General features: G+C 40.4%; 1 protein-coding gene and 1 non-coding gene across 2 annotated transcripts; one reads left to right on the top strand and one right to left on the bottom strand.

The window, feature by feature from the left end:
- Positions 1 to 30161: 30161 nt before the first annotated feature.
- LOC112724471 (small nucleolar RNA R71) lies at positions 30162 to 30270 on the top strand. Its single transcript, XR_003163632.1, has one exon. It is a non-coding gene; the product is annotated as a small nucleolar RNA R71 (small nucleolar RNA).
- A 9274-nt stretch (positions 30271 to 39544) lies between these two features.
- LOC112720709 (DNA mismatch repair protein MSH3) lies at positions 39545 to 44285 on the bottom strand. Its single transcript, XM_072206739.1, has 11 exons — positions 44140 to 44285; positions 43434 to 43529; positions 43048 to 43096; positions 42921 to 42973; positions 42722 to 42814; positions 42509 to 42570; positions 42238 to 42355; positions 40671 to 40835; positions 40396 to 40494; positions 40211 to 40267; positions 39545 to 39664 (listed from the first exon to the last, which is right to left on the bottom strand). Exons 7-11 carry the CDS (start codon positions 42343 to 42345, stop codon positions 39569 to 39571), a joined length of 525 nt encoding a protein of 174 aa, XP_072062840.1. The 5' UTR covers positions 42346 to 42355; positions 42509 to 42570; positions 42722 to 42814; positions 42921 to 42973; positions 43048 to 43096; positions 43434 to 43529; positions 44140 to 44285; the 3' UTR covers positions 39545 to 39568.
- Between the last annotated feature and the right edge of the window lie 27804 nt (positions 44286 to 72089).

The raw sequence follows: 72089 nt of genomic DNA, 5'->3' as shown, positions 1-72089 counted from the left end.
GTTCTTGGTATGCCCATAGCAAACTATTTGGTTTCACGCATTTCCCTTCCAATCTCGACAAAACAAAAAGGATAAGCTGAAAAGCGAATCCAAATATATATTTGGGATGATCCCTACTTGTGGAGGTGTGGAGCGGACCAAATAATGCGACGGTGCATACCTCAAACCGAATTCCAAGCAATCTTGGACGCTTGCCATGCTTCGAAGGAGGTGGTCACTACGGACCCCAAAGGAACGGCAAGAAAATCCTTGATTGCGGATTTTGGTGGCCAACTCTTCTCAAAGATGCTTCTCTCTATTGCAAATCTTGTCCCCAATGTATTAGGTTTGGAGATATTTCCAGAAGGACGAAATTCCCACAAAATATGCTTTTTGCGAATCTTTGACGTATGGGAAATCGACTTCATGGACCATTTCCAATTCCAATGGCTTTCTTTACATCTTGTTAGCCGTCGATTATGTGTCAAAATGGGTGGAGGCAATCCCCACCCGAACGGATGACGCTAATGTTGTGTATTCTTTTGTGAGGAACAATATCATTTGTCGCTTTGGCGCCCCAAGAGCAATCATAAGTGACCAAGGATCCCACTTTTGCAACAAAAGAATAGACGGCCTCATGAGAAATATGGCATCATCCACAAAGTCGCCACGGCTTACCACCCTCAGACAACGGCCAAGCCGAAGTCTCTAACCGGGAAATCAAGCATGTGTTAGAAGGATTGTAAAGCCGAATAGGAAGATTGGAGCATTAAACTCTCCGATGCACTGTGGGCCTATCGAACGGCTTACAAGACACCCATTGGCATGAGCCCCTTCCGGCTTGTATATGGTAAGCATGTCACTTACCGGTGGAAATTGAACACAAAGCTTATTGGGCCGTAAAGGAGTGTAATATGAGCTTGGGTGGGGCCGGAGTAGAGAGAAAGCTTCAATTGGCAATTAGAATGTTGAGATTGGAAGCTTACGACAACTCTAGACTTTATAAGGAAAAGTTGAAGCCATCCATGATAAGAACATTAGGAGAAGAGAATTCCGACCCGGTGATCTAGTCCTTCTCTACAATTCAAGGTTGAGATTACTACCCGGAAAGCTTAGATCAAGGTGGGATGGGCCCTACCAAGTAGAGAAAGTAGACCTTATGGAGTCTACCACTTGCGCCACCCATCAAGCCGAACATCTTCAAGGTAAACCGGGCACCGTCTCAAATTGTATCATGGCGAGCAAGAAAGAACGCCAAGAAATTTGAAGTGTTCCTCTTGAGGGATGCAACTCTTGAATAACACTATAAGCTACTGAAACTCCAACTTAAGGACGTTAAACAAAGTGCTAGGTGGGAGACACCCCACCATGGTAAGATCTTCCTTTGAGATTTGTACATAGACACTTGACTTCATGTTTGTTAGCTAGATTTTAATGACAACTCCCCTTCATTTGTTGACTTCATTGATAGTTTACCAAGTAAAATGCCCTGCTATAGTGCTGAGTGGCTGTATGGGGGGGGGGTTTGAAATGTCAAAGTGGTGTAAACACTTGCAATTTAGAAAAACCACCCCCTTGCGCATGCACGCACATGGCGCGTCCGCGCACATGGGCGAAATCTGCCAATCGACGCGCAAGCGCACTGTGCGCGTCCGCGCCGATTGCCTTGCTGCCCTCCTAGTACATCCTACAGAGAGTTAAGCACTCTCAGCTTACACTAAGCCACCGGCCCAGCACCTTTGCCGCGTGCGCGCACTTTGGCGCGCAGCGTCCATACCAGCAAGCACGAATGCGCGCCGCGCGCCGCAGCCGCGCACGCGCCCTTTATCTGCACTCCTCTCTGAGCCACTTCACAGAGAGTTGAGCCCCTCCAGGCCCTTCTATGCCTGGGGCACAACCACGAGACGCGTGCGCGCACTGTGCGCGCGCCGCCAAAAAGCGCTGAAGCAATCTCTGGTACTTCGTCCAGAGAGTTATGCCACCCCTGTGCCTCTCCTGCGCCGCCAGCCCAAGCGCATGGATGCGCACGCGGAATGTGCGCGCGCGCCCCTAGTCCACCTCACTCCCTGCGCGAGCGCGCACCGCGCGCGCACGCGCCGGTGATCGACGCCTTCTTTAAAAAAAGAAAGGGCACACTCATCCCTTCATTCTAATTCCACTTCTTTTCTTCTTCCATATCCTTCTCCATCTCACAAGGTATTATACTAGGCTCCCTCTTAGTTCATTGATCTCTTGTAGTTCTTATTCATTTAGTTGCACCATCTTTAGGTAGCTTCTTTCTTCTTTTTCTTCTCTCTTCCTTCTTCTCTAATTACTTCCTTGGATGTCTTTGCTCTCTCCTCTCTTTCAATCCAATTCTTCATGGGCATTAGGTCTCAAACTCACTTACATGAATAGATGAATGGTGTTGCTTAATTTTTCTTGCCAATCATATGCACTATAATCATTAATAATGGATTGTGGAATGTTACATTGCTCTCATTTTCACATAATCCATACTACTTCAAGGATGCACGCCAAGTGTTCGATGAAAGGCACACTTGAATTTGGACTCATTGTGACTACCTTGCCTCTCACCAATCACTTTTGAGTGCATCTCCACTTTCCACAAACCATTCATTCCCATTTTCTTAGCTTGCCTTCCATTTATGGTCCCTAAGGTGTGTGCTCTCATGCCTCTTCCTTGCATGCTTAAACTACCCTTGCACCACATGATAATAATTTGCCTTGCCCTTCACACATTATCCTAGTCACATGTTGCAGCTGTCATGTAACAAAATACCCATATTCTATGGCATAACTTTTCATTACATAGAGCTCATGTACCTCCACTTCTTTGGGTTTGATATTTTCCCTTTCTTGCTTCCACAGGATGGTCATCAAAAAGAACAAGGGAAGACCCCAAGAAGCCAGCTTCCAATAAGTGCGCCAAGAACTAACGGCCAGGCCCCTCCTGAAGAAGACTAAGGGCCCCGTTGACGTTCTAGAGAAGGACAACCCTCCTAAGGATTCAAACAAGTTTCCCAACCGTTACTGCGAACTTGTTTACTCCAGAATGATTGAAAGGAATTACCATCCGGAACCCCTCCTAGTCTTACCGGCTCACCTCATTCCGATTGTGATGCCACACATTGACCGGAGGCAATGGAGGTTCCTCTTGAGGCAACCAACGGAGGCCAATCTCTCATGGGTGGTGGATTCTACCAACTTCCACTCACCTCATTCACATCAATATTTGTGCGCCGAAACAAGTGTCGGTCACAGTGGAAACCATCCGAGAAGTCCTTGGGATTGTACCGTCAACGGATGCATATGACGCCTACCAAGAAGTCTTGGCTACATGCGTTGACCGCGCATTCGATTGGAGCGCGATCCTCCGCGTCATTGCTTTACCGACGCATATTGGATTCGGGGGACCATAAAGCGAAGACCCAAGGGTTTAGATGTCCGCCACCTCACTCAAGAAGCCACGGCATGGGCCCAAATTCTAGCTCACTACGCGCTCCCAAGCACACATGGGTCATCCATCACCGCCGAGCTTGCCTTATTGATATGGTGCATCTTGACCGAGAAACCGGTCGACGTTGCCACATGCTATCCGCCAATCCATGGGGCGCATTCATGCCAAGGGAAATCTACCATTCCCCGCTTTAGTGACGGCATTAGTTGCGAAAGCCGGCGTCAACCGGGAGACTAAAGATAGGCGAACCTCAATACCGGTCGATGGTGATATCATTCCGACCAAGAGATGCCTCAAGCCTCCGGAAGTCGCCAAGGACATTGAACTGCCCACACCAACTGGCCACGCTACCACTTCATCTACATCACAAAAATCGGCCGCCCAACGCCTTGAGGACCTTCACACAAATTAGACCGCTATGAGAGGCGTAACAACGCCGCTATGCTCATGTGAAGAGGCTTCTAAGCATAATCACCCCACCTATGGAGGAACCCGATATCTCCACCTCCACCGCAACTTCAGCGGAGATAGCAATGGCATTGGAGATGTGGCACACTCGGCGCTCGATCGCAAGTGTGCCTAACCTCTAGCACGGAGGACCGTGCTAAGTTTTAAGTGTGGGGAGGTCGCCGACCGATCTCCGTAGGTAACATCTGAATAAATCCGAATAAATTAGGATAGGTTGCATGATAGGTTTTAGTTGGCACCATTCGCATGATAAGTCTGCTTGGTTGGAACAATGAAATTCTCTCTTAGGAAACCAACACTTTGGGGCAACCATGGCATTGCAAATTTTAAATGCTTTGATGCCAAAGTTGCATGAAGAATTATATTTTGGAACATGGGTTTGAAGTTAAGAACACAAGCTTGTGAGATTTGAGCCTAATGGTGTGGTTACATCTTATAACCACTTATTTTTCCTTCTTGTGTGCATTATTCTCTTTCTATGATTGTGACCTTTGATTTGTTTGATTCTTTATGTCCATTATTTGGTGTATTCATGCATTTATATGATTGAGGCCATCATTTCATTAGCTCACTCACCCAAATGGCCTTACCCTCTATCTTCTTTGTTAGCCAAATTTGAGCCTACGATTAACCCACTTTGTTCTTAATTTAGCACATTACAAGCCTTAAAGCGGAAAACAATAAAAGTCCTTATTTGGATCTTTGATTAGCTTAGGCTAGTGTGTGTGAGTATCATTCAAGTGTGGGAACCTTGGGACATTGGTGAATAAAAGGGTATTTTGTATTATTATTGAAAATATTGGGAATTGGGTACATACTCATGTATTGATCAAATGTAAAACCTTATGCATTGACGCTTTTGTATAAAGAAAATAAAATGAGAAAAACAAAAGAACAAAAGAAAAAGAAAACAATATGGAAAAGAAAAGAAAAAATAGAAAAAGAAAGAAAAAAAAAGAGAAGAGGAAAAATAATAAAAGGGGACAAAATGCCCAAAGTGAAGCTCAGAGGAATCAATGCATAAGTATTGTGAACGAAAAGAAAATGCATAAGTATGTGGAAAAGTGAGAAATGGGTAGTTAGGTTAGTACTTAATTGTATAGGTCATTATATAGGTTAGGTGGGAAAGTTTAAGTTAATCAAAGATTCAAATCCTAAGTCCACTAGCCATATATGACCCTACCTTGACCCTAACCCCATTACGACCTAAGGAAAAGACCTCATGATAATTGTATGCATGCATTGAATAATTGTTGATTGTTAGATGAAAACAAATCTTGGAAAGCATGATTAGGGGAGAATTGAGAGAATAAACCCCAAACACCGAGTGATTAGAGTGCAAACACTTCCGACGAGGGTTCGATGCTCAATCCTTTGATTCCCGGCTCTCGCGAGCATTCCTCATGCAAGGTGGCACATATTGCATTTGATGCTTAGAAAGTGGCAAGTCCTATGCTTTGACCACCATCGTATCCCATGTGCTTGCATATGTCCTAAGAAGGCTAATTTGCTCCCAACCAAGTGGATAGTGGCACTAGTCATAGTTGCATGCATATAAGTAGGTTGCACTTCATGAGTCTTATACTTTTGCAATCCTCGGTCTTCTGTGTTTCTTTGCATTTCTCTAAGCATGAGGACATGCTAGAATCTAAGTGTGGGGAGGTTGACAAACCCCAATTTGAGAGTTTATCTTGTGCTGATTTCAGGGGTTTTATCAATGATTCCACACACTTTCTATATGAAAATACAAGATTTTGCATTCCTTTCCTAATTTCGCCTCATGAATGAAAACATGCTTATTTCGCACTAAAATAGATACATTTCTAATCTTCTCTTGATGCCATTCGATGCCGTGACTTGTGTGTTAAGTGGTTTCAGGATATAGAGTAGGAATGGACCGAAAGAGAGAAGGAAGACGGGTACAAAGGAAGGAAGCATGAGGATTAAGCTTTGGAAATTTCCGCATGGGCGCGTGCGCGCACTTGGCGCGCCCGTGCGGATAGGGCAACGTGAAGCCAAAGCCAAGAGCCGGCTTGAGAAGCGGCTAAGCCAGGATCTTCATGGGTGCGCACGCGTACATCACACCTCCGCGGCGCGTGCGCGTACCTTGCGCGTGCGCGCCGATTTGCGAATATGATTTTTTAAGAAGTCACGTGACTTAGGCGTGGAGGCAGTTAAGGATCCCACTTTTGGGAAACACCTTGGCGGGAAAAGCTTAAGAAGACCAAAGGAGCAAGGGTTAGGACAATTTTTAGTTCATTTTCTAAGATCTAGATATTTTGGGGAGAGGAGAGTTAGTTACACCTTGGGGAGAAGAAGAGGGAGATTCCAAGCTTTTCACTAGGGTTCATCCTCATCTAATTTCTGAATTTTCAATGACTTTTTGGTGAGATCCATTATAATTCTCACTCCACATTGTTCATGTCATAGATTTTCTTCTCCAATTTCAAGTAGTAGATGCAATTGATCAATTCTCATAGATCTAGAATTCAACTTTGTAATTTGGGATTTCGTCTCTATTTTGAGAATTCGATTTTCATTGCTATTCTTTGAGACTTGTTGTTAGATCTTTGTGTTGCAATACTTTCAATTTGACTTTTCTTCTCATTTTACTATGACTTTCCTTCTTGCTCATCACATGTTTGATAAAATGACAACACTAGCTATGGAGTAGAATTTCACACTTGGCATAGGGTTTGGTCCTTGGAAGAAGTTGAATAGTTGTATCAATAGTTGATTTGGAATTAGGGATTGCTAGTTGGCTTGGAGTGCACTAAAGCTAGATTCCCATAAGGTGAAGCTAGGACTTGTGACTCAAGTTGATTGCTTTCATTTGACCTCCCTCTATACCTAGGGGATAACTAAATGAAGCAAGGCCTAATTGTTGTCAACATTGAATGGACTATAAGGATAGAATTTCTAATGCCAACCCTAAGCCAAGTCTTTGATAATTGATTGTTTTTTTCTCATTACTTTGCTAAAACCTTCAAAGAATCCCAACAAGGCTTACTAAATCAATAAGATGCACACTTTGGCAATTCCAAGGGAGAACGACTCGGGAGACTAGTACTCTCGGATATAGATTGTAGATTTGTTTGATGAAGGATTTTGCGTCGGTTTAGACTATACTATGATTGATCATTTGATAATTTCTATACCGGCAAAAATTCATTTGTCAAAATGGCGCCGTTGCCGGGGAAGTTGCTTAGTGTGCCATGTTATTGTTTTGGATTAAGCGTGTATATATGTACATAGTTGCACTTCATTGTAAACTACTCAATTGACTAACTCCTCATCGTTACAATGAATTCCATTTCCCCTTCATTGCATGATGCGTTCACAACCGAACCCGAGCTTAGCCCCTTTTGATCCGGAAATAGAACGAACTTTGTTTCATATTAGACAAGCTCGGAGGCGGCTAAGATTTGGAAAAGGTGAAGAGGTTTTCACCACCTCAACCACCTTACTAGAAGTGATCATTGAACCGTCACTCAAAGAAGGCCTTAATCATACTCCCATCAATCTCACTAACAATTCTTCTTTTGTTTTAGGTACTAATACCATGGACGCTCCAAGGAGAGTTACCATCAAGGAAGCGGGTGCACCGGATTATGTCCTTCAACCCCTTCATGTAACTCACCCCAATTTGAATGCGAACTTTGAATTGAAGACCGCTTTGATCAACCTCCTACCCAAGTTTCACGGGCTTCCCGCACAAGACCCTATTCGACATCTCAAGGACTTCCATCGCATATGCTCGACTACTAGACGGGAAGGGTCTGATGAAGTTGCTATATGGTTGTTTGCTTTCCCTTTCTCTCTTGAGGACAAGGCCAAAGAATGGTTCTACACTTTCTCTAGTGAAGTTACCTCCGATTGGGACCTACTTAGAAGGGGGTTCTTGGATAAATTCTTGCCCCCGGAAAAAATGGATAGGCTAAGGAAGGAAATGTCTTGTATTGTGCAAGGTGAGACGGAACCACTCTATGAGTATTGGGAACGGTTTCGCAAACTACTAGATGCATGCCCTAATCACATGATCGACACTCAAGTATTGCTTGGATACATATGTCAAGGGATGCGAGAGCAAGATAGAACCCTCTTGGACACTTCTAGCAATGGTTCTTTGTCCAAATATAAAACCGCGGAGGAGGCATGGCAACTTATTATTGACTTAGCCGAATCCAATCAACATATGAGGCGAAGAGTCAACCGTCCAAGGACCGTGAACGAGGTATCGACTAGTGGTGAAGCCACCGCTCTAACTCAATCCTTGAATGAGATGACATCCGTCTTGAGGCAACTCCAATTGAACCAACAACAACCACAACAACCTCAATCATATCAACAACACCCTCCACCACCTCAACAACACAACCAACAATTGGTCCCTCAAAGAGTATGTGGCATTTGCTCTTGCTACTCTCATCACACGGATGAATGTCCAAGCCTTCAAGAAGACAACACTTTGGCGGCTACCCATAATTTCTATGACCGCCCTAATCAAGGGTACTACCAAGGAGGTAATCCTAATCAAGGGCACCCTTATCAAGGAGGAGGCTACAACCAAGGAAGTGGACACAATAATCAAAATTGGAAAGACAATCATCAACAAGGGAATAGGGACAACAACAACAATGGAGGAGGTCAAAGATGGAATAACAACTCGCAAAATTTCTCACAAAACCGACCATACAACTTACAAAATCAACCATACAATCAACAAAACCCACAAAGAAACTACCAAACATATCAACCACCACATCAAAGACCACCACCCAACCAATCACAAACTCCTCAACTCACATATGCAACCACCCCCTCCAACCAAGACGAAACACTCCGGACCATTATCCAAGGCCAAAAGGAATTACAAAACACACTTGCTTCCGGCCTCACCGGCCTCACCTCTACACTACAAGCTCTTCTTGCACGCATGGACACACCATTGACCCCCACTCCTCAACCCCCGATCCAAAGTGTCATTCCCTCTCAACCTCAACCAAACCCAAAAGGGGGCATCAATGCCATCACCCTTAGATCCGGTACACAACTAAAGAAAAGGAAGCAAAGGACCCAAGTCCTATCACAACCGCCCAAGAGGAAGAGAGAATAGATATAGAAGAGGTAGTGGAAGAGGAGACACCACAAGCCATAGTCGAGGATGAAGCCCAACTAACAAGGGAGACAACCAAGGCCAAAAGAACCCTGGAAGAAGAAATTGCTCAACCACTTCCATTTCCAACACTTGCAAAGAAAGCTAAAAAGCGCATAGAACTCGACCCCAAAATGGTAGAAATGTTCAAGAAAGTTGAGGTAACCATCCCCCTCTTTGATGCCATTCATCAAGTTCCTAGATATGCCAAATTCCTCAAAGATTTATGCATAAACAAGGATAGAATTCTTGAATTGGAAACCATCCCATTGGGGAGTTCTATTTCCGCTTTAATGGGAACATTGCCGGAGAAGTGTGATGACCCGGGCCCTTGTATGGTCACTTGCACCATCAATGGAGTTCAATTTAGAGATTGTATGTGTGACCTCGGAGCATGTGTTAGCATCATGCCGCTCTCCGTTTACCGGGTGTTGAAGTTGCCACCACTAAAAAGGTCGACGGTAAGATTTGTCCTAGCGGATAAAAGCATAATAACCGTAGCAGGTGTTGCGGAAGATGTATTGGTGAATATAAAGGGGTTGGTGTTTCCGATTGACTTCTATGTCCTTGAAATGCCGTCAAGCGAAACCGAGAGAGCATCATCTATCCTACTTGGAAGGCCATTCTTGAGAACTTCTAGATTTAAGCTTGATGCTTACTCGGGGAACTACTCATTTGAAATAGATGGGAGAATTGTAAGCTTTAGCCTAGAGGAAGTAATGAAGCATCCACCGGAGAACCACTCTCTATTTCGGTGTGACCCAATCGATAACATAGTAGCCGAAGTGCATCTTGCAAGATTAGATGAGAAGTGCATGGTCGAAGAAGCAAATGAAAAGTCAAGCGAACTAAATACCACACATCATACAAACCATCCGGAAACTCAAACTTCAAAGAATGACAAGAAGATGGAATTGAAGCCACTACCACCTCACTTAAGGTATTCATACCTTGATGAAGCCCAAAAGCTACCCGTGATAATTGCACAAGAGTTAACTCCTCAACAAGAAGAAAAATTGCTGAATGTATTGAGGAAAAACAAAAGGGCAATTGGGTGGAGTTTGGCGGATCTAGTGGGAATAAGCCCCCAAGTATGCGAGCACCGCATATTTCTTGAAGAAGGAGCAAGACCGGTCCGACAACCTCAAAGGAGACTTAACCCAACCATTCTTGAGGTGGTGAAGAAAGAAGTCACTAAGCTACTTGAAGCGGACATCATCTATCCTATCTCGGATAGCGAATGGGTAAGCCCGGTCCAAGTAGTGCCAAAGAAGTCCGGAGTGACAACAATCAAAAACGAAAGTGGTGAACTTATAGCAACAAGAGTGCAGAATTCTTGGAGAGTATGCATAGACTACCGAAGATTGAATGCGGCCACAAGAAAAGATCACTTTCCACTACCATTTATCGATCAAATGCTTGATCGGTTAGCCGGTAAATCATACTATTGTTTTCTTGATGGCTACTCCGGATACTTCCAAATTCATATTGCTCTAGAAGACCAAGAAAAACCACATTTACTTGCCCCTTTGGAACGTATGCTTACAAGCGTATGCCATTTGGCCTATGCAATGCACCGGCAACGTTTCAAAGATGCATGATGAGCCTATTTGCGGACTTTCTAGAGCAATCGATGGAAGTTTTCATGGATGATTTTAGCGTGTATGGTGAGTCATTTGAGCATTGCTTAGGCAACCTTGAAAAAGTCTTAGAAAGATGCACCAAAACAAACCTTGTCTTAAATTTTGAAAAATGTCATTTCATGGTCAAACAAGGCATTGTTTTGGGACACATAGTATCAAAGGAAGGCATCTCCGTAGATCCGGCAAAGATAAATGTCATATCCAGTTTACCTTACCCCTCCTCCGAGAGGGAAGTCCGTTCTTTTCTTGGACATGCAGGATTCTACCGGAGATTCATCAAGGACTTTAGCAAGGTGGCCTTACCCCTCTCTCGATTACTACAAAAAGGCACCGAATTTGAGATGAGCAAGGAATGTATGGAAGCATATGACAAACTCAAGGTAGCATTGACACAAGCCCCTATTGTACGAGGACCCAATTGGACTCAACCCTTTGAAATCATGTGTGATGCTTCGAATTATGCGATAGGAGCCGTGTTAGCACAACGCGAGGGTAAGATTCCCTATGTCATAGCTTATGCTTCCAAAACATTAGACGGAGCCCAATCCAACTACACTACTACCGAAAAGGAACTCCTAGCTATTGTTTTTGCTTTGGACAAGTTCCGAGCCTATCTTCTTGGTTCCAAGGTAGTAGTGTACTCGGATCACGCGGCACTAAAGTACTTGTTGGCAAAAAAGGAATCAAAACCAAGATTAATTCGTTGGGTGCTCTTATTACAAGAATTTGACTTAGAAATCAAAGATAGGAGCGGTTCCCAAAACCTAGTGGCGGACCATTTAAGTCGCCTCGAACACACAAAAGGCGACACCACCCCTATCAATGATTCCTTTCCTTTAGATGCTTTGCATGCAATCTCGGAAGTGGTTCCTTGGTATGCCCCAATAGCAAACTATTTGGTTTCACGCACTTTCCCTCCCAAACTCGACAAAAACAAAAAGGATAAGCTGAAAAGCGAATCCAAATACTATATTTGGGATGATCCCTACTTGTGGAGGTGTGGAGCGGACCAAATAATGCGACGGTGCATACCTCAAACCGAATTCCAAGCAATCTTGGACGCTTGCCATGCTTCCGAAGGAGGTGGTCACTACGGACCCCAAAGAACGGCAAGAAAAATCCTTGATTGCGGATTTTGGTGGCCAACTCTTCTCAAAGATGCTTCTCTCTATTGCAAATCTTGTCCCCAATGTATTAGGTTTGGAGATATTTCCAAGAAGGACGAAATTCCCCAACAAAATATGCTTTTTTGCGAAATCTTTGACGTATGGGGAATCGACTTCATGGGACCATTTCCAAATTCCAATGGCTTTCTTTACATCTTGTTAGCCGTCGATTATGTGTCAAAATGGGTGGAGGCAATCCCCACCCGAACGGATGACGCTAATGTTGTGTATTCTTTTGTGAGGAACAATATCATTTGTCGCTTTGGCGCCCCAAGAGCAATCATAAGTGACCAAGGATCCCACTTTTGCAACAAAAGAATAGACGGCCTCATGAGAAAATATGGCATCATCCACAAAGTCGCCACGGCTTACCACCCTCAGACAAACGGCCAAGCCAAAGTCTCTAACCGGGAAATCAAGCATGTGTTAGAAAGGATTGTAAAGCCGAATAGGAAAGATTGGAGCATTAAACTCTCCGATGCACTGTGGGCCTATCGAACGGCTTACAAGACACCCATTGGCATGAGCCCCTTCCGGCTTGTATATGGTAAAGCATGTCACTTACCGGTGGAAATTGAACACAAAGCTTATTGGGCCGTAAAGGAGTGTAATATGAGCTTGGGTGGGGCCGGAGTAGAGAGAAAGCTTCAATTGGCAGAATTAGAATGTTTGAGATTGGAAGCTTACGACAACTCTAGACTTTATAAGGAAAAGTTGAAAGCCATCCATGACAAGAACATTAGGAGAAGAGAATTCCGACCCGGTGATCTAGTCCTTCTCTACAATTCAAGGTTGAGATTACTACCCGGAAAGCTTAGATCAAGGTGGGATGGGCCCTACCAAGTAGAGAAAGTAGAACCTTATGGAGTCTACCACTTGCGCCACCCATCAAGCCCGAACATCTTCAAGGTAAACAGACACCGTCTCAAATTGTATCATGGCGAGCAAAGAAAGAACGCCAAGGAATTTGAAGTGTTCCTCTTGAGGGATGCAACTCTTGAATAAACACTATAAGCTACTGAAAGTCCAACTTAAGGACGTTAAACAAAAGTGCTAGGTGGGAGACACCCCACCATGGTAAGATCTTCCTTTGAGATTTGTACATAGACACTTGACTTCATGTTTGTTAGCTAGATTTTAATGACAACTCCCCTTCATTTGTTGACTTCATTGATAGTTTACCAAGTAAAATGCCCTGCTATAGTGCTTGAGTGGCTGTATAGGGGGGGTTTTGAAATGTCAAAAGTGGGGTAAAACACTTGCAAATTTAGAAAAAACCACCCCTCTGCGCATGCGCGCACATGGCGCGTCCGCGCACATGGGCGAAATCTGCCAATCGACGCACAAGCGCACTGTGCGCGTCCGCGCCGATTGCCTTGCTGCCCTCCTAGTACATCCTACAGAGAGTTAAGCCACTCTCAAGCTTACACTAAGCCACCGGCCCAGCACCTTTGCCGCGTGCGCGCACCTGGCGCGCACGCGTCCATACCAAGCAAGCACGAAATGCGCGCGCGCGCCGCAGCCGCGCACGCGCCCTTTTATTCTGCACTCCTCTCTGAGCCACTTTACAGAGAGTTGAGCCCCCTCCAGGCCCTTCTCATGCCTGGGGCACAACCACGAGGACGCGTGCGCGCACTGTGCGCGCGCGCGCCAAAAAGCGCTGAAGCAATCTCTGGTACTTCGTCCAGAGAGTTATGCCACCCCTGTGCCTCTCCTGCGCCGCCAGCCCAAGCGCATGGACGCGCACGCGAAATGTGCGCGCGCGCACCCCTAGTCCACCTCACTCCCTGCGCGAGCGCGCACCGCGCGCGCACGCGCCGGTGATCGACGCCTTCTTTAAAAAAAGAAAGGGCACACTCATCCCTTCATTCTCATTCCACTTCTCTTCTTCTTCCATATCCTTCTCCATCTCACAAGGTATTATACTAGGCTCCCTCTTAGTTCATTGATCTCTTGTAGTTCTTATTCATTTAGTTGCACCATCTTTTAGGTAGCTTCTTTCTTCTTTTTCTTCTCTCTTCCTTCTTTCTCTAATTACTTCCTTGGGATGTCTTTGCTCTCCTCTCTTTCAATCCAATTCTTCATGGGCATTTAGGTCTCAAACTCACTTACATGAATAGATGAATGGTGTTGCTTAATTTTTCTTGCAATCAATATGCACTATAATCATTAATAATGGATTGTGGAATGTTACATTGCTCTCATTTTTACATAATCACATACTACTTCAAGGATGCACGCCAAGTGTTCGATGAAAGGCACACTTGAATTTTGGACTCATTGTGACTACCTTGCCTCTCACCAATCACTTTTGAGTGCATCCCCACTTTCCACAAACCATTCATTCCCATTTTCTTAGCTTGCCTTCCATTTATGGTCCCTAAGGGTGTGTGCTTCTCATGCCTCTTCCTTGCATGCTTAAACTACCCTTGCACCACATGATAATAATTTGCCTTGCCCTTCACACATTATCCTAGTCACATGTTGCAACTGTCATGTAACAAAGATACCCATATTCTATGGCATAACTTTTCATTACATAGAGCTCATGTACCTCCACTTCTTTGGGTTTGATATTTTCCCTTTCTTGCTTCCACAGGATGGTCATCAAAAAGAACAAGGGGAAAGACCCCAAGAAGCCAGCTTCCAATAAAGTGTGCCAAGAACTAACGGCCAGGCCCCTCCTGAAGAAGACTAAGGGCCCCGTTGACGTTCTAGAGAAGGACAACCCTCCTAAGGATTCAAACAAGTTTCCCAACCGTTACTGCGAACTTGTTTACTCCAGAATGATTGAAAGGAATTACCATCCGGAACCCCTCCTAGTCTTACCGGCTCACCTCATTCCGATTGTGATGCCACACATTGACCGGAGGCAATGGAGGTTCCTCTTGAGGCAACCAACGGAGGCCAATCTCTCATGGGTGGTGGAATTCTACTCCAACTTCCACTCACCTCATCTCACATCAATATTTGTGCGCCGAAAACAAGTGTCGGTCACAGTGGAAACCATCCGAGAAGTCCTTGGGATTGCACCGTCAACGGATGCATATGACGCCTACCAAGAAGTCTTGGCTACATGCGTTGACCGCGCATTCGATTGGAGCGCGATCCTCCGCGTCATTGCTTTACCCGACGCATATTGGATTCGGGGGACCATAAAGCGAAGACCCAAGGGTTTAGATGTCCGCCACCTCACTCAAGAAGCCACGGCATGGGCCCAAATTCTAGCTCACTACGCGCTCCCAAGCACACATGGGTCCATCACCGCCGAGCTTGCCTTATCGATATGGTGCATCTTGACCGAGAAACCGGTCGACGTTGCACATGCTATCCGCCAATCCATGGGGCGCATTCATGCCAAGGGAAATCTACCATTCCCCGCTTTAGTGACGGCATTAGTTGCGAAAGCCGGCGTCAACCGGGAGACTAAAGATAGGCGAACCTCAATACCGGTCGATGGTGATATCATTCCGACCAAGAGATGCCTCAAGCCTCCGGAAGTCGCCAAGGACATTGAACTGCCCACACCAACTGGCCACGCTACCACTTCATCTACATCACAAAAATCGGCCGCCCAACGCCTTGAGGACCTTCACAACAAATTAGATCGCTATGAGAGGCGTAACCAACGCCGCTATGCTCATGTGAAGAGGCTTCTAAGCATAATCACCCCACCTATGGAGGAACCCGATATCTCCACCTCCACCGCAACTTCAAGCGGAGATAGCAATGGCATTGGAGATGTGGCACACTCGGCGCTCGATCACCCAGTGCGCCTAACCTCTAGCACGGAGGACCGTGCTAAGTTTTAAGTGTGGGGAGGTCGGCCGACCGATCTCCGTAGGTAACATCTGAATAAATCCGAATAAATTAGGATAGGTTGCATGATTAGGTTTTAGTTGGCACCATTCGCATGATAAGTCTGCTTGGTTGGAACAATGAAATTCTCTCTTAGGAAACCAACACTTTGGGGCAACCATGGCATTGCAAATTTTTAATGCTTTGATGCCAAAGTTGCATGAAGAATTATATTTTGGAACATGGGTTTGAAGTTAAGAACACAAGCTTGTGAGATTTGAGCCTAATGGTGTGGTTACATCTTATAACCACTTATTTTTCCTTCTTGTGTGCATTATTCTCTTTCTATGATTGTGACCTTTGATTTGTTTGATTCTTTATGTCCATTATTTGGTGTATTCATGCATTTATATGATTGAGGCCATCATTTCATTAGCTCACTCACCCAAATGGCCTTACCCTCTATCTTCCTTTGTTAGCCAAATTTGAGCCTACGATTAACCCACTTTGTTCTTAATTTAGCACATTACAAGCCTTAAAGCGGAAAACAATAAAAGTCCTTATTTGGATCTTTGATTAGCTTAGGCTAGTGTGTGTGAGTATCATTCAAGTGTGGGAACCTTGGGACATTGGGTGAATAAAAGGGTATTTTGTATTATTATTGAAAATATTGGGAATTGGGTACATACTCATGTATTGATCAAATGTAAAACCTTATGCATTGACGCTCTTGTATATAGAAAAATAAAATGAGAAAAACAAAAGAACAAAAGAAAAAGAAAACAATATGGAAAAGAAAAGAAAAAATAGAAAAAGAAAGAAAAAAAAAAAGAGAAGAGGAAAAATAATAAAAGGGGACAAAATGCCCCAAAGTGAAGCTCAAGAGGAATCAATGCATAAGTATTGTGAAACGAAAAGAAAATGCATAAGTATGTGGAAAAGTGAGAAATGGGTAGTTAGGTTAGTACTTAATTGTATAGGTCATTATATAGGTTAGGTGGGAAAGTTTAAGTTAATCAAAGATTCAAATCCTAAGTCCACTAGCCATATATGACCCTACCTTGACCCTAACCCCATTACGACCTAAGGAAAAGACCTCATGATAATTGTATGCATGCATTGAATAATTGTTGATTGTTAGATGAAAAACAAATCTTGGAAAGCATGATTAGGGGAGAATTGAGAGAATAAACCCCAAACACCGAGTGATTAGAGTGCAAACACTTCCGACGAGGGTTCGATGCTCAATCCTTTGATTCCCGGCTCTCGCGAGCATTCCTCATGCAAGGTGGCACATATTGCATTTGATGCTTAGAAAGTGGCAAGTCCTATGCTTTGACCACCATCGTATCCCATGTGCTTGCATATGTCCTAAGAAGGCTAATTTGCTCCCAACCAAGTGGATAGTGGCACTAGTCATAGTTGCATGCATATAAGTAGGTTGCACTTCATGAGTCTTATACTTTTGCAATCCCTCGGTCTTCTGTGTTTCTTTGCATTTCTCTAAGCATGAGGACATGCTAGAATCTAAGTGTGGGGAGGTTGACAAACCCCAATTTGAGGGTTTATCTTGTGCTGATTTCAGGGGTTTTATCAATGATTCCACACACTTTCTATATGAAAATACAAGATTTTGCATTCCTTTCCTAATTTCGCCTCATGAATGAAAACATTCTTATTTCGCACTAAAATAGATACATTTCTAATCTTCTCTTGATGCCATTCGATGCCGTGACTTGTGTGTTAAGTGGTTTCAGGATATAGAGTAGGAATGGACCGAAAGAGAGAAGGAAGACGGGTACAAAGGAAGCAAGCATGAGGATTAAGCTTTGGAAATTTCCGCATGGGCGCGTGCGCGCACTTGGCGCGCCCGCGCGGATAGGGCAACGTGAAGCCAAAGCCAAGAGCCGGCTTGAGAAGCGGCTAAGCCAGGATCTTCATGGGTGCGCACGCGTACATCACGCCTCCGCGGCGCGTGCGCGTACCTTGCGCGTGCGCGCCGATTTGCGAATATGATTTTTTAAGAAGTCACGTGACTTAGGCGTGGAGGCAGTTAAGGATCCCACTTTTGGGAAAACACCTTGGCGGGAAAAGCTTAAGAAGACCAAAGGAGCAAGGGTTAGGGACAATTTTTTAGTTCATTTTCTAAGATCTAGATATTTTGGGGAGAGGAGAGTTAGTTACACCTTGGGGAGAAGAAGAGGGAGATTCCAAGCTTTTCACTAGGGTTCATCCTCATCTAATTTCTGAATTTTCAATGACTTTTTGGTGAGATCCATTATAATTCTCACTCCACATTGTTCATGTCATAGATTTTCTTCTCCAATTTCAAGTAGTAGATGCAATTGATCAATTCTCATAGATCTAGAATTCAACTTTGTAATTTGGGATTTCGTCTCTATTTTGAGAATTCGATTTTCATTGCTATTCTTTGAGACTTGTTGTTAGATCTTTGTGTTGCAATACTTTCAATTTGACTTTTCTTCTCATTTTACTATGACTTTCCTTCTTGCTCATCACATGTTTGATAAAATGACAACACTAGCTATGGAGTAGAATTTTCACACTTGGCATAGGGTTTGGTCCTTGGAAGAAGTTGAATAGTTGTATCAATAGTTGATTTGGAATTAGGGATTGCTAGTTGGCTTGGAGTGCACTAAAGCTAGATTCCCATAAGGTGAAGCTAGGACTTGTGACTCAAGTTGATTGCTTTCATTTGACCTCCCTCTATACCTAGGGGATAACTAAATGAAGCAAGGCCTAATTGTTGTCAACATTGAATGGACTATAAGGATAGAATTTCTAATGCCAACCCTAAGCCAAGTCTTTTGATAATTGATTGTTTGTTTCTCATTACTTTGCTAAAACCTTCAAAGAATCCCAACAAGGCTTACTAAATCAATAAGATGCACACTTTGGCAATTCCAAGGGAGAACGACTCGGGAGACTAGTGCTCTCGGATATAGATTGTAGATTTGTTTGATGAAGGATTTTGCGTCGGTTTAGACTATACTACGATTGATCATTTGATAATTTCTATACCGGCAAAAATTCATTTGTCAAAATTTGATAATAAATGTGTCTTCTTTGATTTTCTATTGTTGATCTCTTGTTTTTGTAGTTGTAGATTCCTTTAATTCTTGCATTTAATAATGTTTACTCCTCTTGCACTTTATGTGTTTGTTGAAATGTCTCTTTTAGTTTTAGTGTAGATTTTGTTCCTCTTGGCCTAGGTAGAGTAATTAGTGACACTTGAGTTATCTAATTCCTTTGTTGATTGATAATTGGAGAGATTGCTAATTGGTTTGGGGTGCACTAAAGCTAGTCTTTCCTTGGGAGTTGGCTAGGACTTGTGGCTCAAGTCAATTCATCCACTTGACTTTCCTTTAATTATTAAGGGTTAACTAAGTGGTAGCAATGAACAATTCTCATCACAATTGAGAAGGATAACTAGGATAGGGCTTCTAGTTCTCACACCTTACCAAGAGCCTTTTATAGTTGTTAGTTTATTTTCATTGCCATTTACTTTTCATGCTTCTTATCCAAAACCCCAAAATAACTCATAACCAATAACAAGACACTTTATTGTAATTCCTAGGGAGAACGACCCGAGGTCCAATACTTCGGTTTATAAATTTTAGGGGTTTGTACTAGTGACAAACAACTTTTTTGTATGAAAGGATTATTGCTTGGTTTAGAAACTATACTTTACAACGAGATTTAATTAGTGAATTTCTAAACCGTCAAAAATCCAATCGTCAAAATGGCGCCGTTGCCGGGGAAAATTGCAATGGTGTTATGTTATTGGTTATTGTATATATGTGAATAGTGTGAATATGTTTGCTTTTGTTAGCTTTTGCTAGTTTTAGGATTTAATTTTCTTGCTTCTTATTTGATTTTGTTTTCATTTTCTTCTTGCTATCATGAATTCTCACCTTGGCTATGAGTTTGGTTATCAACATGTTGTAGGAAATGAGGACTATAATGAAGATGTGTATCAAGGATGGGACAATCAAAGGTGGGAGGAGCCATATGCATATGATCAATCTTCATGGCAACAACCTCCACCAATGCACTATGAAGAAGAGCCATTCTATGATGCATACCAATCCAATGGCTATGGTGAATCACCTTGTGACTTCCAAGCACCGCCACCATATGCCTATGACTCTCACCCTCAACATGAACCTCAACCATTCTCACAAGCCTTCCCATACCAAGCACCTTCCTATGATCCTTACCCCTCATATAACCAACCACCCCTACCATATTCTTATGACCATTATGAGCACGAGCCCTTAGAACCACCACCCTATCAAGATCACTACCAAGAACCACCTCAATACACACAATCTCCACAACCTTACCAAAAAGAACCACCTTCCTATTATGAACTCTCTCTCCAAAACAACGAACCTTCCTACCCACCATAAGCCCCAATAGACGATTCTCTCACTTTATTACTTCAAGGACAAGAGGCCATGAAACGGGATACACTTGAGTTCGTGACCAACTTGACTAAGGTGGTGCACACTTTAGCCCACCAATGCTTGAATATTCAAGGTACTTCCGTGACCACATGTGAAAAGTCAAAAGAAGAGCAAAGCATGAAGGAGAAATTGGAAAATTCGGTGGAAAAGGAGGAGTCAAATTTTGTGTTGGAACAATTAGAGAAACCTATGATCACTGAAGAAAGGGGAGAAGTGGTTGAAGATCTCGGAGATGTTGAAAGTCCATGGGAATGTAGCATCATGGAGAACTCTTCCAAGAAGTTTGATATTGATGTTGAGGAGGGTGCGCAATCTCCAAGACATATCATCGTTGGAGACTTGGAAGAGGTTTATCAAGAAATGGATTCAATCATAGATGAATTGCTCTCTACAATGGAATCTTCACCCATTGGACATGGAGTTGAAATTATAGAAGAGTATGCACAACCTCCCAAGGAAGATGAGAAGGGCACGGTGTATATTGAAATTGAAGAATATGAAGAGGTTGATCAAGAGATGACCTCGTTCATCAATGAATTTCTATCCAAAATTGAATCGCCTCTCATTAAACAAGATGAAGTGCTTGAAGATAACACCAAGCCACGTAACAAAGAGGATGAGGTTGAAAGTGAAGAGAATTGTGAAGAGGTGGAAACAACTAAAGAGGAGCACAAGAGAGTGGACCTTGCATGGTCTAAGTGTGGGGAAGCCTCTCTCCCCAAATTACCATCCAATACAACATTTAAGTGGGTAAAATCTCTATCCCTGAGCTTTAATCTCTCACTTGAATATGGTTTGCTTGAAAATGATGGTCAACTTAGAACTCTTTGTGGAATTAAAAGTAAAAACGAGTTGTGTAGTGGTTGGAAAATGGGTGTTAAGCCTATCAAGGCCAAGGCCTCAAGGTATAGGGATGATGTTGGGACAAGGATTACTTTATACGGATCTAGGAGGAAGCATTGGTGGAGTAAAGAGAATTCTATGAGTCAATCACCTTTATGTCAACCGCTCATCCGACAAAACCATGAAACTCAACTAACGGATGGGTGTGAAGACAAGATATGGGATCCCGGTTCGCTATGTGAAAACCAACTATGGGGACTCACATCTTGGGTAGAACTGTGTCCAAGCTTAATGAACATGGTTGGAAATTCTGTCAACCAATTGAGAAGCAAAGATCCTTGGAGATTCAAGGACGAGTACAAACACAAGCCACCATGACAATAGGCTTCTCAAAATGTCCAACTTAAGGACTTAAACTAAAAGTGCTAGGTGGGAGACACCCCACCATGGTAAACTCTTTCCACTCTTTTAAATTTATTTAATAAGTGATTTGAGTTACCATTGTAGGTAGATGCTTCATAGAAATTTGTTTGTACAACTTAATTGTTAGCTTAGTCACGTGCATGTTGTGTTTAGTAGTAGATGAATAATATCAAAAATTGCATTTTTGTGAATTGTATGATGGTTGAGTGAATAAGAGTTGTGAACACTAAGGGGAGCACCCAGCAATTTTTTTCTGAAAAAAAAAAAAAAGAGAAGAAAAAAAAAAAAGGTGGGCGTGGACGCGCGCGTACGCGTCCCGGTGCGCATGCACCACGAGCCACACTCCCGAAAGTTGGGCCTCTCTTGGGCAAACATTGTGCCTTGAGCCCAACCTGACCCACGCGGACGCGCACCTGCCGCGTCCGCGCCGATTTGCTGCTGCAAATGATTGAGCCAAACCCCAGAGAGTTAAGCCATTTCTGGGCTAGCTTTAGGCCCCAGGCCCAACCCGATCTGCGCGAGCGCATGCATCGCACCAGCGCGCCATTTCACAATTTGTCAATGTACGCGAACGCGCATTTACCGTGCGCGCGTCCTTGCGTGTTGCCACCAATCTAGGCCACGAACCCGAGAGTCGGGCGTGCCTCAAGCCAATTCTAAGACTCAGGCGCAATCTCATGTACGCGTGCGCGCACCGTACGCGCACGCGCCCCTGCCTAATATGCCACCCCACGTTAGCGCGCACTGCACGCTCACGCATGAATCTCCCTTTCCCCCAATGCGCGCGGACGCGTACATGCCGCGTGTGCGCAGGTCTGGTGCGCGACTCCCAGGCCAGTCTCCAGAGAGTTAGGCCAACTTTAAGCCCCCAACTCAACTCAACTTGCGCGAACGCACGCTGTACGCGTCCGCACCCCTCGCTGTTCACGCGTTGGCATACTTCACGCCTCCGCACCCATCAAATAAGATCAAGCAACTCACGCGAACGCGCCCAGTGCGCGTGCGCGTCGATGCGTATTAGCATCACCCAGGGCCAAAGGACCCGAGAGTTGTGCCAACTCTGGGCCTCTTTTAAGCCTCCAGCCCAGCGCATCCGCGCTGCTGCGCACCTTGCGCGCCCGCGCCATTCCTTCATTCCTTCCACTCACGCGAACGCGCACGGCGCGCGCACGCGCGGATTCAAATTTTCACTTACCCCAGAGACGCGAACCCTAGCGCATTCGCGCACCACACTTCTTTCCCCCTAACGTTCCATTTCTCTTCTCCCACCACTCAACCCCCAGCAACCTCCGGCGAGCGCCACTCACCGCGACCGCCGCCGCACGACCTACCTCCATCACCGTCCTTGGCCATCAATTCCCTTCCCCTCTCACCACCACCCGTCCTCTCTCTCTCCCTCTCACTCCTCTCACCCATCTCACCGTGACCAACCTCTCCGCCGCCACCCCGTCATCACTGCCGGCGGCTCGCTCCCTCTCTGTTCGTCCTGCACATTCTCCTATCATTCTCCTCTCTCACCATCACCGTCCCTCCTCCCCTCAGTTTCTCATTCCTCCGGCCAAACCACCGCGCCAGCCGTCTTCACCGCCACCGTTCACGGCGGTGCCAATTTCTGTCTCTGCTGCCCCTGCCCTATCGTAGTCCCCCTTTCCATTCTCAGTTTTTCCCGGCTCTCAGGATGTCGGATAAAGGAAAAGCCATAGCCACTGCTTCCAAAAAAAGGAAGCGCTCCAAGACCTCTACACCCCCACCATCTGCTAACTATGCGAGGAATCCGCTGAATGAGGAGGAGAAAGAAAATCAGTTACTCCCGTCCACTGAGCCAACCAAATTTCCAAATCTCTACTGCGAGCTACGCCTTTCCCGTTATGCAAAGAAGAATCTGAATATTGAGAAGAAGCTGAATCTTCCCAATGATGTGAGGCGTGCCATAAACGCCCGTATTTCTGAGCTGGGCTTGGATTTCGTCGATAGGGACTTGGGACGGATTAACATCTCGTGGGTCAAGGAATTTTACTGCAATTTCTTTCGACCGGGCTTGGATTCAGTATTCTTAAGGGGTAGAGAGATTATGATCACTGAGGATGCCTTGAGGGATGCACTGCTCTGCAGAGTTGGTACTCCTGAGACTTGTGCCTACCAGCAGGCAGAGGTAGCTCTCGTCTCCATGACTTTCAACTATGAGGCGCTTAGGCGCGTGATTGCTACACCAGATGCTTCTTGGGTAATGGATTCGAGCAACACAAAGCCCAAGGGCATGCTATTTGCACATCTGACTAGGGAGGCTAGGACTTGGCAACAAATATTTGCCCACTATGTCTTCCCTACCACTCACTTTTCAGAGATTCCGATGGATATGCTAGTCTTGATTGGGTGTGTCATGGAGGGGAAGGAAGTATATTTTCCCCGACTAATTAGGCATAGCATGTGGAGAGCTCATATTCGCGGCTTGTTACCGTTTCCGACACTGGTTACTAACTTAGCTGAGCTAGCCGATGTCCCGTGGGAGGACAATGACGTGACACCACCACCTCCAGATGACGACGACAAGGAAGTTACTATTTCCTGGGGTGTGTGGGTGCACGAGAGACCCCCGACTAGCCGCCGTTCTCGAGCTAGAGCAGCAGTCGAGGCAGCTATACCATCTTCTTTGCCAGCAGCCCCACCCCCTTCAGCACCTGAGCCCACTTACCTACTAGTTCAGCGTCTGTTTCGGTTCTTGGAGTGCGAGAGGCTCCATGTCAGACGCCGACTGGATCGGATGGATCAGGCACTCATCTCCCTTGGCGCTGAGTTACCTCCGCTTCCAGATTCTCCGACCTCCGATGAGCAGGATCATCAGGAGGAGGATGCGGATGAGCCACTTCAGCGGGATGCACCTCCAGCTGCTCCTACCACTACCGAGATCCCACAGCCACAGTCAGAGCCAGAGCCTATCGTTGTACCTCCCACTGATCCTCCGGTTTAGCATCGCGGACGATGCTTGATTTTAAGTGTGGGAAGGGCACTGGTAGCATTATCTGGGAACCGGTGAACTTTTCGGCCTAGTTATCTCATTTTGCACATCTTTGTATATATTTTGATGCATTTCTAGTTTGCTTTGGATACTTTTATTGCTTATTTTGGATTTTAGATATTTTGATGCTTTTGGATATTTTTAGATGTTTTGGATGATAGATTCCGTACTTTTAGTTGGATTCTTCTTTATAAATTTTTGTTTATCTTTGTTTTTAGTTTGTAGTTGTGATTAGAAATCATACGTTGGATTGCAAATATTTAGTCACCCTTTTTGCATAATATATTGGTTCTAAGTGAAAAAGGAAAGGGTGAACTAAGAAAATTTTTGAACTTTTCAATCACAACAATGCTTAGTCAAACATTGAGATTTTTCAAGAAGTTTAAATATAGGGCATTAACCCAATTGATTGAAAGAGAATTTTTGAAACTTGCTTGAATTTCATACCTTGTGAAGCATGTATTGAACTAAGAACACAAGCTTGTGAGACTTGAGCCTATTGATGTGGTTACATTTTTATAACCACTTATTTTCCATTCTTGTGTGAAATTGTTCTCTTTCCATGATTGTGATCCTTGATTTGCTTGATTCTATATATCCATTTATTTCTTGTGTTTGTGCATTTATATGATTGAGGCCATTATTTCATTAGCCAATTACCCAAATAGCCAACCTTTTACTCTCCATTGTTAGCCAATTTTGAGCCTATGCTTAACCAACTTATTCTTATTTTAGCACATTACAAGCCTAAGGCGGAAAACCAATGAAAAGTCCTTGTTTGGATCTTTGATTGACCTAGGCTAGTGAGAGTGTTTTATTATTCAAAGTTGGTGAGGCTTGGGAACATTGGATGGGATAAAAAGGGGCAGTACACTTTTATGTTTAGGAATTGGGCACATATTCATGTATTGATTAAATGTAGAGACCTTATGCATTGATGTTCTTGTATTTAGTTTGAAAAGAAGAAAAAAAATATATATATATAAAGAAAAGAAAAAAAAACGATGAAAAGAAAAGAAAAATGAAAAAAAAATGATGATGATGAAAAAGAAAAAAATAATACAATAAAGAAGGGACAGAATGCCCCAAAGTGAAGCCAATAAAAAGGGGATCAATGCATAAGTATTATGAATCAAATAAGAATGCATGAGTATGTAAGAAAAAGTGAAGAATGGGTAGTTAGAATAGCTTGCATTTGTATAGGTCATTAAATAGGTTAGGTGGGAAATTCTATGCTAATCAAAGATTCAAATCCTAGTCCACTTGACCATAAATGATCCTACCTTGACCCTAACCCCATTACAACCTAAATGAAAGACCTCATGATGAATGTATGCATGCATTGAATAAGTGTTGATTGTTAGAAGAAAATCAAATCTTGGAAAACATGATTAGAAGAGAATTGAGTGAATTAACCCTTAAACACTTGAGTGAATAGAGCGGATACACATCCGGTGAGGGTTCAAAAGTTCAATCACATGTGTTCACCCATATTATCTATATTCTTGCAAGTTTGAACTCTTTTTGAAAATTCAATACAATTGTGGTTTGGACTTAGTCCTTATTGCCTAGCTCCTGTGCTTACACATGCTCTCTTGGGAATTGATTTGTTTGAACTAAGCATTTCCAATTGCTTTAGATAATTGCATTTAGATATGACTCATATAGTTTAGTTGCATTCAATAAATGTCATTACCCTTAGTTCTTTCTTATTTTAGCATGAGGACATGCTAAGGCTTAAGTGTGGGGAGGTTGACAAACCCCAATTTGACGGTTTGTTTTGCATTGAATTTAGAGTATTTTGATAACCTTTTGTCACATTTAGCCTAGGAATTAGCATGATCTTGTTATCTCTCCCGTATTTGTGATTAAGTGTAAAAACATGCTTTTTAAGCCTTATTTTGATGAATTCTATTTCCTCTTTGATTCCATAAGATGCCTTGATGTGTTTGTTAGTAATCTCAGGATGAAATAGGCTAGGCATGGATCAAAGGAAGCAAGGAAAGAAGCATACAAGTGGAGAGAAGCATTAAAGGTCAAAGAAGCAAAATCAGAGCCATGCACGCGCACGCGCATAAGGCGCTCACGCGCACATCGCGAAACAGGCCAAGGACGCGCACGCGTACCATGCGCGCACGCGCCGATGATGGCACATGACCTCACTAATGCAACAAGTGCCTGGTGATTTGAGAGGGTTTCTGAACCCATTTTTGGCGCCAAATTGCTAAGGGAAAGGAATAAAAGGATGAAGGATTAAGGGGAAGGCATCACTTTTTGACTAATCATCACTCCCAACCACTAATCACTTTTAGTTTAGAGTTTTAGAGAGAGAAGCTCTCACTTCTCTCTAGAATTAGGATTAGGGTTAGGTTTAGTTCTTAGATCTAGGTTTTTAATCTTTGCTTTCTTCCACTTCTATCTCTCAATTCTTTGTTGCTACATTCAATCTTCTTCTATTCTTTTATTGTAATTTCCTTTATGTTGTTCTTATATTTTGTTGTAGATCTAGTATTGTTCCTTCTACATTCTTCCAATTCAATAAGAGGTAATTCATAATAAATGTGTCTTCTTTGCTTTTCTATTGTTGATCTCTTGTTTTTGTAGTTGTAGATTCCTTTAATTCTTGTATTTAATAATGTTTACTCCTCTTGCACTTTATGTGTTTGTTGAAATGTCTCTTTTAGTTTTAGTGTAGATTTTGTTCCTCTTGGCCTAGGTAGAGTAACTTGAGTTATCTAATTCCTTTGTTGATTGATAATTGGAGAGATTGCTAATTGGTTTGGGGTGCACTAAAGCTAGTCTTTCCTTGGGAGTTGGCTACGACTTGTGACTCAAGTCAATTCATCCACTTGACTTTCCTTTAATTAGTAAGGGTTAACTAAGTGGTAGCAATGAACAATTCTCATCACAATTGAGAAGGATAACTAGGATAGGGCTTCTAGTTCTCACACCTTACCAAGAGCCTTTTATAGTTGTTAGTTTATTTTCATTGCCATTTACTTTTCATGCTTCTTATCCAAAACCCCAAAATAACTCATAACCAATAACAAGACACTTTATTGTAATTCCTAGGGAGAACGACCCGAGGTCCAATACTTCGGTTTATAAATTTTAGGGGTTTGTACTAGTGACAAACAACTTTTTTGTATGAAAGGATTATTGCTTGGTTTAGAAACTATACTTTACAACGAGATTTTATTAGTGAATTTCTAAACCGTCAAAAATCCAATCGTCATACGCGTGAGCCAATTTGTGCGCCAGGCACACTTCCTGCGACACTCCCACGCAACTCTCTGTTCACTTTTATTTTTTTTTCACGCACACCCATATGACGCGTACGCGTCAGCGACGCTTGCGCGTCGTGTGCTCTCTCTTTTTTTTTTTTTTTTGAAATATAGCCTGAGGTTTTCGGTTCCTGTGATAAAATAGCTGCATGATCAGTAAAATAGTAAAAATTCAGTAAAAATCAAATAAGAAAGAAAACTACTACTACGAAAAATAACCAAGGATACGAAATCATCGGGTTGCCTCCCGACAAGCGCTTCTTTAACGTCACTAGCTTGACAGTCAGCTCCTCTAAGGAGGGGGATCATAGGGGCTCAGCTCTTCACCCTTTTCTTTGAACTTCTTTCCTGTGTCTTCATAAATTAGCTCAATATGCTCCAAAGAGAGGATTTTGTTTACTGTATAAATCCATGCTGGAGTCTTAGTCAACACCACCTTCATTTCTGGGGAGAAACCTTCAGTGGGGATTTTTTTGTTTCTCCATCCCCTGGGTATTTTCTTCTTTTTGGGAACCTCCTCATTGGTGGATGATGCATTTTCAACACCAAACTTAGGTTTGATGTCAGGAAGAATTTTACTGATTGTCACCAAAGGAGGTTTGAGTTGCAAACTCTGCTGTGCATCATCAGGGGGTTCTTGAAGGTTTAGACCAATAAGCTCAGCCTGCATGCACCTCTCTTTTTCACCTATTGAATGTATATCTTTGAAGACATGAAAGACCAGTTGCTCATTATACACTCTAAGCACTAATTCACCAACTTCTACATCAATTAGAGCTCTTCCAGTGGCTAGGAATGCTTTTCTTAGAATTATAGAGGCATTCTTATCCTCCCCTGTATCAAGAATTACAAAATATGCTGGGAGGAAGAACTTACCCACTTTGACCAAGATATTCTCCACTAATCCGTATGCAGGCTTCATAGATTTGTCTGCCATCTGTAATGCTATCTTTGTGGGTTGTGCCTCTTGTATCTGCAGCTTCTTCATCACAGATAAGGGCATTAAATTGATGCTTGCTCCCAGATCACATAATGCTTTCTCAAAGGTTGTGCTCCCAATGGTGCATGGAATTTGAAACCTCCCTGGATCTGGCATCTTCTTTGGTAAGTTATTCTGAATGATGGCACTGCATTCTTTAGTCAGGACCACTGTCTCATCTCCCTTTAAAGACTTCTTCTTTGACAACAGCTCCTTCATAAACTTGGCATAGAGAGGCATTTGTTCCAAAACCTCAGCAAAAGGAATATTTATTTGCAACTTTCTGAAGACTTCCAAGAACTTTGAAAACTGCTTGTCCTTGGTATCCTTTTGAAGTCTCTGAGGATATGGCATTTTTGGTTTGTACTCAGGAGCCTTTGGCAATGTAGGATAAGTGTCAAGAGAGTCTGAAAATGGGTTGTCCGCACGCTTTGGAGGGGCGTGCTCTACTTCTTCCTTATTCTCCTCTGGAGCTTCCTTTTCAACTAGCTCTTCATTGGCCTTGGTCTCAGAGCCAGATACTTTACCACTTCTCAATTGAATAACCTTGCAATCTTTTCTTGGGTTTACCACTGTATCCTCTTGAAATGTACTTGCAGACCTCTCAAGTATTTGCTTGCTCAGTTGGCCCACTAGCACCTCTAAGTTTCTAATGGAGGCTCTGGTTTCCTGCATAACTTGTGCTTCTGTACTTGCTACTTGTTCACTTATGACGGTGATAGCCTTGCATTCCTCTCTTGGATTTGGAATTGTGTTACCAGGAAGGCTATTAGTGGTCCGCTGATCAATTTCATTAATTTTTGTGGCTAATTGACCCATTTGAATCTCCAGGTTCTTGATGGATGCTCTGGTTTCCTGTCTAAAACCTGTCAATATTGCTTCCAAATCATTGTTCTGCTGGAAACCGCCCTGAGAACTATTGTTGAAGTTCTGAGGTCTCTGAGGTTGATCTCTCCATCCAAAATTTGGGTGATTCCTCCACACCTGATTGTATGCCTTAGAATATGGATCATTGTTGGGATTCCTAGGACCATTCCCCATGTAATTCACCTGTTCAGAAGAAGGTTGAGCATAATCATAATTATCATTTTGCACAAAATTACCTGTCATGTCATAGGAGATTTCTTGTGGTGAATTTTGTGTGTTGATAGCTGAGACTTGCATGCCACCCATCTGTTGAGTAAGTAGATTTATTTGCTGAGACATTAGCTTGTTTTGAGCAAGAAGAGCATTAACAGCTTCTACTTCCAACACGCCTCTCTTCTGAGGGGTCTCAGAGTTCACAGGATTCCTGTTAGATGAGTATAAATATTGGTTGCTTGCAACCAATTCAATCAGCTCAATAGTCTCCTCTGGTGTCTTCTTCTTGTGCAGTGAACTGCCTGCAGAAGTGTCTAGGCTCATCTTGGACATCTCACCCAAATATTCATAAAAGATATCTAGTTGGGTCCATTTGGAAAACATGTCCGGAGGGCATTGCCTAGTCAGTATCTTGTATCTTTCCCAAGCTTCATAAAGAGTTTCACCCTCCTTCTGTCTGAAAGTCTGAACCTCCAACCTGAGCTTAGTCAGCTTCTTTGGTGGGAAAAATTTAGTGAGAAATTCTGTAACAACTTTTTTCCAAGTATTCAGACTCTCCTTTGGTTGGGAATCTAACCACAGCTTTGCTTTATCCCTCAGAGCAAACGGGAAGAGCATGAGTTTGTACATCTCTGGGTTCACTCCATTTGTCTTCACAGTATCACAAATCTACAGAAAATCGGATATAAACTGATTTGGATCTTCATGAGCAAGTCCATGATATTGGCAGTTTTGTTGCACCAGGGGTGACCAATTGTGGCTTCAACTCAAAGTTGTTTGCAGCTATAGGAGGCACCACAATGCTTTTTCCATAAAGATCCGCAGTAGGGGCAGAATAAGAGCCAAGCACTCTCCTTTGTTGCTCATCCCCATTCGGATTTGCCACATTGGCATTAGCATTATTATTAGGATCCATAGTGGATTCTGCAGCCTTATAAAGTCTTGCTTGTTGCAAACGCCGCCTGAAAGTTCTTTCAGGTTCAGGATCAAAGTCTAAGAGATGTTCTTTATCTCTGTTCCTACGCATAAACAAACAGAAGACAAGAAAAGATGGGACTCTCTACGTCAGAGTGCAGAGAAGTCCCTGTGAGGTAACCTGTGTAAAATAATAAAACAAAACAACCAAAAAAATTAAAACTTTCGAATTTTTTTTAAAGTATAGATAAGTAAAATAAAACAAAATCACTAGGTGACACCAAACTTAATTTCAGAAATAAAAAAAAGTATTAATCCTAATTATTTATTTATTTATATTTTTTGTTTTATTTTTTTAATTAAATAAAAAAAAGATACGGTATAAAGGGGAGGGGGAAAGTAAACGAAAGAAAGTGTAACGAAAAAAAAGAAAAAAATGACGTAAAGTTTTTTTTAAAGGAAAAAAAAAGAAGTAAAATAAAAAAAAGGAAAAAGGGAAATGAAAACAAAAGAACGGAAAAAAGAAAAAAAAATAAATAGCGAAATCAAGAAAATTAATATTAATAAAATAAAATTATCTAATCTAAAAAATCAAACAACGAGTAGTTGTCAATCACGATCAATCCCCGGTAACGGCGCCAAAAATTTGGTGCGGATTTTCTAACCACAGACTAACTGGCAAGTCTACTGGATCGTACCAAGTAATACCTTACGTGAGTAAGGTCGATCCCACGAGAAATGATGGATTAAGCAACAATAGTGTTTGATAGGATTAGTTAGACAAACAGAAAATAGTGTTGAGATGCAATATAAAAGACATTAAACGATATAAAGAATATTGAAAAAAGGCAAGTAAATACTTTGGGAAGAAAATATGAAGAAGATAGTCAAGGCTTAAGAGTTATCTATTCTTCCGGATTAACTTTTGTTACTAACTCTTTTAATTATGTAGAATTTAATTTATGGCAAACTATATGTGACTAGTCCCTAATTCCTTATACCTTCCTAGTCTCTTCTAAAATTCATCAACAACCAATTCCTTGGTCAATTAATTCCAATTAGAGGGTGATGATCAAATTCCAATTTGTATGCCACAAAAACTCTAATTACCCAAAAATAAAGGGATTATATGTCACGTATCCCGTTAAATCCAGATAATTAAAATTTAGGAGAATATGTTTTCAAGCTGTTGTTCAAGTAAAGAGCTTTTCCAAGTTTTACAAGAACTCAAGTAGAAAGAGGGTCATACTTCCGTTTCACCCAAATTCATAAGATAAAGAGCGATAACAATTCTTAAATTATAAATCCATACATGAATTAAAATAGAAAAAGTAATTAAATTAATCGATAGAAATAGACAGAGTTCATAACCTTAACAATGGAGGATTAGTTGCTCATAATTGAGAGGGAAAATAAGGATTCAGGTAAAATGTACTGAGTTCCAATCTGATGGATCTGAATCCCCTTTTATAACTAATCCTAATAATTTAAAAATCAAATTTCTAAAATTAAAATTAAAATAATATCTTTTCCTATTTAAAAATTAAATTTGAATTTAAATTCGAATTAATGAACAAGTCTTCTGCTGATGGGTGGGGGCCACTTGATTTTCCATTTTGCAGCTTCTAATCTGTGTTTTCTGGGCTGGAAACTGGGTCAAAACAGCCCAGAAATCGCCCCCAACGTCTTTCTGCGTTTTTTTGCACCTTGCGCATGTCACGCGTACGCGTCAATGGTCTTTTTCCGCGAGTCACACGCACGCGTCGCTGAGCAAATCTTCAAATTACGCGTACGCGTCAGTCACGCGCACGCGTCGCCATGGATATTTCCAAATCACGCGCACGCGTCAGGCATGCGTGCGCGTCGCTCCTCGCTGCCATCTCCTTTGATTCTTGTGTTGCAGAAACTCCATCAAATCCAGCCGAATGCTACCTAAAATAAACAGTATTGCACAAAACTCAAAATAGCATCCATAGTGGCTAAAATATAATTAATTCTTAATTAAACTCAACAAATTACATGCAAATTCACTAGGAAAAGATAGGAAAGATGCTCACGCATCATGGATCCCTCATATTTGTCAATATATAGTTATTAGACAAGAATGGTGATCTCAATTCGTATACCTTAGCCAATAGTTCTTTTGCAATTCTTACTTTAGTTAGTTTTAGTTGTTTAATTAATTCTAGAATAGAATTAGATTCATATATTGTCTTGTTAGATTGCCATTTACTTATATATTGCTTTAATTGTCTTGATTTAATTTCTTGCGATTTGAGTTTCTTGCATGTTAAGCCTTGTTAGTTTAAATTCTTGCTTATGTCTTTCAACCCTAGAATTTTAGCCAACTTTGATACACACATTTGCCCATTCTCGTGAGGACACCCGGGAGTAATACTCTCGGTTATTTTTATTGGGTTGAACATGTGACAACGAATTTAAACTTTGATAGAGAGCTAGTTGTCTGTTTGGAGCTATACTTCGACGTGATTCTAATTGATAAATTCTAGACCGACGATTGGCTCCCATCAAATTTTTTGCGTCGTTGCTGGGGAATGGTTGCAATGTATGTCTTAATGTTGGTTATGTGAATATGTAGATAATTTATATAGTTTACTTGCTTTAGTTTGTCTTTATTTTAAGTCTTTTTAATGCATGAGCTTATGGTTTTCAAGTTGAATGACTCGGTCACAATTGGATCCTAGTTTAGCCGAATTTGATCTTGAAATTGAAAGAATTTTACTTCACATTTGGCAAGCTAAACATTGGTTAGATTATACGGCTAGTGCATCGGCCTCTTTTGAGGGACTTTCCGACACACTAGTCCAATCCGAGAGCGATTTAGAATCCTCATTCAACGAAGAAACTTCTTACTCTTTTGTTGGGACTGCTGACATACCTTTGAGTATTGCAACCGATAATCATACGGCGGAACCTCAAATGATCACCTTGCATGAATAAAGAGCGCCTAACCTTGTTCTTCAACCACTCGAAGCACAGTACCTAAACATGGACGCTAATTTTAAATTGAAGAATAGCTTGATCAATTTATTGCCTAAGTATCATGGATTGCGTGGCCAAGATTCTATTAGACACTTGAGGGATTTCCAAGTGGCTTGTTCTACTGCTAGGACACATGGCTCCGATGAAGTTGCTATTATGGTCTTTACTTTTTCCTTTTCTGTTGAGGGACAAGCAAAGGAATGATTTTATTCTCAACCTGACGAAGTGGTAACCGCTTGGATTCATTGAGAAAGGAGTTCTTGGACAAATTCTTTTCTCCGAAAAGAACTGATTACATCCGAAAAGAGATTTCTGGCATCATGCAAAGGGGCCAATAGTCACTCCATGAGTATTAGACTAGATTCAAGAGATTGTTGGAGTCTTGTGCCCATCGTAGGATGGATGATCCTTTACTCATTAGTTACTTTTGTGGAGGTCTTTGTGCACAAGACAAGAGGCTCCTTGATGCATCTAGCGGTGGCTCTCTTGTTAAATACAAGACGACAGATGAAACATGAAGATTGATTAATGACGTTGTCGAAGCAACTCAACATGCTAGAGTGAGAAATAATCCTCCAAAGAGTGCAGGTAGAAGTGTCTTCTTCGGCTTCGGTTTTGACCAAGGTACTTGGGGAGATGGCTATTCTTCTCAACAAAAATCATCTTCATCTATCCAAGCTATTCAAGCTCCACCCCAAATACTACAAATTGAGGGACCTCCAAGGGTGTGTTGTGTGTGTTCTTGCACTTCACACTACACTGATCAAATTCAAGGAGATTATACTCTTGTGGTAGCTAATCCTTACAACAATCGTTCTTCCTACCACCTTCAAAATCAAGGCAATTACTCTCATGACAATAATTACATCCAGAGTGGCGGGATAACTCTCAAGGGAGCAACTACAACCAAAGGTAGAATCAAGAGCCGGCCAATCCAATTTATCAATACCTACACAATTACCAATCATCTTCTCAACCATCATTCAACAACTCTTACCAAGGCAACAAAAATCATCATAATCAACCATTTCAACATTCACAACAAAACCAACCTAACAACCAAAGATACCAACTACCCCATCAAAGACAACAAGTCATTACCAACCAACCTTCTTCTTCTACAACCCAACCATCTATTAAAGAATCACTTCGTCCATTCCTCCAAGAACAAGAAAGAATCCGATCTATGGTGGAGAGACAAGACATTCAAATGACCTCTATGGCCAAGATGCTCACTAGAATGTCCTTGTCCCCTCCCACTAATACTACCAACACCCCCAAAGCTTTTAGTTTTTCTAGCTTTCCTTTCCAACCCCTTTCTAATCCAAAAGGTAGCTTAATTGCCATCATTTTAAGGTTTGGAACTGTGTTGGAAGAAGTGACTCCTAAGATCATGGAGGATATCCATGATGAGGAGATAGTTGTTGAAGCACAAATTGGGGATGAAGAAGAGGAAATAAGGCAAGAAAAAGATGAAGTGAACATCAAGGAGTTTAGGAGGAAGGCAGTAATTGATGAGTCCATCACCATTCCCTTTCTTTCTATGGTGAAGAAAGCTAAAAAAAGACTCTGGAATTTGACCTCAATATGTTGCAAGTCTTCAAAAAAAAAATTGAGGTAATTTTTTTCCTTGATGTTATTCAACAAATCCCTAAATATGCCAAGTTCTTGAAAGATTTGTGCACACATAAGGATAGAATTGGTGAGTTTGAAACTTTGTCTTTGGATAGCTCTATATTTTCATTGATGAACTACATTCTAGAAAAACGTAGTGATCTGGGTCATGCTTGGTTTCTTCTTGGATTGGTGGTGTTGCTTTTTATGATTGTATGTGTGACTTGGGAGCATCATGCTGTGTTTGCAAGGTTGAAGCTAGCACCTTTGAAGAGATCGGCCGCTAAGTTTGTTTTGGCCGACAAACGTGTCATCACTGTAGTTGGAATAGTAGAGGATGTGCTTGTAAGGAATCTTTCCTCTTAGTTTTACTAAGCACATCCTCTGCTATTCCAACTATAGTGATGACACTTTTGTCGGCCAAAACAAACTTAGCGGCCGACCTCTTCAAAGGTGCTAGCTTCAACCTTGCAAACACGGAAAGGAGCATGATGCTCACACATGCTCCGAAATCACACATAGAATCATAGAAAGCAACACCACCAATCCAACAAGAAATCAAGCATGGTCCCGAATAACATTTCTGCGGAATGGAGTTCATTAATAAGGATATAAAGCTACCCAAAGACAAAGTTTCAAGCTCACCAAAATTCTATTTTTATGTGTGCACAAATCTTTCAAGAATTTGGCATATTTAGGAATTTATTGAATAACATCAAGGAGAAAAATTGTTACCTCAACTTTTTTGAAGATTTGCAACATATTGAGGTCAAATTCCGGAGTCTTTTTAGCTTTCTTCACCATGAAAGAAAAGGGATGGACTCATCCATCACGGCCTTCGTCTTAAGCTCTTTGATGTTCACTTCATCTTTTTCTTACCTTGTTTCCTCTTTCTCATTTTCAATATGTGCTTTAACAACTACCTCCTCATCATGGATATCCTCCATGGTCTTGGGAGTCACTTCTTTCAACACGGTTTCGGACCTTAAAGTGATATCATTAAGGCCACCTTTTGGGTTAGGAAGGGGTTGGGAAGGAAGGCTAGAGGAACTAGAAGCCTAGGAGGTGTTGATAGTATTAGTGGGAGGAGGTAAGGATATTCTAGAGAGCATCTCGGCTATAGAGGCCATTTGGGTTTCTTGTCTCTTCACCATAGACCGGATTCTTTCTTGTTCTTGGAAGAATGGATGAAGGGATTATTCAATAGATGGTTGGGTTGTAAAAGAAAAAGAAGGTTGGTTGGTAAGGACTTGTCTTTGGTGAGGTGGTTAGTATCTTTGGTTGTTGGATTTGTTTTGTTGTAGATGTTAAAATGGTTGATTGTGTTGATTTTTGTTGCCCTGGTAAGAGTTGTTGTTGAATGGTGGTTGAGAAGAGAATTGGTAATTGTGTTGGTACTGAGAAGGAGGATTGGGCGGCCCTTGATTCCACCTTTGGTTGTAATTATTGTCATGAGAGTAATTGCCTTGATTTTAAGAGTGGTAGGAAGAACGGTTGTTGTAAAAGTTAGCTACCGCAAGAGTATAATCTCCTTGAATTTGGGGATGTTGATCAGTATAGTGTGAAGTGCAAGAACACACATTACACACCCTTGGAGGTCCCCCTCAATTTGTAGGATTTGGAGTGGAGTTTGAATAGTTTGGATAGATGAAGATGATTTTTGCCCTTGATGAATTTTTTTGAGAAGAGTAGTCATCTCTCCAAATACCTTAGTCAAAGCCGAATCGAAAGAAAACACTTCCGCCACACTCATTGGAGGATTATTTCTCACTTTAGCATGTTGGGTTGCTTCGGCAACGTCATTAATCAATATCCATGCTTCATCTGCCGTCTTGTATTTAACAAGAGAGCCACCGCTAGATGCATCAAGGAGCCTCTTGTCTTGTGCACAAAGGCCTCCACAAAAATAGCTAATGAGTAAATGATCATCCATCCTACAATGAGGACAAGACTCCAACAATCTCTTGAATCTAGTCTAATACTCATGGAGTGACTATTGGTCCCTTTGCATAATGCTAGAAATCTTCTTTCAAATGTAGTAAGTTCTTTTCGGAGGAAGGAATTCACGATGAATCCCAAACGGTTACCACTTCGTCAGGTTGAGAATAAAACCATTCTTTTGTTTACCATCAAGAGAAAAGGAAAAAGCAAAGACCATAACAACTTCATCGGAGCCATGTGTCCTAGCAGTAGCACAAGCCACTTGGAAATCCCTCAAATGTCTAAAAGGATCTTGGTCATGCAATCCATGATACATATGTAATAAATTGATCAAGCTATTTTTCCATGTTTGGGTACTGTGCTTGGAGTGGTTGAAGAACAAGGTCAGGCGCTCCTTGTTCATGCAAGGTGATCCTTCGAGGTTCCTCCATATGATTATCAGCAAGGTATGTCAGCAGTCCCAACAGAAGAGTAAGAAGTTTCTTCGTTGAATGAGAATTCTAAATCGCTCTCGGATTGGACTAGTGTGTCGGCGGAAGGTCCCTTAAAAGAGGCTGATGCACTAGCCGTATAGTCTAACTGATGTCTAGCTTGCCGAATGTGAAGTAAATTTCTTTCAAGTTCAAGATCAAATTCGGCTAAACTAGAATCCGGTTGTGACCGAGTCATTCAACTTAGAAAGCATAAGCTCATGAATTAAAGAGACTTAAAATAAAGACAAATTAAAGCAAGTAAACTATGTACACTATCTACATATTTGCATAACCAACATTAAGACACATTGCAATCATTCCCTGGCAACGGCGCCAAAAACTTGATGGGAGCCGATCGTCGGTCTAGAATTTATCAATGAGAATCACATTGAAGTATAGTTCCAAACTGACAACTAGCTCTCAATCAAATTTAAATTGGTTGTCACAAGTTCAACCCAATAAAAATAACTGAGAGTATTACTCCCGAGTCGTCCTCACGAGAATTGGCAAATTTGTGCATCAAAGTTGGCTAAAATTCCAGGATTGAAAGACTTACGCAAGAATTTAAACTAACAAGGCTTAACATGCAAGAAACTTAAATCGCAAGAAATTAAATCAAGACAATTAAAGCAATATCTAAGTAAATGGCAATCTAACAAGACAATATATGAATCTAATTCTATTATAGAATTAATTAAACAACTAAAACTAAAATATGAATGGCAAAAGAACTCTTAGCTAAGACATAAAAATTGATATCACTATCCTTGTCTAATAAGCATATATTGACAAATATGAGGGATCCACTACAAAAAAATTTCGTTAAAATGGCAGTTTTTTTGGGTATTTACGGCGGTTTGAACCGCCATTATTACCAGAAATGGCGGTTTTAGAAAACGACGTAATTCTGGGCGCCATTCTGGTTATTACGGCAGTTTTCTAAAAACCGCCACAATTCCCATGGTTAAAACGGCGGTTTTTGGATAGGTTAAAACGGCGGTTCAAACCGCCATTATTTCCAAATAAAACGGCAATTTCTTAGTTGGTTAAAACGGCGGTTCAAACCGCCGTTATTTCCAGGGTTAAAACAGCGGTTTTGATTAGTTAAAATGGCGGTTCAAACCACCGTTATTTCCAGGATGAAAATGACATTTTGGTTGGTTAAAACGACGTTTACGAACCGCCGTTTTTACCCTGACAAAGCAATAATTTGATTGGTTAAAACGGCATTTTTAGTTGGTTAAAATGGCGTTTGAAACCGCCATTTTTACCGAATTAAAATGGCATTACATGTTATTTAAAATGGCAGTTACAAACCGCCTTTTTTTCCGGATAATAGTGACATTTTTTATCATTTACAAAGACAAATTTTAACCATCATTTTTATCGAATTAAACAAATAATTTTTTTATTATACTTTTTCAATAACAAAAAATCAATACTCATAAAGAAAATATTATATAACTCAAAACAATGTATTAAACATAATATATTATTTTTTAGTATTAAAAATCAAAAGTAATAACCCCTATACAAATAAAGTATCTAACATAATATAATTTTTTAATTATAAATATCTTAACATGTAGCTCTTAATACATAAAATTTTCATCATAGCTTTTGGTGCACTTTGTCATCATAATTTCTATCCTCAGTCCAATCCTTCTTTTGTCTTGCTCTAGAGTACTTATTTTCACGCCCAACTTTTTTCTGAAAAAAAATCATGTTCATTTTAATTAATTTTCATTTCACAACTTGGTTTATTATTATTATTATTTTAAGATAAAAAATGAAAAAAGAACACAATTATTGCACCTGTTAGACTTTGTAAGGATTGCTCAATCTCCCAGCAAGCCATTACTGCTTTCATTGCATGGACACGAACATGTTGGGAGTTGTTCTTTGAAGGAACAGAGCAACAAAACATAGTGTGACTGCAACAATCAGCACCAACCATGAAATCATATTAAAATAAAGAACACAATTCTGGAATTAATGAATTACAAATAAAATAAAAATACTATTGCTGATATATTTTTAGGTTTCCTAATTAGCTTATTTATGGAAACAGAAAGAATTGCATGCTTCACAATATACTAACTATAAAACAAAAAAGAAGAAATTAAAGTTTGATAAAGTGGTCTCCGCCAATATCCTTTCCCCTACAGCTAGCACTAATCTTTCATGAAGCTCTTCACCAGGGCTTTAAATTATGGTTACGATTGAAGATAATCCTTAATGTAATCAAAGACCACTTATTAGTACGTAGTCAGTACTTATTGAAGTTCATCCACTTGATGAAAGGGCCACAGTCTTTTCATGTCAAAGAACACCGTGTCACAAGTCTCATCAAAGCTATATAAATTAAAGGAGATGCTTGAATTTTCATAGTTCTCAATAGGGTTCGATTCCATCGTGAGACTACTACGAGTATTCCCATGAGAATGAAAGCGAATCATGTAAAATAAATATTTTGATACCTGTTTCATGGACTCTGCAATTTCAGATACAGCATGAAGACAAGCAGAAATCATGGTCTGATCGCATAACGGGTGAGATACCTGTTTCATGAATAAGAACAATTAGATAAAGGATTTTCTTTAGCTGAAAGAATCAATAATTCAACATTCAATGGTGGATTATCAAAACTAGAAGCACCTCGTACCCAATGCCTAAGAAGCCTAGAACCGAATATAGTAAGGGTGCGATTCATAATTTGCAGCAAGGTTCCATTCTCAGATCCATCACTATTATTTTTTAAAATCTGAAATCACATAGAAACATCCATTAGCAACAAGTATACACAACAGAGTCCAAAATGGTGTGATGAAAATTAAAGTACATACAATAACAGTTTGTTATCACAGTTCAAAACAAACAGAAAAAGAAAAAAGAAATCATCCAGCATGCCAATAAAAATTATGCTCCAGATATAATTACCTCTAGTTGTTGAAACGCATTGGCTGAAAAGGTCATTTCCATATTTCTTGAGAATGGCCTTAAAGAAAAACCTGAGCATACAATTCTCTCAAACCCAAATTCCTTTAAATGGTGAATTGTTAAGGCCAAAGATTGCATAGCCAAATCTGGCATGTTCATCACCTCCTATAGAATTAAAAGGGTAAACATATTATAAAGGAGTCACCAATGCAAAGTGCAACACTAAGTGTACAGCTACAATCTGCAAATTAAATAAGGTATGTGATATTTATGTTCAAGAAGCTCACAGAAGTTGAAATAAATGCCGTTATTCATTTTTCACCGCAATAAAAGAACTAATTAAATCTAAACAACTTACAAGTAGCTACTGCATGGTACAGGCTACTTGTATCGAGCATTGAGAAGACCTAAACATTGCCATATAAAAATCAAAAGATTGTAGCATTTTTAATTTTTAGCAAAGGATCATCATAGTTTTTGAAGCCACTCAAAACCCCAAGCCAACTTAATAAAATTAAACAACACACTCTAAAGTGAGCCATTTGTTATTAGTTATAAATGCATTTTACAGATAATTAGTAGTATAAATCTAAATTTAACAATGTGATTTTTCATCACTTTTAAATTGAATGTGCACTCCCTTTGCAGTCATTATCCATTTTCATGTTACACAACATGCTCAGTCTCCCTTAATCCTGTTCCTTGCTGGGAAATATGACATTTATACTAAACAAGGAAACATAAGCTAACAAAAACTAAGTACCCAGTGAGAAGAATTGGAAGCCTTAGTTTCATGCGGTTGCAAATCTGTCCAGCAAGAGACTCAACCAAGGCAACTCTCCCAAGCTTGTTTGGAGGAGCTCCAGTCAATATTGATTTCAAACTTTCAGTCTCTGCTCGCCAAGCAGTTTACAAAGAGTTCTCAGATGCTGCACTCCAAGACTGTGTAGAAGCTATAGATACAGATTGCCCAATCAAAGCAACCCATGTAATATCAGATGTTTTGGGGGGTCCCTGGTTCAATAGGAGAGCCTACACTGCTGCAAGAGCTTTTGGTTCTGCAGCAGCCTGATCAATTTTACTGATAACACCAACTGTTCTAGTGGCTACAATTGAAAACCCCAAGAAAAAGACTAGTTAAAGGAAACATTACCATGAGTTTATGATTAGGTAAACATAACGATGACGTTTCTAAAATTAAGCGGTTTAATGGTATTAGGTGCCCTCTTTCCTAAATACTTAAACTGTTAATGGAGATTCTTGAATGGCAAAATATCACTAACATGCCCTCAAAAAATTCCATTTGGGCTTAAACTTGACAATGCAGAGGCTTAATCTAGTTTCTGCTAGAACTCATTCATTTAAGAGATAGGTATACCCAAGGATCAAACTCTTAAGTCTTAACCTCATTGTCAAAATGGAAATGATGCTACATCTAGGACCAACTCTTTAAAAAGTTTAAGTTCTTAAATGGAATCTCAAGATTGATTTTATGTATCTAACAAATAGCTGTAAATTTGAGATGAGGTGACAGGATAATACAAAGCAAGAAGAGCTTAAAACACACATTCTGCATCATACTCCTTTGCCACTCTGAGGGCTCATGATGTAGAAATTTCTGGTGCTTGAGAAGCAGGAATGAGTACCAGCAATATAGCATCATTGTGCTCCACATATCCACTGATCTGAAAATGAAAAACATGAAGACATTACACTGTTCTTCAAAGAAAGTATACGAGAAAAAAAAACCTCAATGGAGAATACAGGTGTAATTGCCAGAACATATTTGATAAATCTCAAACTAGGACTAAAGGAGAATATAGTTTAAAACTACTCACTGCTTTGTGATCCATAATCCGCTAGTCCAATCCAGGTAAGTCAATCAATTTCAGTGGCAGTGCTGTAGAATTTCAGAACAGAACTAAGGTGTAAGTCTCACATTGCTAATGCATGTAATGTAATTAAGCATTTCTGCATTAGCAATTTTATCTGCATTTCTGTGTTTGAGCTTCCAAATAAAGGAAGTGGGACTACAAGTGATCCTGGCCTACCTGTACTGGTTCGAAGTTTTAGATATATTTCATCGCGGCTCCTACCTGATTATCCTTTTCTTAGTCTATCCTGTAGAGAATGCCGAAGGGCACCTATGAGAGGAAAATAAGACAATGAATCAGAAAGATGATAGGAACAAAACAGTAACAGATGATTCTAATGATTCAACTTATCATGGAAAGGGTCAGTACTCAGTACCTTAGTGCCTTTCCAGCTCGGTGTATGATAGTGGCGACTAGTGCATCGTTCACCTTTGGAACAGGTGTTCTCAAATCAATATGTGAATAGCAGAAAGGATATTTAGCCCAGTTTCTAAACAACTTACAAGTAGCTGCTGCATGGTACAGTCTACTTGTATCGAGCATTGAGAAGACCTAAACATTGCCATATAAAAATCAGAATCCAGAATCGAAGAAGCATAATTAAATCATATATTATTAATCCAGAACTTATAATTAAATCTGAAGACTCATACCTATAAAGAAGAAACTTATCAAAACAATATAAACGTGAATTAAAAAATACAGAAAAATCAAGTGCATCATCATTATATATATTAGAAAACAGGTTGAGCATAGTAACAACTATATTTGTGTTGCAATTGTTAACATGACAGGTTCAATGCATGTACGAGTCTACGAGAAGAGTTTACATGAGCTTGCAAACAAGTGAGTTTACAACTATATTTCAAGTTTACTAAAATCTTCAAACCTGATCTGTAGACTTGTCTTTAATCTTTGCCACTTCCTTTTTAGGTATGATCGCCAGATAAATCTTTTGTAGATCTTCCAAGGTTTTCAATACAATCTGCAATGTCACACATACACATGATTCACAAATTTATAAAACACAAATCCATTATGATGATAACAATAATACATTTTTTCACACCTCACGTAAGGAAGCAGAGCTGTTACATAGAGAAAGATCTATTATGTCCCTCAATGACATTATCTTCTCATGGATCTCTATCATTATGTTCCTCAATAATCATGAATACTAGATTTTGAATCAACAAACCAAAATCAAAAGTACCAAAAATTGGAAGGTGACAAGAAAATTGGAAGCGAGAAGACAAAAAATCAGAAGCTTCAAATGCGAGCAGCGATGAACAGATGGCGACACGAGCAGGGACGAACCCAACGGCGAGGCGAGCAGCGACGAACATGACGGAGACGCCAACAACGACACCAATAATGAGGAACATAGGCAATGGCGAGGAAATTGAATAGAGAAGAGTAAATCGCAAGCAGTGACAAGGAACGCGAAGAGAAAAGAGTAAATCGCACATCAATCAAAATTCAAAGTGGTTGGGGTTAAGGTTTCTAATTGAACATGGTTGGAGTAGTTTTATTATTTCAAAAATTCAACCAAATTAAATCACTAGTAAGTAAAATTTGAGAGAAATTTTTCATGCCTGAGAGACTTAAGAGGGAGATGTGAACGACACCACGGCGGAGCAAAGCGAATGTTTCAAAATGGCGCGAGCCGAAGATCGAACATGGCGGAGCAGAGCAGAACACGATGTGAGAAGAAGAACATGACACGAGCAGAGCAGAACACGATGCGAGCAGAGCAGTGAAGAACACCACGACGACGAGAAAGAGGAACGCAGAAACGCGAGTCAATTTACATTACCCCCAATTTCTCATATGCAGCAACACTAATCATCCAATTAAAAGAGAAACTGAAAATCATAATGGCGGTCTAAACCTCCATAATAAACTAAAATGCCACAAAAATATGAAAAATTCTGGCAGAGACTGAAAACGCTAAAATTGGCAGGAAAAAATGGCAGTTTTGTGTAACCGCCGTATAATTATTGCCATTTTAATCCACTTTTTTTGTAGTGATCCATCCCATTAAGTTTATCTCTATAATTGTAGTGTGTCAAATAGACTTAGTCAACATCAACCCATAAGTTCCAATCTAACCACTAATTAGTTTAGTAGAAAACTAGTGTCAATAAGCATCAAATTGGCTAACAATGGTTCCCAAATCATCACTTCTATTAGACCTAATGACTCAAGGTCACTTAATTTCCTTAGCCTAGGCTAAGAGTATAGAAAATACTCCACTACTAATGAAAACAATTCATCAAACACTTGATGTGCAATAGTCAAAGACATAACTAAGTTGTACAATTTAATAGAAATTAAAATTGGCCACTAACAATTATCAATAATAATAACTAAAATAAAGCTATTGAAGCATAAAAATATTAATGCATTAATAAAAATTCAAAGTTAACAAGGTTCACAACTTGAGAAATAAGAGAAAAACTAAGATAAAAGAAAACTATTAGTAAAATATCTATGCAAAAAGAAAGCTAAAGAGCTACAATTAAGGTGATAAAAAATGAAATTAACAAGATCCAATCTAGAAATTAAAGCAAAAGCCAATCAAAGAACACTAAAACCTAGAGAGAAGTGAGAGTTTCTCTCTCTAGAAGAACTAAAAACAAAAAATTAGCTAAAACATAGATGAAATGCCTCATTCTTTCATAAGAAGGACTGAAGTTCTAGATTCTGGAATGCTTTGTGGGCTTATCGGACGGCCTATAAAACACCAATTGGCATGAGTCCATTCCTGTTGGTCTATGAAAAAGCGTGTCACTTCCTGGTGGAGATTGAGCACAAGGCATACTAGGCAGAGAAATAGTGCAATTCGGGTTTGGAAAAGGCCGGAGTTGAAAGAAAGTTGCGGCTGGAAGAATTGGAGTGTTTAAGGTTGAAAGCATATGAGAACTTAAGACTCTATACGGAGAAAGCCAAAGCGGTGCATGACCGACATCTCAAGAGAAAGGAGTTTAGAGTTGGTGACTAAGTGCTACTATACAATTCAAGGCTGAGGTTGATGCCCGAAAAGTTGAGGTCAAGATGGGAAGGCCTATATACGGTAGAGAAGGTTGAGCCTTACGGTGTGTCGGTGTCATTCATAGAAGTCATCCCTCAAACCCTAGCTTTCTCAAAGTGAACGGTCACCGGCCCAAGCTCTATCATGGTGTAAAGCCCAAAAGCCACAAGGAGTTAGAGATCTTTCTTTTGAAGGATCCTTTCACTTTTGTATGCTTCCATTCCATCCTCTAAGCCATTCTTACCCTATTGATCCTGAAATCACCTAGTAAACGCATCATGACATCAAACAGTAATAGAAGAGAATTAAAAATTAACATCTTTGAAGTCTTGAAAGCATCTTTTTAACTATGAAGCATAATTGGGAGGAAAGCATGCAATTTTAGTGGATAAATGTATGAAAAATTGATGAAACCCACCAAATTCAATACAAGATAAACCCTAAAATTGGGGTTTATTATGGTTTCGCCATCTTCTCCAAATTTTGCTTAATCTCCAGGTTGGAAACCTCATCTTGGCCATTGTTTGGGGGATGGTAGGCAGCGGCCACCTTATGAATAATGCCGTACTTCCTCATCATTGTCTCTAGCCTCCTGCTGCAAAAATGGGTGCTTTGATCGCTCACGATTGCTCGTGGCGATCTAAAGCAACACACAAGGCGATCTCTCACAAAAGAGGCAACAATGTTAGCATTATCTTTACGGGTAGGAATTGCTTCCACCCACATAGAAACATAATCGACTGCTTACAAGATATAGATAAATCCATTCGAGTTTGGAAACAGACCCATGAAGTCGATGTCAAAAATCTCATAGATTATCATAGGTTATTGAGACATCTCATCCCTCTTGGATGACTTTCCAAATCGTTAGCATATATGACGAGTTACAAAACAGGCTGACATCTCTAAATAGAGTCGGCCACCATAATTCGCAGTCCAATATCTTTCTGCAGTCCTCTGAGGCCCAAAATAACCACCACTCTTAGATGAGTGACAAGCCAGAGTATGGATTGGAATTTTGATTTCGGCACACACCGTTTGACCACTTGATCAGCACCACACCTCCACAAGTAGGGATCATCCCAAATATAATATTTGGATTCACTTTTCAGCATATGCCTCTGATGCTTAGAAAAACTCTGAGGAAAGGTGTGGGCTACCAAGTAATTGGCTATTGGAGCATACCAAGGTATGCTTTTAGAGATTGAATTCAAGGAATTTAATGGAAATGAATCATCAATAGGAGTGGGATCAAGTTTTAAGTACTCAAGGCGGCTTAATTGATCCGCCACTAAGTTACGTGTCCCACTTCTATCTTTGATTTCTAGATCAATTCTTGGAGAAGTAAAACCCAACACATTAATCTAGGTTTAGATTCATTTTTTGCCAAAAGAAATTTTAAAGCTGAATGATCCGAATATACTACCACTTTTGAACCAATCAAGTAAGCCCAAAATTTATCCAAAGCAAAAACAATGGCTAACAACTCTTTCTCAGTGGTAGTATAGTTGGATTGTGCCTTATCCAATGTTTTAGAAGCATAGGCAATGACATAAGGATCTTTACCAACGCGCTGTGCAAGCGCGGCTTCTACAACATGGTTGGAAGCATCACACATAATTTTAAATGGGCTTGTCCGATCTGGCCCTCTTAGTATGGGAGCTGTGGTTAAGGCGCTCTTCAGGGAATTGAACGCCTCCTTACAAGAATCATCAAACTCAAACTCTATATCCTTTTGGAGCAAGCAGGAGAGAGGTAGAGCAATCTTACTAAAGTCATTGATAAATCGCCGATAGAAACCTACATGACCAAGGAACGCATGGATTTTCCTTATAGAAGAGAGGTAAGGTAAACCAAAAATAACCCCAGCTTTAGCAGGATCAATAGATATACCATTACTAGAAACCATGTGGCCTAGGACAATACCTTATTTCACAATAAAGTGGCATTTTTCAAAATTCAGTACAAGGTTTGAACTAGCACATCTTTCTAACACTATAGCTAAATTATCCAAGCAAAGATCAGATGAGTTTTCATACACACTCAAATCATCCATGAAAATCTTCATACAATGCTCAAGAAAATCAGAAAAGATACTAGTCATGCACCTTTGGAACATCGTTGGTGCATTACATAGACCAAACAACATCCGTTTGTAGGCATACGTCCCAAAGGGGCATGTAAAAGTGGTCCTCCTGATCCTCAGGAGCAATGTGAATCTGAAAGTAACCAGTGTAGCCATCTAGAAAACAAAAGTGTGATTTACCTGATAAGCGATCTAGCATCTGATCAATGAATAGGAGCGGATAGTGATCCTTCCGGGTTGCTAGATTCACTCGCCGGTAATCAATGCAAACTCTCCATGAGTTTTGTACTCTGGTGGCCATGAGCTCTCCACTCTCAGTCTTAACCATGGTAACACCCGACTTCTTAGGCACCACCTGTACTGGGCTAATCCATTCGCTATCCGAAATAAGATAAACGATATCGGCCTCCAAAAGTCGAGTGACCTCATTTTTCACAATATCCATGATGGTGAGGTTCAACCTCCTTTGGAGTTGATGGACGGGTTTAGCTCTGTTTTCGAGGAAGATATCGTGCTCACAAATGCACGAATTTATAGCCTTAATGTTCGCTATATTCCATCCTATTGCCTTCTTGTGCTTTCTCAACACTTCAAGCAATCTTTCTTCTTGTTGGGAGGTGAGATCCCTTTCAATTATCATCGGAAACTTTTGATTATCATCAAGGAAGGCATACTTTAGATGGGGAGGTAGAGGTTTCAACATATCATTCAATTCATGACTTGGCACATTATTATCCGGCAACATTGGAGGTGGCAAAAGTGACTTCATCAGTCATTAGGGTTCTCCACACTTGCACTTTTATCCAAATTCATCTCATCAAAAGCCTCATTATGAACCTCGGCTACTATCGCATCAATGATGTCACATCAGAGAAGTGAGTGTTCTTCCGGTGAGTGTTTCATGGCCTCTTCTAGATTAAAGCTCACTGTTCTCCATCAACCTCAAAGGAATATGTACCAAAAAAAAAATCCAACCTAAACCTTGAAGTCTTTAAAAATGGTCTTTCTAGCCAAATGGATGATGGCCTTCCGGAATCATTCGGAGGCATCTCAAGAATATAGAAGTCAATCGAAAAGACCAAACCCCTTGTGCTTATCAAAACATCTTTCGCAATCCCCCTAACAGATATTATACTCTTATCGGTCAATACAAATCGAGCCGCTGACCTCTTCAGTGGAGGTAGATTCAACCTGTCATATACGAAAGTGACATAATACTAACACAAACCCTAAGGTCAGAAATGCAGTTAGCAAACACAACACCATCTGTAGTGCAAGAAACAAGACAAGGTCCATGGTCATTGCACTTTTCAAGAATGGTCCCCATCAAGGAGGAAATAGAACTCCCTAAGGCAATGGTCTCTAAGTCATGTATCCTATCCTTACTAATGCACAAATCCTTCAAAAATTTTGCATACTTTGGGACTTGGCGGATTGCATCAAATAAAGGGATAGTTACCTCAATTTTCTTGCCAATGTCCACCATGTTAGGATCTAATTCCAAGTGCTTCTTGGCTTTCTTCTCTATAGTTGGAAAAGGGACCGGAATAGGCTTCTCCGCTATGTCTTTCTCCTTAGACTCCTTGTCTCTTGCTTGCTCCACCTCTTCACTAGCAACTTCTTGCTCTTCCTCCTCATCTATAACCTCTATCTCAACAATGTCTTCTTCTTAAACATCCTCCATTGGATTTTGAGCATTTGGGACCCTTTCCTCTAGAATAGTGTTGGACCTCAAGGTAATGGCATTAAGGCCACCCTTGGGGTTGGGTAATAGTTGAGAAGGGATTCTGCTTGAACTTGAAAGTTGAAAGGTGTTTTGGTCATTATTGGATGGTAGAGCCAAATGGGATAAAACCTCGGTTAAGGTAGAGATGTAAGTGTCTTGTTTCTTTTGAAATTTTTTTTGCTCTTGGAGAATGGTACGAAGGGTGTCATCCATTGGGGCTTGGGTTAAGGAAGAAGGGGGTAGGTAATTTGTGGTACTTGAGGTTGTGTGAGTTGAGGTACTTGAGGTTGCCTTTAGTGTGGGAGTTGGTATCTTTGGCCTTGATGTTGTTGAACTGGTGGGTTTTGTTAGTTGCGGTAGTGTTGGAAAGTGTTGTTCCACCTTTGATTTCTACTATCTCTCCATCCTTGATTGTAGCCTCCCCCCTTGATTGTAATTATCTCTCTATCCTTGGTTGTAGTTATTCCCTTGTTGATAAGGGCCTTGGTTTTCCGGGTGGTAATTGGAGCGGCTGTAAGACGGATTTGCCACCGCCAATACATTGTCTTCCTGAATTTGTGGGCACTCATCCGTATAGTGAGAATTACAAGCACATACACCGCACACTCTTGGTAGAGCTTCCGATTGGTATTGTTGTGGTGGCACTTGAGCTTTTGGGGATTTTTGTTGATTTTGGTGAATTTAAGGACAGTAGTCATTTCTCCCAAAGTCTTGGTGAGTGAGGATTCACTAGGAGATACTTTCACAATGACTTTTGTTGGATGGTTTCTTGATCTCACATGTTGAGTGGACTCAGCTAGATCGGAAATGAGTTGCTAAGCCTCGTCCGCCGTCTTATACTTCACAAGGGAGCCATTACTTGAGGCGTCAAGGACAATCTTATCTTGAGGATTAAGACCATGGTAAAAGTAGCTAATCAAAACCAAGTCATTTATCCGATGGTGAGGACAAGAGTCAAGGAGCTTTTTGAAGCGCTCCGAATATTCATGAAGTGTTGCCGACTCACTTTGTATAATGCAAGAGATTTATTTCCTCAATTGGTTGGTCACCTCCGATGAGAAAAATTTGTCCAAGAACTTTCTCTGGAGTAAATCCCAATTCACAACCACTCCTTTGCTCTTCCCTTAATAGAGAAAGGGAAAGTGAAGACCAAGATAGCAATTTCATCCGATCTGTGCCTCCTAGTGGTAGAGCATACCACTTGAAAATCTTTTAGATGCTTAATGGGGTCCTCAGCAGGTAAGCCATGAAATTTGGGAAGCAAATTGATTAAACCAGTCTTCAACTCAAAGTTAGGATCCAAATTGGAATATCGGACTTGAAGTGGTTGGAGAGTAATATCTGATGCACCCGCCTCCTTAAGAGTGTTTCTCCTAGTAGCGGCCATGGTTTCAACACCTGTATCACTAGAAGCAACAGAAGCAATATCAGAAGAGTCAACAGAAGAATAGAGAGTTCCTTCGTTGAATGATGACGCTGAATCAACCTCAGAAAAGGTTGGTGAATTAGCACGAGCCACTTGACTACCCTTAAAGGCCAACCGATGCCGAACTTGCCTAAGATGTAACAAAATTCTTTCAATCTCAGGATCAAATGTGGCTAAACTCGGATCCGGTAATGAACGCGTCATTCAATAGAGGAAACATAGAGCTCATGCAACTATAGTGACAAAAAAAAGTCTAAGGAAAATTAACTATCAATTTCTACTAAATATAAATCCTAACTAGTAATCAAAACCGCCAATGAGTAATAGCTCAAATGACATAGTCTCTCCATACTCAATTAAGAGGTTGCGGGTTCGAGTCTCCTATCTTTGGTAAAAAAAAAAACTAGTAATCAAAACCAAAGAAAAAATGAAAAAGCAACTATTCACATATGCACATATTCACACAAACCAATAATATGACACACAAATGCAAGTGCCCGGCAGCGGCGCCAACAACTTGATGGATGATAAATGTCGTTCAAAAAATTCTAAGGTTCGCGAATTCGAACGTTGCAAGTATAGCCTAAACCGACAAGTGATCCCCAATCAAAGTTTAGAAAAGTGTCACAAGAATCAAATCAATTACTGGGAGTAGGATTCCGGGTCGTTCTCCCTAGAACTTGCAATTGAATGCACATCATTAATTAGAAAATTAGGGGGTTTTGAATCGCTTGCGGGAAAAGTAATGTGACTAAAATCTAAAAGCAATGAACAACTAACAATTAAATTGAAACAACTAGAAATATCAACCAAGTAATCGACTATCTAACAAGCATGCAATAAAATGATGACAATTAAAAGGGCATATAACTAAGAAATATGAAATTAAGCTAAAAGAGCTAAGGGGTTAAAATCAACAAAAAGGGATGACAATCAATCAATCCGAGAAGCTTTGGCTAGGGGTGAGAACTAGATTTCTTATCCTCATTATCATCCTTAATTGTGATGGCAATTGTATATTAGTCTCACTTAGTTATTCTCTAGCAATTGAAGGAAAATCAAGTGAGCACACTTGACTTTAGTCTACAATTCCTAATTAAATCCTAATGAAAGATTATCCTTAGTGGAATTTAAGCCAACTAACAACTTTCAATTATCAATCAACATTAGATTTTGACAATTCAAAGGTCTCAAATTGCTCAACCCCAAAGCCAAGAACAGAAATTTACTCCATATCCATAAATTGCATTTTCACAAAAATATGGTGGGCATTAATAAGAAACTTCATAAAATTGAGAAATTAGCCCAAAACTAAATCTACCCACTACCAATTATCAACAATAGTAAAACAAATAACACCTATGGAACATAAAAATCTCAATGCATTAATTAGAAATTAAATTCAACAAGATCCAAAATCACAAACTAAGATAACTTGAATTGCAAGATCACTAATCAAAATTAAACTAGAGAAACTACAATTATGATTGTAAAACGGGAATTAAACAAGATCTATGCCATATATTGAAACCAAAGTTGATCAAAGAATAATAAAATCTTGAGAGAAGGGGTAGTATTTCTCTCTCTACAAGTAAAAAATAGCTAAAAATTCTATCTAATAGTGTGTTGTGTGTTGGTCTCTATCACAACTCAGCCTATTTTCCTCTAATTGGGCTTGAAATTGAGCCAAAAGAGTTTTAGAAATCGTCCCCCACGTGCTTCATTAATGAGGCATGAGTTTAGGATTCCGCGTATGCGGTAATGCGGTCCACTATTGCTGCGTACGCACCACTATTGCCGCATATGCATCTCCTCATTGTCCGCGTACGTAGATTGCATTGCCGCGTACGCCGAAACCCAAATTCCTGCCTCATTAATAACGCACGTGAGGGGCGATTTTTGAAGCTCTTTTGGCACAGTTTCAAGCCCAATTAGATGAAAATAGGCTGAGCGGTGATGAAGACCAACATACAACACACCATTAAATAGAAATTAGCTTATTTTTATTTCTAGAGAGAGAAACTCTCTATTCTCTCTAGGTTTTATTGTTCTTTGATAAACTTTTGTTTCAATCTATGGATTAGATCTTGTTTAATTCCCGTTTTACTACTATAATTGTAGTTTTTCTAGTTTAATTTTGTTTAGCAATCTTGCAATTCAAGTTATCTTAGTTTGTAATTTTGGATCTTTTTGAATTTAATTTCTAATTAATGCATTGAGGTTTTTTATGTTCCATAGGTGTTATTTGATTTACTATTGTTGATAATTAGTAGTGGGTAGATTTAATTTTGGATTAATTTTTCAATTTTATGATGTTTCTTATTAATGTCCACCAAGTGTTTGTGAAAATACAATTTATGAATATGGAGTAGATTTCTATTCTTGGCTTTGGGGTTGAGCAATGAGAGACCTTTGAATTATCAAAATCTAATGTTGATTGGTAATTGAAAGTTGCTAGTTGGCTTAAATTCCACTAAGGCTAATCTTTCATTAGGATTTGATTAGGAGTTGTGGACTAAAGTCAATTGTGCTCACTTGACTTTCCTTCAATTGTTAGAGGATAACTAAGTGAGAATAATATACAATTGCCATTACAATTAAGGATGATAATGAGGATAGAAAATATAGTTCTCACCCCTAGTCAAGGCTTTTTGGATTTATTGATTGTCATCCATTTTGTTGACTTTAATCCCTTAGCTCTTTTAGCTTAATTTCATATTTCTTAGTTATATGCCTTTTTTATAGCCATCATCTTATTGTATGCCTGTTAGATAGTCGATTGCTTGGTTGATATTTCTAGTTGTTTCAACTTAATTGTTAATTGTTTATTGCTTTTAGATTTTAGTCACTTTACTTTTCCTGCAAGCGATTCAAAATCCCCCAATTTTCCTAATCAATGATGTGCATTCAATTGCAAGTCCTAGGGAGAATGACCCGAGATCCTACTCCCGATAACTGATTTGATTCTTATGACACTTTTCTAAACTTTGATTGGGGATCACTTGTCGGTTTAGGCTATATTTGTAATATTCGAGTTTGAAAACCTTCAAATTTTCTAGATTGACATTTATCCCCCGTCAAGTTTTTGGCGCCCTTGCTTAGGACTTGCATATGTGTGCCATATTATTGGTTGGTATGAATACGTGCATATGTGAATAGTTTATTTTTTATTGTTTCTTTGTTTTTGGTTAGTAGTTAGGATTTACATTTAGTAGTAATGGATGGTTACTTTTTCTTAGACTTTTCTTGCCACTATAATTGCATGAGCTCTATGTTTTCTCTATTAAACGACGCATTCATTTCTGGATATGAGCTTAGCTCTATTTGATCCTGAGATTGAAAGAATTTTGTTGCATCTTAGGCAAGCTCGACGTCAGTTGGCCTTTGAGGGTAGTGAAGTGGCTACCGCCAATTCACCAACCTTTTCTGAGGATGATTCAGCGTCATCATTCAATGAAGGAACTCTCTATTTTTCTATTGACTCTTCTGATATTGCTTCTTTTGCTTCTGGTGATACAGGTGTTGAAACCATGGCCGCTCCTAGGAGAATCACTCTTAAGGAGGCGGATGCACCAGATATTACTCTCCAACCACTTCAAGTCCGATATTCTGATTTGGATGCTAACTTTGTGTTGAAGATCGGTTTGATCAATTTTCTTCCCAAATTTTATGGCTTACCTGCTGAAGACCCCATTAAGCATCTAAAGGATTTTCAAGTGGTATGCTCTACCACTAGGAGGCACGGGTCAGATGAAATTGCTATCTTGGTCTTCACTTTTTCCTTCTCTATTGAGGGAAGAGCAAAGGAGTGATTCTATACTCAACCCGATGAAGTGGTTACGAATTGAAATTTACTCCGGAGAAAGTTCTTGGACAAATTTTTCCCACGTGAGATGACCGACCAATTGAGGAAAGAAATCTCTTGCATTATACAAAGTGAGTCGGAAAAATTTGAAGAATATTGGGAGCGCTTCAAGAAGCTCCTTAACTCTTGTCATCACCATAGGATAGATGACTTGGTTTTGATTAGCTACTTTTGTCAAGGTCTTAAACCTCAAGATAAGATCCTCCTTGACGCCTCAAGTAATGGCTCCCTTGTGAAGTATAAGATGGCAGAGGAGGCTTGGCAACTCATTTCCGATCTAACTGAGTCCACTTAGCATGTGAGATCAAGGAACCAGCCATCAAGAGCCTTTGTGAAAGTGTCTCCTAGTGAGTCTGTCCTCACCAAGACTTTGAGAGAAATGACTACCATCCTTAAGCAAATTCACCAAAATCAACAATAAACACCAGGAGCTCAAGTGCCACCACAACAATACCAATCGGAAGCACCACTAAGAGTGTGCGGTGTATGTGCTTGCAATTCTCACTATATAGATGAGTGCCCACAAATTCAAGAAGACAATATATTGGCGGTGGCAAATCCTTCTTACAACCGCTCCAATTACCATCTGGAAAACCAAGGTCCGTATCAAAAAGGGAATAGCTATAACCAAGGGTGGAGAGTTAATTACAATCAAAGGTGGAGAGATAGCTACAATCAAGGATGGAGAGATAGTTCAAATTAAAGGTGGAACAACAATTCGCAACACTACTGCAACTAACAAAACCCAGCATTTCAATAATAACATCATGGCCAAAGATACCAACCACCACACCAAAGATAACCTCAAGTACCTCAATTCACACAATCTCAAGTACCACAAATTACCTACCCCTTCTTCCTCAACCCAATCCCAATGGATGACACCTTTCATACCGCCAAGTCCCGAAGTATGCAAAATATTTGAAGGATTTGTGCATTAGTAAGGATAGGATACATGACTTAGAGACCATTGCCTTAGGGAGTTCTATTTCCTCCTTTATGGGGACCATTCTTGAAAAGTGCAATGACCATGGACCTTGTCTTGTTTCTTGCACTATTGATGGTGTTGTGTTTGCTGACGACATGTGTGACCTTGAGGTGAGTGTTAGTATTATGCCACTTTTAGTATACGACAGGTTGAATCTACCGCCATTGAAGAGGTCATCGGCTCGGTTTGTGTTGGCCAATAAGTGTATAATATCTGTTAGGGGTATTGCGGAAGATGTTTTGATAAGCATAAAGGGGTTTGGTTTTTCTGATTAACTTCTATATTCTTGAGATGCCTCCGAATGATTCCGGAAGGCCATCATCCATTTTGCTAGAAAGATCATTTTTAAAAACTTCAAGGTTTAGGTTGGATGATTTTTCTCATACATATTCCTTTAAGGTTGATGGGAGAACAATGAACTTTAATCTGGAAGAGGCCATTAAACACCCACAGGAAGAACACTCACTTCTCCGGTGTGACATCATTGATGAGATAGTGGTCGAAGTTTATAATAAGGCTTTTAATGAGATGAATTTGGGTAAATGTGCAAGTGTGGGGAACCCAAATGACTATGATGAAGACACTCTACCACCTCCAATATTGCCGGATAATAACGTGCCAAGTCATGAATTGAATGATATGTTGAAACCTTTGCCTCCCCATTTAAAGTATGCCTTCCTTGATGCTAGTCAAAAGCTCCCAGTGATAATTGCAAGGGAGCTCACCTCCCAACAATAAGAGAGATTGCTTGAAGTGTTGAGAAGGTACAAGAAGGCTATAGGATGGAGTTTAGCAGACATTGTGGGTATAAGCCCGCGCATTTGTGAGCACCGTATCTTCCTCGAAGACGGAGCTAAACCCGTCTGTCAACCTCAAAGGAGGTTGAACCTCACCATCATGGATGTTGTGAAAAATGAGGTCACTCGACTTTTGGAGGCCGATATCGTTTATCTTATTTCGGATAGCAAATGGGTTAGCCTGGTACAGGTGGTGCCCAAGAAGTCGGGTGTTACCATGGTTAAGACTGAGAGTGGAGAGCTCATGGCCACCAGAGTACAGAACTCATGGAGAGTTTGCATTGATTACCGGCGAGTGAATCTAGCAACCCGGAAGGATCACTATCCGCTCCCGTTCATTGATCAGAGGCTAGATCGCTTATCAGGTAAATCACACTTTTGTTTTCTAGATGGCTACACTGGTTACTTTCAGATCCACATTGCTCCTGAGGATCAGGAGGACCACTTTTACATGCCCCTTTGGGACGTATGCCTACAAACGGATGTTGTTTGGTCTATGTAATGCACCAACGATGTTCCAAAAGTGCATGACTAGTATCTTTTCTGATTTTCTTGAGCATTGTATGAAGATTTTCATGGATGACTTGAGTGTGTATGAAAACTCATTTGATATTTGCTTGGATAGTTTAGCTATAGTGTTAGAAAGATGTGCTAGTTCAAACCTTATACTGAATTTTGAAAAATGCCACTTTATCGTGAAATAAGGTATTGTCCTAGGCCACATTATTTCTAGTAATGGTATATCTATTGATCCTGCTAAAGCTGGGGTTATATTTGGTTTACCTTACCTCTCTTCTATGAGGAAAATCCGTGCGTTCCTTGGTCATGCAGGTTTCTATCGGCGATTTATCAACGACTTTAGTAAGAATTGCTCTACCTCTCTCCCGCTTGCTCTAGAAGGATATAGAGTTTGAGTTTGATGATTCTTGTAAGAAGGCGTTCAATTCCCTGAAGAGCGCCTTAACCACAGCTCCCATACTAAGAGGGCCAGATTGGACAAGCCCATTTAAAATTATGTGCAATGCGTCCAACCATGCTGTAGAAGCCGCGTGATGAGCGGATAATTTATACGCTTTTTGACATTGTTTTTAGTATGTTTTTAGTAGGATCTAGTTACTTTTAGGGATGTTTTTAATAGATTTTGTGTTAAATTCACATTTCTGGACTTTACTATGAGTTTGTGTGTTTTTCTGTGATTTCAGGTATTTTCTGGCTGAAATTGGGGGACTTGAGCAGAAATCAGATTCAGAGGTTGAAAAAGGACTGCTGATGCTGTTGGATTTTGACTTCCCTGCACTCAAAGTGGATTTTCTGGAGCTACAGAACTCAAAATGGCGCGCTTCTAATTGCGTTGGAAAGTAGACATCCAGGGCTTTCCAGCAATATATAATAATCCATACTTTGGCCAAGAATTGACGATGTAAACTGGCGTTCAACGCCAGCTTTCTACCCAAATCTGGCGTCCAGCGCCAGAAAAGGATCCAAAACCAGAGTTGAACGCCCAAACTGGCACAGAAACTGGTGTTCAACTCCACAAATGGCCTCTGCACGTGTAACACTCAAGCCCAAGCCCAAGCACGCACCAAGTGGGCCCCGGAAGTGGATTTGTACATCAATTACTTACTCATGTAAACCCTAGTAGCTAGTTTATTATAAATAGGACCTTTTACTAATCTTTTGATCATCTTAGGATCTTAGGATCATCTTGGAACGCATTGTTCTTAGACCATAGGGGCTGGCCACACGGCCATGCCTGGACTTTTCACTTATGTATTTTCAACAGTAGAGTTTCTACACCCCATAGATTAAGGTGTGGAGCTCTGCTGTTCCTCAAAGATTAATGCAAAGTACTTCTATTTTCTATTCAATTCTTCTTATTTCGCTTCTAAGATATCCATTCGCACCCAAGAACGTGATGAAGGTGATGATTATGTGTGACGCTCATCATCCTTCTCCCTTATGAACGCGTGCCTGACAAACACTTCCGTTCTACATGAATTAAGCTAGAATGAGTATCTCTTAGATCTCCTAACCAGAATCTTCGTGGCGTAAGCTAGAATGATGGCGGCATTCAAGAGAATCCGGAAGGTCTAAACCTTGTCTGTGGTATTCCGAGTAGGATTCAATGATTGAATGACTGTGACGAGCTCCGAACTCACGATTGCAGGGCGTTAGTGACAGACGCAAAAGGATAGTAAATCCTATTCCAGCATGATCGAGAACCGACAGATGAATAGCCGTGCCGTGACAGGGTGCGTGAGTAGATTATTCACTGAGAGGATAAGATGAAGCCATTGACAAAGGTGATGCCTCCAGACGATTAGCCGTGCCGTGACAGGGCATTGGATCATTTTCCCGAGAGATGACCGAAAGTAGCCACTGACAGTGGTGATGTATCACATAAAGCCAGCCATGGAACGGAGTAAGACTGATTGGATGAAGATAGCAGGAAAGCAGAGGTTCAGAGGAACGAAAAGCATCTCCATTCGCTTATCTGAAATTCCTGCCAATGAATCTACATAAGTATCTCTATCCTTTTTATTGTTTATTTTAATCTAATAAAGTATCATGTTTAAATCCGCCTGACTGAGATTTGCAAGGTGACCATAGCTTGCTTCAAGCCAACAATCTCTGTGGGATCGACCCTTACTCACGTAAGGTTTATTACTTGGACGACCCAGTACACTTGCTGGTTAGTTGAACGGAGTTGTGTTCACACATAGTAAAGAGCCATAATAATGATTCCATACAATAACAAAGAGTACTACATTAATGTGATCACAATTTCGTCCACCAAGTTTTTGGCGCCGTTGCTGGGGATTGTTTGAGTTTGGACAACTGACGGCTCATCTTGTTGCTCAGATTAGGTAATTTTCTTTTTATTTTATTTTCTTTTCAAAAATTTTTCGAAAATATTTCTAAAATTTTCTCATCTGTTTTCGAAAAAAAAATTAAAAATGTTTTCAAAAATAAATTATTCTATGGCTTCAAAATTTTAAGAATGAATTCTAGTGTTTCATGAAATATGTTGAATCATATCTGGCTGTAAATCCATACCCAAACTACTTTGGGATTGGTATTCAACTAATCACTCCAGCCCATGTAATTATATGTTGCAGCCTGGCTGGCTGTAAAGCCATGTCTAATTCTTTTGGATAGAGCATGTTAGGCTTGTCATGTCTGAATTACACTCATATTTTGATTAAAGCTTGGCTGGCTATTAAGCCATGCCTGACCCTTTGATTGGAGCTTTAAGACTAACATGACAAGATTCTTGGAATTCATATTAAAAATTTTGGAACCCTTATTTTCTTTTTCTTATAATTTTCGAAAAATATAAAATAAAAATCCAAAAAAATTAGAAAATCATAAAAATCAAAAATATTTTGTGTTTCTTGTTTGAGTCTTGAGTCACATTATAAGTTTGGTGTCACTTGCATATGCATCTTGCATTTTTTCGAAAATTTCATGCATTCATAAGTGTTCTTCATGATCTTCAAGTTGTTCTTGGTATGTCCTCTTGTTTGATCTTGATGAATTTTTGTTTTGTGTCTTTTCATGTTTTTCATATGCATTCTTGAATTCTTAGTGTCTAAGCATTAAAGAATTCTAAGTTTGGTGTCTTGCATGTTTTCTTTGCATTAAAAATTTTTCAAAAATATGTTCTTGATGTTCATCATGACATTCAAAGTGTTCTTGGTGTTCATCTTGACATTCATAGCATTCTTGCATGCATCACATGTTTTGATTTAAAAATTTCATGCATTGCATCTTTTTAGTGTTTTTCTCTTGCATCATAAAAAAATTTCAAAAATCAAAAAAATATTCTTTCCCTTTTTCTCTCATCAAATTCGAAAATTTGGATTGACTTTTTCAAAAATTTTTAAAAATCAAATTGTTTCTCATGAGTCAAATCAAATTTTCAATTTGAAAATCTTATCTTTTTCAAAATCTTTTTCAAAAATCAAATCTTTTTCAAAATTCTTAGTTATTTTCGAAAATTCCAAAAATATTTTTCAAAAAATCTTTTTCTTATTTTTATAAGCAAATTTTCGAAAATAACTAATCAATTAATGTTTTGATTCAAAAATTTGAAGCTTGTTACTTGCTTGTTAAGAAAGATTCAAACTTTAAGTTCTAGAATCATATCTTGTGATTTCTTATGAACCAAGTCATTAATTGAGATTTTAAAAATCAAATATTTTTCAAAAACTAATTTCCATCATATCTTTTCAAAAATATCTTCTTATCTTATCTTTTTCAAAAATATCTTTTCAAAATATCTTTTCTAACTTCCTAACTTCCTATCCTTTCAAAAGTTGTTTCAACTAACTAACTAACTTTTTGTTTGTTTCTTAACTTTTTCAAAACCACCTAACTAACTCTCTCTCTCTCTAATTTTCGAAAATATCTCTCCCTTTTTCAAAAATTTCTTTTTAATTAACTAATTATTTTTATTTTTTATTTTTGAATTCAAAAATTTTCGAAAAATACTAACTAATTTTCAAAAACCAATTTTCAAAACTCACTAACTCTTTTTCAAAATAATTTTCGAAAATTATTCCTCCCCCATCTCATTCTATTTATTCATTCATGTCCTAACATCTCATCTCACATTCCAATCCTCACAGTTGTGTTTCTTCCTTTACATCACATCCTTTATATCCCCCTCTTCTTCTACTTACAAAGGGATCCCTATACTGTGGTATAAAGGATCTCTATTATTATTATCATTTTTCTGGCCATTCTTCCTTGTCATATGAGCAGGAGCAAGGATAAGAACATTCTTTTGGAAGCAGATCCAGAACCTGAAAGAACTCTGAAAAGAAAATTAAGAGAAGCTAAAATACAACAATCCAGAGATAACCTTTCAGAAATTTTCGAACAGGCAGAGGAGATGGCAGGCGAAAATAATAATAATATAAGGAAGATGCTTGGTGACTTCACTGCACCTAATTCCAATTTACATGGAAGAAGCATCTCCATTCCTGCCATTGGAGCAAACAACTTTGAGCTTAAACCTCAATTAGTTTCTCTAATGCAGCAGAACTGCAAGTTTCATGGACTTCCATCTGAAGATCCTTTTCAGTTCTTAACTGAATTCTTGCAGATATGTGATACTGTTAAAACTAATGGAGTAGATCCTGAAGTCTACAGGCTCATGCTTTTCCCTTTTGCTGTAAGAGACAGAGCTAGATTATGGTTGGATTCTCAACCCAAAGACAGCCTGAACTCTTGGGATAAGCTGGTCACGGCTTTCTTAGCCAAGTACTTTCCTCCTCAAAAGCTGAGCAAGCTTAGAGCTGATGTTCAAACCTTCAGACAAAAAGAAGGTGAATCTCTCTATGAAGCTTGGGAAAGATACAAACAGTTGACCAAAAAGTGTCCTTCTGACATGCTTTCAGAATGGACCATCCTGGATATATTCTATGATGGTTTATCTGAGCTATCAAAGATGTCACTGGACACTTCTGCAGGTGGATCCATTCACCTAAAGAAAACGCCTGCAGAAGCTCAAGAACTCATTGACATGGTTGCTAATAACCAGTTCATGTACACTTCTGAAAGGAATCCTGTGAATAATGGGACGCCTATGAAGAAGGGAGTTCTTGAGGTTGATACTCTGAATGCCATATTGGCTCAGAATAAAATATTGACTCAGCAAGTCAATATGATTTCTCAGAGTCTGCATGGAATGCAAGCTGCATCCAACAATACTCAAGAGGCATCTTCTGAAGAAGAAGCCTATGATCCTGAGAACCCTGCAATAGCAGAGGTAAATTACTTAGGTGAACCTTATGGAAACACCTATAACTCAACATGGAGAAATCATCCAAATTTCTCATGGAAGGATCAAAAGCCCCAACAAGGCTTTAATAATGGTGGAAGAAACAGGTTTAGCAATAGCAAGCCTTTTCCATCATCCACTCAGCAACAGACAGAGAACTCTGAACAAAATGCTTCTAATTTAGCAAATCTAGTCTCTGATCTATCTAAGGCCACTGTAAGTTTCATGAATGAAACAAGGTCTTCCATTAGAAATTTGGAAGCACAAGTGGGCCAGCTGAGTAAAAGGATCACTGAAATCCCTCCTAGTACTCTCCCAAGCAATACAGAAGAGAATCCAAAAGGAGAGTGCAAGGCCATTGACATAAGCGCCATGGCCGAACCTATGAGGAGAGGAGAGGACGTGAATCCCAAGGAGGAAGACCTCCTGGGACGTCCAGTGATCAATAAGGAGCTTTCCTCTGGGGAACCAAGGGACTCTGAGGCTCATCTAGAGACCATAGAGCTTCCATTGAACCTCCTTATGCCCTTCATGAGCTCTGATGAGTATTCCTCTTCTGAAGAGAATGAGGATGTCACTAGAGAGCAAACTGCCAAGTTTCTTGGTGCAATCATGAAGCTAAATGCCAAATTATTTGGCATTGATACTTGGGAAGTTGAACCTCCCTTGTTCATCAATGAACTAAGTGATCTGGATCAACTGACATTGCCTCAGAAGAGACAGGATCCTGGAAAGTTCATAATACCCTGTACCATAGGCACCATGATCTTTAAGGCTCTGTGTGACCTTGGTTCAGGAATAAACCTCATGCCTCTCTCTGTAATGGAGAAACTGGGAATCTATGGGGTGCAAGCTGCTAAAATCTCACTAGAGATGGCAGACAGCTCAAGAAGACAGGCTTATGAACAAGTAGAAGATGTATTAGTAAAGGTTGAGGGCCTTTACATACCTACTGATTTCATAGTCCTGGATACTGGAAAGGAAGAGGATGAATCCATCATCCTAGGAAGACCTTTCCTGGCCACAGCAAGAGCTGTGATTGATGTTGACAGAGGTGAAATAGTCCTTCAATGGAATGAGAACTCCCTTGTATTCAAAACTCAAGGATCTCCCTCTGCAACCATGGAGAGGAAGCAGAAAAAGCTTATCTCAAAGCAGAGTCAACCAGAGCCCCCACAGTCAAACTCTAAGTTTGGTGTTGAACTCCCATATCCAAACTCTAAGTTTGGTGTTGGAGAGTCTCAACAAAGCTCTGCACATCTGTGAGGCTCCATGAGAGCCCACTGTCAAGCTATTGACATTAAAGAAGCGCTTGTTGGGAGGCAACCCAATGTTTATCTAATTCTTATTGTTTTTCATGTTTTCTTAGGTTCATGATCATGTGGAGTCACAAAATAAACAAAAAATTCAAAAACAGAATCAAAAACAGCAGAAGAAAAATCACACCCTGGAGGAGCATCTGTCTGGCGTTCAAACGCCAGAACAGAGCATAGTTCTGGCGCTGAACGCCCAGAATGGGAGCATCCTGGCGCTGAACGCCCAGAACAAGCATGGTTCTGGCGCTGAACGCCCAGAGTTGTGTGCAAGGGCATTTTACATGCCTAAATTGGTGCAGGGATGTAAATGCCTTGACACCTCAGGATCTGTGGACCCCACAGGATCATCTCAGGATCTGTGGACCCCACAGGATCCCCACTTTACCTCCTCATAATCCTAGTTTTTATTTCCACATCTTCTTCTTCATCTATTCCTTCTTCTTTTGCTCGAGGGCGAGCAACATTCTAAAGTTTGGTGTGGTAAAACAATTATGTAAAGGATCTATAGCTCAGTGGTAGAACATTTGACTGCAAATCAAGAGATCCCTGAGATACCTCAGGGGATACATTTTCTTCCACACAATTATTGGAAGCAACTAAGGGTGGAACAAGAGCACTCCATCATCCTTCATGAAATCAGAGAAGATCTAAAAGCAATGAAGGAGGAGCAGCAAAGACAAGGAAGAGACATAGAAGAGCTCAAGAACATCACTAAGGTGGATTCATTCCTTGTTCTTATTTCTTCTGTTTTTCGTTTTCTATGATATGTGCTTATCTATGTTTGTGCCTTCATTACATGATCATTAGTAGTAGTAACTCTGTCTTAAAGTTTTGAATGTTCTATGAATCCATCACCTCTCTTAAAATAAAAAATGTTTTAATTCAAAAGAACAAGAAGTACATGAGTTTCGAATTTATCCTTGAACTTAGCTTAATTATATTGATGTGGTGACAATGCTTCTTGTTTTCTGAATGTATGCTTGAACAGTGCATATGTCTTTTGAAGTTGTTGTTTAAGAATGTTAAATATGTTGGCTCTTGAAAGAATGATGACTAGGAGACATGTTATTTGATAATCTGAAAAATCATAAAAATGATTCTTGAAGCAAGAAAAAGCAGCAAAGAACAAAGCTTGCAGAAAAAAAAAAGAAGAAAAAAAGAAAAAATAGGCGAAAAAAAAAATAGAAAGAAAAAGAAAAAGCAAGCAGAAAAAGCCAATAACCCTTAAAACCAAAAGGCAAGGGCAAATAAAAAGGATCCCAAGGCTTTGAGCATCAGTGGATAGGAGGGCCTAAAGGAATAAAATCCTGGTCTAAGCGGCTAAACCAAGCTGTCCCTAACCATGTGCTTGTGGCGTGTAGGTGTCAAGTGAAAACTTGAGACTGAGCGGTTAAAGTCAAGGTCCAAAGCAAAAAAAAAAAAAAGAGTGTGCTTAAGAACCCTGGACACCTCTAATTGGGGACTTTAGCAAAGCTGAGTCACAATCTGAAAAGGTTCACCCAATTATGTGTCTGTGGCATTTATGTATCCGGTGGTAATACTGGAAAACAAAGTGCTTAGGGCCACGGCCAAGACTCATAAAGAAGCTGTGTTCAAGAATCATCATACTGAACTAGGAGAATCAATAACACTATCTGAACTCTGAGTTCCTATAGATGCCAATCATTCTAAACTTCAATGGATAAAGTGAGATGCCAAAACTATTCAAGAGGCAAAAAGCTATAAGTCCCGCTCATATGATTAAAGCTCTGTTTCATTGATAGTTTGGAATTCATAGTATATTCTATTCTTTTTATCCTATTTTGATTTTCAGTTGCTTGGGGACAAGCAACAATTTAAGTTTGGTGTTGTGATGAGCGGATAATTTATACGCTTTTTGACATTGTTTTTAGTATGTTTTTAGTAGGATCTAGTTACTTTTAGGGATGTTTTTAATAGATTTTGTGTTAAATTCACATTTCTGGACTTTACTATGAGTTTTTGTGTTTTTCTGTGATTTCAGGTATTTTCTGGCTGAAATTGGGGGACTTGAGCAGAAATCAGATTCAGAGGTTGAAAAAGGACTGCTGATGCTGTTGGATTCTGACCTCCCTGCACTCAAAGTGGATTTTCTGGAGCTACAGAACTCAAAATGGCGCGCTTCTAATTGCGTTGGAAAGTAGACATCCAGGGCTTTCCAGCAATATATAATAGTCCATACTTTGGCCAAGAATTGACGACGTAAACTGGCGTTCAACGCCAGATTTCTACCCAAATCTGGCGTCCAGCGCCAGAAAAGGATCCAAAACCAGAGTTGAACGCCCAAACTGGCACAGAAACTGGTGTTCAACTCCACAAATAGCCTCTGCACGTGTAACACTCAAGCCCAAGCCCAAGCACGCACCAAGTGGGCCCCGGAAGTGGATTTGTACATCAATTACTTACTCATGTAAACCCTAGTAGCTAGTTTATTATAAATAGGACCTTTTACTAATCTTTTGATCATCTTAGGATCTTAGGATCATCTTGGAACGCATTGTTCTTAGACCATAGGGGCTGGCCACACGGCCATGCCTGGACTTTTCACTTATGTATTTTCAATAGTAGAGTTTCTACACCCCATAGATTAAGGTGTGGAGCTCTGCTGTTCCTCAAAGATTAATGCAAAGTACTTCTATTTTCTATTCAATTCTTCTTATTTTGCTTCTAAGATATCCATTCGCACCCAAGAACGTGATGAAGGTGATGATTATGTGTGACGCTCATCATCCTTCTCCCTTATGAACGCGTGCCTGACAAACACTTCCGTTCTACATGAATTAAGCTAGAATGAGTATCTCTTAGGTCTCCTAACCAGAATCTTCGTGGCGTAAGCTAGAATGATGGCGGCATTCAAGAGAATCCGGAAGGTCTAAACCTTGTCTGTGGTATTCCGAGTAGGATTCAATGATTGAATGACTGTGACGAGCTCCGAACTCGCGATTGCAGGGCGTTAGTGACAGACGCAAAAGGATAGTAAATCCTATTCCAGCATGATCAAGAACCGACAGATGAATAGCCGTGCTGTGACAGGGTGCGTGAGCAGATTATTCACTGAGAGGATAAGATGAAGCCATTGACAAAGGTGATGCCTCCAGACGATTAGCCGTGCCGTGACAGGGCATTGGATCATTTTCCCGAGAGATGACCGAAAGTAGCCATTGACAGTGGTGATGTATCACATAAAGCCAGCCATGGAACGGAGTAAGACTGATTGGATGAAGATAGCAGGAAAGCAGAGGTTCAGAGGAACGAAAAGCATCTCCATTCGCTTATCTGAAATTCCTGCCAATGAATCTACATAAGTATCTCTATCCCTTTTATTGTTTATTTTAATCTAATAAAGTATCATGTTTAAATCCGCCTGACTGAGATTTGCAAGGTGACCATAGCTTGCTTCAAGCCAACAATCTCTGTGGGATCGACCCTTACTCACGTAAGGTTTATTATTTGGACGACCCAGTACACTTTCTGGTTAGTTGAACGGAGTTGTGTTCACACATAGTAAAGAGCCATAATAATGATTCCATACAATAACAAAGAGTACTACATTAATGTGATCACAATTTCGTCCACCACCGCGCTTGCACAGCACGATGGTAAGGATCCTTATGTCATTGCCTATGCTTCTAAAACATTGGATAAGGCACATTCTAACTATACTACCAAGAAGAAAGAAGAGTTAGCCATTGTTTTTGCTTTGGATAAATTTCGGGCTTACTTTCTTGGTTTGAAAGTGGTAGTATATTCAGATCATTCAGCTTTAAAATTTCTTTTGGCAAAAAAGGAATCTAAACCTAGATTAATTCGTTGGATTTTACTTCTTCAATAATTTAATCTAGAGATCAGAGATAGAAGTGGGACACAAAATTTTGTAGCGAATCACTTAAGCTTCTTTGAGCACTTAAAACTTTATCCCACTCCTATTGATGATTCATTTCTATTAGATTCCCTGAAATCAATCTCTAAAAGCACACCTTGGTATGCTCCAATAGCCAACTACTTGGTAGCCCACACCTTCCCTCAGAGTTTTTCTAAGCATCAGAGGGATAAGGGATAAGCTGAAGAGCGAATCCAAATACTATATTTGGGATGATCCTTACTTGTGGAGGTGTGGTGCTGATTAAGTGGTCAGACGATGTGTATCAGAATCAGAATTCCAGTCCATACTAGAGGCTTGCCACTCATCTGAGAGTGGTGGTCATTTTGGGACACAGAGGACTACTAGAAAGATATTAGACTGCAGATTCTGGTGGCCGACTCTGTTTAGTGATGCCAGCTTGTTTTTCAACTCTTGTCATATATGCCAACGATTTGGAAACTCATCCAAGAGGGATGAGATGCCTCAACAACCTATGATATTCTGTGACATTTTTTACGTTTGGGGCATCGACTTCATGGGTCCGTTTGTGAACTCAAATGAATTTTCTCTATATCTTATTTGTAGTCGATTATGTTTCTATGTGGGTGGAATCAATTCCTACCCATAAAGATGATGCTAACATTGTTGCCTCTTTTGTGAGAGATCACCCTGTGTGTCGCTTTGGATCACCACGAGCAATCGTGATCGATCAAGGCACCCATTTTTGCAATAGGAGGCTAAAGACAATGCTGAGGAAGTGCGACATTATTCATAAGGTGACCACTTCCTACCATCCCTAAACCAATGGCCAAGCCGAGGTTTCCAACTGGGAGATTAAGCGAATTTCGGAGAAGATGGTAAAACTTCATAGGAAGGACTGTAGTTTTAGACTCGGAGACGCTTTGTGGGCTTATCGAACGGCCTATAAAACACTAATAGACATGAGTCCATTCCGGTTGGTCTACGAAAAAGTGTGTCACCTCCCGGTGGAGATTGAGCACAAGGCATATTGGATGGTGAAAGAGTGCAATTCGGGTTTAGGAAAGACCGAAGTTGAAAGGAAGTTGCAGCTGGAAGAATTGGAGTGTTTAAGGTTGGAAGCGGATGAGAACTCAAGACATTATAAGGAGAAAGTCAAAGCAGTACACGACCGGCATCTCAAGAGAAAAGAGTTTAGAGTTGGTGACTAAGTGCTACTATACAATTCAAGGCTGAGGTTGATGCCTGGAAAGTTGATGTCAAGATGGGAAGGCCCATATACGGTAGAGAACGTTGAGCCTTATGGTGTCATTCATGTGAGTCATCCCTCAAACCTTGCTTTCTCAAAGTGAACGGTCACCGGCTCAAGCTCTATCATGGTGTAAAGCACAAAAGCGACAAGGAGTTGGAGATCTTTCTTTTGAAGGATCCTCCCAAAGAAGAAAACTAAGCTTCATGACTGTCCAACTTAAGGACGTTAAAGAAAAGTGTTAGGTGGGAGACACCCCACCATGGTAAGATCTTCTAATTTTCCATATTTTTTTGTTGAATGTTTGCTTGAGAAATAGAGTTTTCTTTGTTTTAGCTCTTAAAGATTAGAAGTTAGTTGTAGCTTGTGTGTGGTAAAATTTTTGAAGTGTTGAGGATTGATGGTCCTGCGTACGCGACCATATTGCTGCATACGCATCTATGCTTTTTTGGACCATATCGCGTAAGGAAGACCAATCGCAATTTTAAACGAAGCTCTATCCCCAAGAGCTCATAAAAATCTACACATGAACGGGAGTTGGTGGCCATTGTATTTGCCGTCCAAAAGTGGTGTTATTACTTGTTGGGTTGTCATGTTTTTGTACTTATAGATCAGACGAGTTTGAAATTCCAACCTGACCAAAGACTTATGGACCCACCTTATTTGAAATAGACTATTAAATTGTTGGGCTTGGATTTTGAGATTCGGTACCGGCCAGGTCTTGAGAATAAGGCTGCAGATGGTATCATGACAAATGATAGCAAAGGCAGTCTCGATAGTGCATATGAATCTCCGGAAAATAGTGAATGAAGAGGTTGCTAAAGACCAAGAGCTACAAAAGATCGTTGTTGCCTTGCAACAGGGATTTGATGATTATCTAGGATATTCCTTGCATAAGGGTAGGCTTTTTTTTCTTATCAAGGAAGTGCAGTTTCAACTGCAAACTCTTCTCAAATCCCACTTTTGCTGGCTGAGTTTCATGACAGTGGGGTTAGAGGACATTCGGGCTTCTTCCATGCCTACAAGCATTTTGCGGTTAATCGGAGTGGCATGAGGCATAAGGCCAAGGATTATGTTGCTGGTTGCCTTACCTGCCAGCAGAACAAGTATACAGCGATGAAGCCAGCAAGGTTGTTGCAGCCCCTACTAGTCCCGGATAGAGTTTGGGAGCATGTCACAATGGTTTTCGCAAAGGCATGGACACTATCCTTGTGATGGTGGATTGTTTGACTACATACACTTACTTCATTCCCTTAGCGCATCCATTTTTAGCCAAGGATGTGGCACTAACTTTTATTAAGGAGGTGGTTAAGCTACATGGTTTTTCTAAATCAGTCATCTCTGATCGAGATTGAGTGCTCATGAGTAAGTTTTGGTCGGAGTTGTTCCACACCGCGGGCACAAAACTAAGTATAGCACGGTGTTCCATTCATAGATTGATGGTCAAACTGAAGTAGTGAATTGGTGCTTGGAGACTTATTTGAGGTGCTTTGTGTGGCTACCCGATGAAATGTATGGAGTGACTACCCTGGGTTGAGTTTTGACTTAATACCTCCTATAATGCCTCAGGCCAAACAACACTATTTCAAGCACTCTATGGCTTAATAAGGGATGCTGTTTGGCAGAGCTTAAGACGCACTTGATGCAGGCTTAGCAGCGTATGAAGCAGGCAGCTGATAAGCATCAAAGGGATGTGGAGTACAGGCTTGGCGTTCGGGTTTATTGAAAATGCAACCTTATCAGATGCGGATGCTAGCTTGGTGGGTTAATGAAAAGCTGAGTTCTCGCTATTATGGTCCATTTGAAGTGATTGAGAAGATAGGGTGGTGTCCTATAAACTAGAGTGGCCTTTGGGGTGCAGGCTTCACCCAGTCTTCCATGTTAGCAAGTTGAAGGGAAGGCCATTCCGCAGCAGCAGCAGGTTTAAACCCTACTTCCAGGGTTGGCTGAGGATAGTGAGCTGGTGATGAATCCTTCACAAATTTTGGCATCGTTGACCACTGAGGATGGTGCTTTAGAGTATTTGGTGCACTATGAAGGTCTCTCTTGTGAGGATAGCTAGGAGAGGGCAGTCATATTCCAAAAAACTTTTTGGGAGATTCACCTTGAGGAAAGGTGGTTGTCCGGGGGGGAGTATTGATAGAATGGCGTCTAGTAACAGGTTTGGGCTATTTCACAAGAGAAGAGGTAAATAGCAGTTTTAGCTTGGTCTAGCTGGCTGATTAGTTAGTTAAACTCTACTCCTAAGTACCTATAAATAGCTGGGTTGTAGTTAGCTTTGTTTCAACCGCATTCCTCTCTAAAATTGAAAGAAAAAATCAACTCAAGCCCTACCCACCCATTGACCCAGCCCCGCCGCCCGCAGCCCGCAGCTACGCCAACCACCGCAGCCACCTCAACCCTGCAGCCCCGTCACATGTACAAGCATCGCATGTTGAAGCTTGGCGCCGTCGCAGGAGCTTGAAGTCGTCTCCTCTGTTCGAGAGCGCTCTCTCTGTGTTCACCGTGCCTCCGTCACCGTCACCGTAACCGTCACTGTCAAGAACTTCTTCGTGCTTCCCTCGCTGCCTGACATCTCTGTTTGTTCTGTCTTCATCCATTAGCTGGAATCTTCCCTCGCTGCTGACATCTCTGTTCGTTCTGTTCGCACTTCAGGTAGGTCTTCTCTTTTTCTCCATTGTGTAGTATTCATTTATTTGTTTATTCTAGCCTGAGTTTTGCGCTGTTGATTCTTGTGATTACTGATTCTGAAATTTTTAAGTTGTTCATGATTTTTAGTTCTGAATATCTTATCTTCTGTGACTAGGAAGTAGGAATAATTTATTTTGGTTAATTACTTAATTTTGTTCATGATTTTTGTTAGGTGGATTTTGAATTTTGTTTGCTGTGACTTGGAATCATTTTGTAGTAATTATATTCCAAGGACTTGGGATAATCCCCTCTATTTGCTTGTGTTCTTCTGTTACTTGAGGTTATAGCCATTTTTTGCATTTGTTTTTGGTTAATTAATTCAAAATATCCAACATAACCCTTTAGAGAAATTGTCACTGGAGTTAATGTTGCATTCGGTCCTGCTGCATTTTGGCCTTCTTGAAAGTGATAACCCCCATGCGTAATTTCCTGAACAATTATAGGCTTCTGTCTTTCCCTCATTTTTTATTCACTGTATCTTTGATTATAGCCTCTGCTTCTCAAATGTCAATTCCTATTGTTTATTTATTATTCTTTTTTTATTTATATTGTCAAAATCTTGGGTTCTGCTGATTCTATTTTGAACTAAGATGCACAGGCATTAGTATATTGAATCTGATTTTATTGCCTAATACAGGAAGTTTGAAAAAATATGTTTTTAAATGTTAAGTTTGTTATTAAAACCTCCCTTTTTCATTAGTCACAAAAAAAAACAACCTC

Source organism: Arachis hypogaea, chromosome 11 (genome assembly GCF_003086295.3).
Source record: "Arachis hypogaea cultivar Tifrunner chromosome 11, arahy.Tifrunner.gnm2.J5K5, whole genome shotgun sequence".
NCBI lineage: Eukaryota > Viridiplantae > Streptophyta > Magnoliopsida > Fabales > Fabaceae > Arachis > Arachis hypogaea.
The sequence above is the reverse complement of the archived record's forward strand: the minus strand, read 5'-3'. Positions and strand labels throughout refer to the sequence as shown.

Coding starts and splice junctions, on each gene's coding strand:
- LOC112720709 (XM_072206739.1), bottom strand. CDS start 42,345: ATGTGGAGCACAATGATGCTATATTGCTGGTACTCATTCCTGCTTCTC. Junction 40,836..42,237: donor AAAGGAGTATGATGCAGAAT/GTGTGTTTTAAG, acceptor TTAATTCTATAG/GAGGTGATGAACATGCCAGA. Junction 39,665..40,210: donor TTGCAGAGTCCATGAAACAG/GTATCAAAATAT, acceptor TGATTGTTGCAG/TCACACTATGTTTTGTTGCT.